Source organism: Cheilinus undulatus, linkage group 23 (assembly GCF_018320785.1).
Source record: "Cheilinus undulatus linkage group 23, ASM1832078v1, whole genome shotgun sequence".
NCBI classification, from domain to species: domain Eukaryota; kingdom Metazoa; phylum Chordata; class Actinopteri; order Labriformes; family Labridae; genus Cheilinus; species Cheilinus undulatus.
Genome location: NC_054887.1, coordinates 460722 through 532810, shown reverse-complemented (window position 1 = coordinate 532810; position 72089 = coordinate 460722). Strand labels below are relative to the sequence as shown.

The window sequence follows — 72089 nt, the reverse complement described above, 5'->3', positions numbered from 1 at the left end:
CAGACCGAAATAGCACCCCGGATGATGAGGCGGTGATGCATGGACACTGTGATCAGAGGAAAACTCAGGGTTAGACCATTTGGCTGCTGCGGTTTTGATGAGCGGCGTCTCAGGTAGCATCTGGACGTGTCGTTACGGAAGGTCGTTTTGGTGGTTAACTCTCTGAAAGGGCACTCAGCACCAGTGTCGGATAACAGCGCTGATATTTGCCCCTCCTCAGCTCCTCTCTCTGTCAGAGCTGAAATCAGGGCCTTCCTGCTGAGACTCCTATGGCAGCTGGACTAGACCAGAAAGATGTGTGAGGTGGTGAGAGTGACCAGGAGGCAGGTCTAACATCAGGAGTGATAACATAAGGAGTTGCTAATAAAAGCCAGAACAGCTGTTTGGTTTTCCTCCATGAGAGAGAAGAAGGGCTGGGCTAGCGTCTCTGTCTTATGTCTGATGTAGATGAATGCTTCAGGATAAACTCAGGATTACAGACAGGCTTCAGTGTTTTAGGGCTAATCTGGTGACTGACTGGTTCTCCACGGTCTGATCTGTCCACCATCAAGTCCAAGTCTAGGTTTGGACCATATGATGCTCAGGTAACTGTGGCAGGTAATACTGGGCTCACAAGACCTGAGGTCACAGTGACCTTGAACTCCAAAATGTGTTCATCCACCTGGCCTGACCTTTGACCTCCTGGATGGAGTTAGTATCTCTGAGCCAGAGTGGACGTTTGTGCGGTCAGCTTCCCCAGCAGCCCCTCATCTCTGCCCTTTATGCACCCATGTTTGTTAGATGACCAGCACGGCTGAGGGGAGGAGCCGTGATGGCACACGGACACTATGACAACAAACAGTTAAACACAGGATTTCTGTTTCCAGTCAGGTTTTTGTCCACACCTCAAAGCTTTTAGATCAATAATTAGCTTCACGCTTATTTTAGGAGAACTTTGAACCACTATGAGAAAGCAGTTTCTTCTTCGTTCTAACAGTAAGCGTTATGACGAGCACACAGATCCACAGAAGCCCAGCTAAGACCAAAGACTCCTGACAGTCGCTGGACACGCAGAAAATGGATGTCAAACTTTACTTTAGGAGGCTTTCTTCTTCAGTAATGTCCCTTTCTGTGCTCACATTCAGATCCACTCGTTTGGACATGCTGCCAGTAAATCCTACCGCTATAAACAGACTGTGTTTGTGTCAGTAAACCGGGCTGTCATTGGCTGCTGAGAGTTGAGGCACAAGGCGGGGGTTAGATGAAGCTGTGAGTGCTGACTGATTGACAGATCTGTGAGCCAATCATTGGTCTTACAGGATGGAGACAGTTCCCACCGGGCGGAGCTATAGATTTTCTCAGAGCATTAACCTGCTGCTGCTCTAGGGAAATGCCTGGTTCTCCTGGTTCTCCTGGTTCTCCTGGTTCTCCTGGTTCTCCTGGTGCAGACTGTGCATAGCCAAGAAACTATGACAGGCCCCTTGGACCGCAGGGTCCCCACACTGCGGAGGATGCAGGGGTTTACTTTATGGCCCAGTTCACTAGGAAGGAATGAACACAAGCCTATAAGGCTGCTCTCTGGTATCTACCGAGGTGACGTTTAATTTAGGGAAAGCCTTAAAAAAAATCCACCAACACCAATAAGAAGGTCCTGGACAGACTCTGGTCCACAGGTCTGTGTTGGTGGACTCATGGACCAGTCTGTCTCCAGTGCAGAGGCATTAAACTGGGGTGTTTTGAGTGTTTTTAAGAACCAGACCTCTCTAAAGTCTAGTAGAAATAAAATCCAAAGATGGTGTTTTCCTGTGAATGTTCCAGAAAGCTGTCAGCTCCTCTGTTTGGGATTACATCCTTGAATTGACATGAACATTCTCCTGAAATAATCAGATGTGAGTAGTAAACCAGGAGTGAGTGTGACAGCCTGAGGACTGAGCTGAGCCACTTACAGTCTTCTGACAGAGCTTGGATTGAGGATCACAGCAGAGTGTCTCCGTCCCGCTGTGGGCCGGTTCATCACGATTTGATTAGGGAGTTGTCGGGACATGGCGCTCCAGCAGAAGCTCCTTTCACAGTCCTGAGTTTATTCATCAACTCTAACACGGCCCTGACAGCTGTCTGCTGCTGTTTATAAAGTCAGCGGCGCTGGATTCGCTGGCATATGCTTCACAAGGCGTGTGACAAAGAGTGGGCAAACTCCCTTGTTTGGCGTGTCAGGGTTGAACGCTTCACTCCTCAGCTGTCAGACAGGAACATCTGTGTTTCGGCAAGTGAGCGATGTTTGTTCTGCGCTGGAGCAATCGCCTCTCAGCAGCCGTCTGAGGTGACAGACCGTCACAGTCCGAGTAAAGAGTTAGATAGAGATGGCGAGGAGGGTAATCTCTGTATCCAATCCAGCTGCAGAAACACAGCAAAGTCCATCTTTTTATGGTTCACTAATACTCCCGCAGCCCGCCCCCCATCTCTGGGATTCACTGGATTACACACTTGGCTCGTACATTTCAAGGATGCAGCTCCAGACCACCGAGGAAAAGAGAAAATTGAATCTTACACTTTTAAAACGATTAAAGTCAAACATATGACGGTTTACTACTAAAGCTGCTGCTGTAGAGGTTTGTGGAAAACACGCCTGTCTTATTAGAAATGGTCCAGACAAGCTAGAACGTCCCATTCCTCTTAAACATGAGTATATGAGTCCTACTCATGAGTTTCAGTGCTGCTGGAGATTCCAGGTCGCCCTTCAGGATAGTGGCTTTTTTTATCAGGCTGAAGGTGGAAAAAATGTCTGTTTCTACTGCTAAACAGACTTCTAGCTGCCCCAAATATAAACGTTCAAAAACAGAAAGGGTCAACATGAGAAGGGTGTTTGTGAGTATTTGGACTAACCAAGCCTGACTGAGGTCTGTAGGTGTCTGTAGGTGTCACTGGTATAATAATGAATGTTTGTAGTGAATCAGAGGTCTGTAGGTGTCTGTAGGTGTCTGTAGCTGTCACTGCTATAATAATGAATGTTTGTAGTGAATCAGAGGTCTGTAGGTGTCTGTAGCTGTCACTGGTATAATAATGAATGTTTGTAGTGAATCAGAGGTCTGTAGGTGTCTGTAGCTGTCACTGGTATAATAATGAATGTTTGTAGTGAATCAGAGGTCTGTAGGTGTCTGTAGGTGTCTGTAGCTGTCACTGCTATAATAATGAATGTTTGTAGTGAATCAGAGGTCTGTAGGTGTCTGTAGCTGTCACTGGTATAATAATGAATGTTTGTAGTGAATCAGAGGTCTGTAGGTGTCTGTAGCTGTCACTGGTATAATAATGAATGTTTGTAGTGAATCAGAGGTCTGTAGGTGTCTGTAGCTGTCACTGGTATAATAATGAATGTTTGTAGTGAATCAGAGGTCTGTAGGTGTCTGTAGCTGTCACTGGTATAATAATGAATGTTTGTAGTGAATCAGAGGTCTGTAGGTGTCTGTAGGTGTCTGTAGCTGTCACTGGTATAATAATGAATGTTTGTAGTGAATCAGAGGTCTGTAGGTGTCTGTAGCTGTCACTGGTATAATAATGAATGTTTGTAGTGAATCAGAGGTCTGTAGGTGTCTGTAGGTGTCTGTAGCTGTCACTGGTATAATAATGAATGTTTGTAGTGGATCAGAGGTCTGTAGGTGTCTGTAGCTGTCACTGGTATAATAATGAATGTTTGTAGTGAATCAGAGGTCTGTAGGTGTCTGTAGGTGTCTGTAGCTGTCACTGGTATAATAATGAATGTTTGTAGTGAATCAGAGGTCTGTAGGTGTCTGTAGCTGTCACTGGTATAATAATGAATGTTTGTAGTGAATCAGAGGTCTGTAGGTGTCTGTAGCTGTCTGTAGCTGTCACTGGTATAATAATGAATGTTTGTAGTGAATCAGAGGTCTGTAGGTGTCTGTAGCTGTCACTGGTATAATAATGAATGTTTGTAGTGGATCAGAGGTCTGTAGGTGTCTGTAGCTGTCACTGGTATAATAATGAATGTTTGTAGTGAATCAGAGGTCTGTAGGTGTCTGTAGCTGTCACTGGTATAATAATGAATGTTTGTAGAGAATCAGAGGTCTGTAGGTGTCTGTAGCTGTCACTGGTATAATAATGAATGTTTGTAGTGGATCAGAGGTCTGTAGGTGTCTGTAGCTGTCACTGGTATAATAATGAATGTTTGTAGTGGATCAGAGGTCTGTAGGTGTCTGTAGCTGTCACTGGTATAATAATGAATGTTTGTAGTGGATCAGAGGTCTGTAGGTGTCTGTAGCTGTCACTGGTATAATAATGAATGTTTGTAGTGAATCAGAGGTCTGTAGGTGTCTGTAGCTGTCACTGGTATAATAATGAATGTTTGTAGAGAATCAGAGGTCTGTAGGTGTCTGTAGCTGTCACTGGTATAATAATGAATGTTTGTAGTGGATCAGAGGTCTGTAGGTGTCTGTAGCTGTCACTGGTATAATAATGAATGTTTGTAGTGGATCAGAGGTCTGTAGGTGTCTGTAGCTGTCACTGGTATAATAATGAATGTTTGTAGTGGATCAGAGGTCTGTAGGTGTCTGTAGCTGTCACTGGTATAATAATGAATGTTTGTAGAGAATCAGAGGTCTGTAGGTGTCTGTAGGTGTCTGTAGCTGTCACTGGTATAATAATAAATGTTTGTAGTGAATCAGAGGTCTGTAGGTGTCTGTAGCTGTCACTGGTATAATAATGAATGTTTGTAGTGGATCAGAGGTCTGTAGGTGTCTGTAGCTGTCACTGGTATAATAATGAATGTTTGTAGAGAATCAGAGGTCTGTAGGTGTCTGTAGCTGTCACTGGTATAATAATGAATGTTTGTAGTGAATCAGAGGTCTGTAGATGTCTGTAGCTGTCACTGGTATAATAATGAATGTTTGTAGTGGATCAGAGGTCTGTAGGTGTCTGTAGCTGTCACTGGTATAATAATGAATGTTTGTAGTGAATCAGAGGTCTGTAGGTGTCTGTAGCTGTCACTGGTATAATAATGAATGTTTGTAGTGGATCAGAGGTCTGTAGGTGTCTGTAGCTGTCACTGGTATAATAATGAATGTTTGTAGAGAATCAGAGGTCTGTAGGTGTCTGTAGGTGTCTGTAGCTGTCACTGGTATAATAATGAATGTTTGTAGTGAATCAGAGGTCTGTAGGTGTCTGTAGGTGTCACTGGTATAATAATGAATGTTTGTAGTGAATCAGAGGTCTGTAGGTGTCTGTAGGTGTCTGTAGCTGTCACTGGTATAATAATGAATGTTTGTAGAGAATCAGAGGTCTGTAGGTGTCTGTAGGTGTCTGTAGCTGTCACTGGTATAATAATGAATGTTTGTAGTGAATCAGAGGTCTGTAGGTGTCTGTAGCTGTCACTGGTATAATAATGAATGTTTGTAGTGAATAAGAGGTCTGATCAGAGTGTCTGTAGGTGTCTGTAGCTGTCACTGGTATAATAATGAATGTTTGTAGTGAATCAGAGGTCTGTAGGTGTCTGTAGCTGTCACTGGTATAATAATGAATGTTTGTAGTGAATCAGAGGTCTGTAGGTGTCTGTAGCTGTCACTGGTATAATAATGAATGTTTGTAGTGAATCAGAGGTCTGTAGGTGTCTGTAGCTGTCACTGGTATAATAATGAATGTTTGTAGTGAATCAGAGGTCTGTAGGTGTCTGTAGCTGTCACTGGTATAATAATGAATGTTTGTAGTGAATCAGAGGTAGGTGTCTGTAGGTGTCTGTAGCTGTCACTGGTATAATAATGAATGTTTGTAGTGAATCAGAGGTCTGTAGGTGTCTGTAGCTGTCACTGGTATAATAATGAATGTTTGTAGTGAATCAGAGGTCTGTAGGTGTCTGTAGCTGTCACTGGTATAATAATGAATGTTTGTAGTGAATCAGAGGTCTGTAGGTGTCTGTAGCTGTCACTGGTATAATAATGAATGTTTGTAGTGAATCAGAGGTCTGTAGGTGTCTGTAGCTGTCACTGGTATAATAATGAATGTTTGTAGTGAATCAGAGGTCTGTAGGTGTCTGTAGCTGTCACTGGTATAATAATGAATGTTTGTAGTGAATCAGAGGTCTGTAGGTGTCTGTAGCTGTCACTGGTATAATAATGAATGTTTGTAGTGAATCAGAGGTCTGTAGGTGTCTGTAGCTGTCACTGGTATAATAATGAATGTTTGTAGTGAATCAGAGGTCTGTAGGTGTCTGTAGCTGTCACTGGTATAATAATGAATGTTTGTAGTGAATCAGAGGTCTGTAGGTGTCTGTAGCTGTCACTGGTATAATAATGAATGTTTGTAGTGAATCAGAGGTCTGTAGGTGTCTGTAGCTGTCACTGGTATAATAATGAATGTTTGTAGTGAATCAGAGGTCTGTAGGTGTCTGTAGCTGTCACTGGTATAATAATGAATGTTTGTAGTGAATCAGAGGTCTGTAGGTGTCTGTAGCTGTCACTGGTATAATAATGAATGTTTGTAGTGAATCAGAGGTCTGTAGGTGTCTGTAGCTGTCACTGGTATAATAATGAATGTTTGTAGTGAATCAGAGGTCTGTAGGTGTCTGTAGCTGTCACTGGTATAATAATGAATGTTTGTAGTGAATCAGAGGTCTGTAGGTGTCTGTAGCTGTCACTGGTATAATAATGAATGTTTGTAGTGAATCAGAGGTCTGTAGGTGTCTGTAGCTGTCACTGGTATAATAATGAATGTTTGTAGTGATCAGAGGTCTGTCAGGTGTCTGTAGGTGTCTGTAGCTGTCACTGGTATAATAATGAATGTTTGTAGTGAATCAGAGGTCTGTAGGTGTCTGTAGCTGTCACTGGTATAATAATGAATGTTTGTAGTGAATCAGAGGTCTGTAGGTGTCTGTAGCTGTCACTGGTATAATAATGAATGTTTGTAGTGAATCAGAGGTCTGTAGGTGTCTGTAGCTGTCACTGGTATAATAATGAATGTTTGTAGTGAATCAGAAGTCTGTAGGTGTCTGTAGGTGTCTGTAGCTGTCACTGGTATAATAATGAATGTTTGTAGTGAATCAGAGGTCTGTAGGTGTCTGTAGCTGTCACTGGTATAATAATGAATGTTTGTAGTGAATCAGAAGTCTGTAGGTGTCTGTAGGTGTCTGTAGCTGTCACTGGTATAATAATGAATGTTTGTAGTGGATCAGAGGTCTGTAGGTGTCTGTAGCTGTCACTGGTATAATAATGAATGTTTGTAGTGAATCAGAGGTCTGTAGGTGTCTGTAGCTGTCACTGGTATAATAATGAATGTTTGTAGTGAATCAGAGGTCTGTAGGTGTCTGTAGCTGTCACTGGTATAATAATGAATGTTTGTAGTGAATCAGAGGTCTGTAGGTGTCTGTAGCTGTCACTGGTATAATAATGAATGTTTGTAGTGAATCAGAGGTCTGTAGGTGTCTGTAGGTGTCTGTAGCTGTCACTGGTATAATAATGAATGTTTGTAGTGAATCAGAGGTCTGTAGGTGTCTGTAGCTGTCACTGGTATAATAATGAATGTTTGTAGTGAATCAGAGGTCTGTAGGTGTCTGTAGCTGTCACTGGTATAATAATGAATGTTTGTAGTGAATCAGAGGTCTGTAGGTGTCTGTAGGTGTCTGTAGCTGTCACTGGTATAATAATGAATGTTTGTAGTGAATCAGAGGTCTGTAGGTGTCTGTAGCTGTCACTGGTATAATAATGAATGTTTGTAGTGAATCAGAGGTCTGTAGGTGTCTGTAGCTGTCACTGGTATAATAATGAATGTTTGTAGTGGATCAGAGGTCTGTAGGTGTCTGTAGGTGTCTGTAGCTGTCACTGGTATAATAATGAATGTTTGTAGTGAATCAGAGGTCTGTAGGTGTCTGTAGCTGTCACTGGTATAATAATGAATGTTTGTAGTGAATCAGAGGTCTGTAGGTGTCTGTAGCTGTCACTGGTATAATAATGAATGTTTGTAGTGAATCAGAGGTCTGTAGGTGTCTGTAGCTGTCACTGGTATAATAATGAATGTTTGTAGTGGATCAGAGGTCTGTAGGTGTCTGTAGGTGTCTGTAGCTGTCACTGGTATAATAATGAATGTTTGTAGTGAATCAGAGGTCTGTAGGTGTCTGTAGCTGTCACTGGTATAATAATGAATGTTTGTAGTGAATCAGAGGTCTGTAGGTGTCTGTAGCTGTCACTGGTATAATAATGAATGTTTGTAGTGAATAAGAGGTCTGTAGGTGTCTGTAGCTGTCACTGGTATAATAATGAATGTTTGTAGTGAATCAGAGGTCTGTAGGTGTCTGTAGCTGTCACTGGTATAATAATGAATGTTTGTAGTGAATCAGAGGTCTGTAGGTGTCTGTAGCTGTCACTGGTATAATAATGAATGTTTGTAGTGAATCAGAGGTCTGTAGGTGTCTGTAGGTGTCTGTAGCTGTCACTGGTATAATAATGAATGTTTGTAGTGAATCAGAGGTCTGTAGGTGTCTGTAGGTGTCTGTAGCTGTCACTGGTATAATAATGAATGTTTGTAGTGAATCAGAGGTCTGTAGGTGTCTGTAGCTGTCACTGGTATAATAATGAATGTTTGTAGTGAATCAGAGGTCTGTAGGTGTCTGTAGCTGTCACTGGTATAATAATGAATGTTTGTAGTGGATCAGAGGTCTGTAGGTGTCTGTAGCTGTCACTGGTATAATAATGAATGTTTGTAGTGAATCAGAGGTCTGTAGGTGTCTGTAGGTGTCTGTAGCTGTCACTGGTATAATAATGAATGTTTGTAGTGATCCGGGGGCCTGTAGATGTCTGTAGCTGTCACTGGTATAATAATGAATGTTTGTAGTGAATCAGAGGTCTGTAGGTGTCTGTAGCTGTCACTGGTATAATAATGAATGTTTGTAGTGGATCAGAGGTCTGTAGGTGTCTGTAGCTGTCACTGGTATAATAATGAATGTTTGTAGTGAATCAGAGGTCTGTAGGTGTCTGTAGCTGTCACTGGTATAATAATGAATGTTTGTAGTGAATCAGAGGTCTGTAGGTGTCTGTAGCTGTCACTGGTATAATAATGAATGTTTGTAGTGAATCAGAGGTCTGTAGGTGTCTGTAGCTGTCACTGGTATAATAATGAATGTTTGTAGTGAATCAGAGGTCTGTAGATGTCTGTAGCTGTCACTGGCATAATAATGAATGTTTGTAGTGATCCGGGGGCCTGTAGATGTCTGTAGCTGTCACTGGTATAATAATGAATGTTTGTAGTGAATCAGAGGTCTGTAGGTGTCTGTAGCTGTCACTGGTATAATAATGAATGTTTGTAGTGAATCAGAGGTCTGTAGGTGTCTGTAGCTGTCACTGGTATAATAATGAATGTTTGTAGTGAATCAGAGGTCTGTAGGTGTCTGTAGGTGTCTGTAGCTGTCACTGGTATAATAATGAATGTTTGTAGTGAATCAGAGGTCTGTAGGTGTCTGTAGCTGTCACTGGTATAATAATGAATGTTTGTAGTGAATCAGAGGTCTGTAGGTGTCTGTAGCTGTCACTGGTATAATAATGAATGTTTGTAGTGAATCAGAGGTCTGTAGGTGTCTGTAGCTGTCACTGGTATAATAATGAATGTTTGTAGTGGATCAGAGGTCTGTAGGTGTCTGTAGCTGTCACTGGTATAATAATGAATGTTTGTAGTGAATCAGAGGTCTGTAGGTGTCTGTAGCTGTCACTGGTATAATAATGAATGTTTGTAGTGAATCAGAGGTCTGTAGATGTCTGTAGCTGTCACTGGCATAATAATGAATGTTTGTAGTGATCCAGGGGACTGTAGATGTCTGTAGCTGTCACTGGTATAATAATGAATGTTTGTAGTGAATCAGAGGTCTGTAGGTGTCTGTAGCTGTCACTGGTATAATAATGAATGTTTGTAGTGGATCAGAGGTCTGTAGGTGTCTGTAGGTGTCTGTAGCTGTCACTGGTATAATAATGAATGTTTGTAGTGAATCAGAGGTCTGTAGGTGTCTGTAGCTGTCACTGGTATAATAATGAATGTTTGTAGTGAATCAGAGGTCTGTAGGTGTCTGTAGGTGTCTGTAGCTGTCACTGGTATAATAATGAATGTTTGTAGTGAATCAGAGGTCTGTAGGTGTCTGTAGCTGTCACTGGTATAATAATGAATGTTTGTAGTGAATCAGAGGTCTGTAGGTGTCTGTAGCTGTCACTGGTATAATAATGAATGTTTGTAGTGAATCAGAGGTCTGTAGGTGTCTGTAGCTGTCACTGGTATAATAATGAATGTTTGTAGTGGATCAGAGGTCTGTAGGTGTCTGTAGGTGTCTGTAGCTGTCACTGGTATAATAATGAATGTTTGTAGTGAATCAGAGGTCTGTAGGTGTCTGTAGGTGTCTGTAGCTGTCACTGGTATAATAATGAATGTTTGTAGTGAATCAGAGGTCTGTAGGTGTCTGTAGGTGTCTGTAGCTGTCACTGGTATAATAATGAATGTTTGTAGTGAATCAGAGGTCTGTAGGTGTCTGTAGGTGTCTGTAGCTGTCACTGGTATAATAATGAATGTTTGTAGTGAATCAGAGGTCTGTAGGTGTCTGTAGCTGTCACTGGTATAATAATGAATGTTTGTAGTGAATCAGAGGTCTGTAGGTGTCTGTAGCTGTCACTGGTATAATAATGAATGTTTGTAGTGAATCAGAGGTCTGTAGGTGTCTGTAGCTGTCACTGGTATAATAATGAATGTTTGTAGTGAATCAGAGGTCTGTAGGTGTCTGTAGCTGTCACTGGTATAATAATGAATGTTTGTAGTGAATCAGAGGTCTGTAGGTGTCTGTAGCTGTCACTGGTATAATAATGAATGTTTGTAGTGAATCAGAGGTCTGTAGGTGTCTGTAGCTGTCACTGGTATAATAATGAATGTTTGTAGTGAATCAGAGGTCTGTAGGTGTCTGTAGCTGTCACTGGTATAATAATGAATGTTTGTAGTGAATCAGAGGTCTGTAGGTGTCTGTAGGTGTCTGTAGCTGTCACTGGTATAATAATGAATGTTTGTAGTGAATCAGAGGTCTGTAGGTGTCTGTAGCTGTCACTGGTATAATAATGAATGTTTGTAGTGAATCAGAGGTCTGTAGGTGTCTGTAGGTGTCTGTAGCTGTCACTGGTATAATAATGAATGTTTGTAGTGGATCAGAGGTCTGTAGGTGTCTGTAGGTGTCTGTAGCTGTCACTGGTATAATAATGAATGTTTGTAGTGAATCAGAGGTCTGTAGGTGTCTGTAGGTGTCTGTAGCTGTCACTGGTATAATAATGAATGTTTGTAGTGAATCAGAGGTCTGTAGGTGTCTGTAGGTGTCTGTAGCTGTCACTGGTATAATAATGAATGTTTGTAGTGAATCAGAGGTCTGTAGGTGTCTGTAGGTGTCTGTAGCTGTCGCTGGTATAATAATGAATGTTTGTAGTGAATCAGAGGTCTGTAGGTGTCTGTAGCTGTCACTGGTATAATAATGAATGTTTGTAGTGAATCTGAGGTCTGTAGGTGTCTGTAGCTGTCACTGGTATAATAATGAATGTTTGTAGTGAATCAGAGGTCTGTAGGTGTCTGTAGCTGTCACTGGTATAATAATGAATGTTTGTAGTGAATCAGAGGTCTGTAGGTGTCTGTAGCTGTCACTGGTATAATAATGAATGTTTGTAGTGAATCAGAGGTCTGTAGGTGTCTGTAGCTGTCACTGGTATAATAATGAATGTTTGTAGTGAATCAGAGGTCTGTAGGTGTCTGTAGCTGTCACTGGTATAATAATGAATGTTTGTAGTGAATCAGAGGTCTGTAGGTGTCTGTAGCTGTCACTGGTATAATAATGAATGTTTGTAGTGAATCAGAGGTCTGTAGGTGTCTGTAGCTGTCACTGGTATAATAATGAATGTTTGTAGTGAATCAGAGGTCTGTAGGTGTCTGTCACCCATCTCTGAGCAGAGGCTTCTTAGGTCAGATGGTATTGGATTGTGTCTGGTCGGGGATGTCCTCAGATTGAGGCTGTGAGAGGAACACAGACTCTTTACCTCAGGCTTTTTATGGACTAAAGCTTAGGTTCAGATACTCTTAGTGATTAAATAAAGCCTACATCAGGTTTCTATTGATGAGTAACGACACTATTAGCCAATCATAGTTTAGGTGTCTGTAGCTGTCACTGGTATAATAATGAATGTTTGTAGTGAATCAGAGGTCTGTAGGTGTCTGTAGCTGTCACTGGTATAATAATGAATGTTTGTAGTGAATCAGAGGTCTGTAGGTGTCTGTCACCCATCTCTGAGCAGAGGCTTTAATGAATGTATTGTAGTGAATCGGGTCCTCAGATTGAGGCTGTAGAGGAACACAGACTCTTACCTCAGGCTTTTGTGGACTAAAGCTGGGGTGTCTTAGTGAGGAAATAAAGCCTACATCAGGTTTGTAGTGAATCAGAGGTCATAGTAAAATGTTGGGGCTATGGAGCAGCAGGAAACCACTGGATCAGTCCTGGTCACATGTAAGACTAGATCAGCTGAAATCGTGTGGCCTGTCCACAGTGCAGGAGTAATGAAATATACCTGGAACAACGAGGAAGGAGTACTCAGAAAAGTGCATCATCAAAAGTGCATCATTGCTCCATAGTGTCCTGGATGATGACTGCTCACCGGTGAGGCTGATTCTGCTCATGATTTGTGCCTAAATGAGGAACTTTTCTATTCCACTGTTGCCTTCTTAATATGTTCTGGGTGTCTTTTACTAATACAGGAACTGGTCCAGTCTAGACCTGCTCCTTTTATAAATGGTTTTAAAATAATATGTCTTATGATTAAGCCTTGTTTAATGATATGGATAAGAATATGCACTGGAAGACTGGCATTGTAAATGGCTTTTTACACTCATATATACTGTATATCATTTGTGGTTTGCATAAGTTGCAGAAGGTATTTCCTGTTCATTTGCAATCCCCCATAAATACCAGTCAGACTCCTCAGCCTGCAGCGAGCAACTGAAGGATGAATTCCCTCGTTTTATTCTCCTCTGCTAACAACATTTACTATTTATAGGCCAAGGACCAAGGTGTCCTTTACTTGCTAATGAAAGTATTGCGGCTTCGTCTGAGCCCATCAAAGTTGGAAAATACACGACACAAATGGGACAACAATTAGGAAGGAGGTCAGAATCAGCCCTTGATTTCTCCTTTAGTGTTCTGTCAGGGAAGACATCAGCTGATCTGCATCCTCCAGGATTACTACAGAATTATTTTTCTGCTCAAATAAGCAATGACCATTGGGTCTATGGGTGAACGAGAAATAAGAAACAGCTGATCAAGTGTGACGTAGGTGAAGGTGGGGCTATGGAGCAGCAGGTGAGCTAGGTGAGGGGTGGGGCTATGGAGCAGCAGGTGAGCTAGGTGAGGGGTGGGGCTATGGAGCAGCAGGTGAGGTGGGTGAAGGTGGAGCTATGGAGCAGCAGGTGAGGTGGGTGAGGGTGGAGCTATGGAGCAGCAGGTGAGGGATGGGGCTATGGAGCAGCAGGTGAGGGGTGGGGCTATGGAGCAGCAGGTGAGCTAGGTGAGGGGTGGGGCTATGGAGCAGCAGGTGAGGTGGGTGAGGTGGGGCTATGGAGCAGCAGGTGAGGGGTGTGGCTATGGAGCAGCAGGTGAGCTAGGTGAGGGGTGGGGCTATGGAGCAGCAGGTGAGGTGGGGGAGGGTGGAGCTATGGAGCAGCAGGTGAGGGGTGGGGCTATGGAGCAGCAGGTGAGCTAGGTGAGGGGTGGGGCTATGGAGCAGCAGGTGAGGTGGGTGAGGGTGGGGCTATGGAGCAGCAGGTGAGGGGTGGGGCTATGGAGCAGCAGGTGAGCTAGGTGAGGGGTGGGGCTATGGAGCAGCAGGTGAGGTGGGGGAGGGTGGAGCTATGGAGCAGCAGGTGAGGGGTGGGGCTATGGAGCAGCAGGTGAGGGGTGTGGCTATGGAGCAGCAGGTGAGGGGTGGCTATGGAGCAGCAGGGGTGGGGTGGGGCTATGGAGCAGCAGGTTAGGGGTGTGGCTATGGAGCAACAGGTGAGGGGTGTGGCTATGGAGCAGCAGGTGAGCTAGGTGAGGGGTGGGCCTCTGGCGCAGCTGGTGAGGTGGGGGCGGTTGGAGCTATGGAGCAGCAGGTGAGGGCTGGGGCTATGGAGCAGCAGGTGAGGGGTGGGGCTATGGAGCAGCAGGTGAGCTAGGTGAGGGGTGGGGCTATGGAGCAGCAGGTGAGGTGGGTGAGGGTGGGGCTATGGAGCAGCAGGTGAGGGGTGGGGCTATGGAGCAGCAGGTGAGCTACGTGAGGGGTGGGGCTATGGAGCAGCAGGTGAGGTGGGGGAGGGTGGAGCTATGGAGCAGCAGGTGAGGGTGGGGCTATGGAGCAGCAGGTGAGGGTGGGGCTATGGAGCTGCTGGTGAGCTAGGTGTGGGGTGGGGCTATGGAGCAGCAGGTGAGGTGGGGGAGGGTGGAGCTATGGAGCAGCAGGTGAGGGTGGGGCTATGGAGCAGCAGGTGAGCTAGGTGAGGGTGGGGCTATGGAGCAGGTGAGGTGGGGGAGGGTGGAGCTATGGAGCAGCAGGTGAGGGGTGGGGCTATGGAGCAGCAGGTGAGGGGTGTGGCTATGGAGCAGCAGGTGAGGGGTGGGGCTATGGAGCAGCAGGTGAGGGGTGGGGCTATGGAGCAGCAGGTGAGGGGTGTGGCTATGGAGCAACAGGTGAGGGGTGGGGCTATGGAGCAGCAGGTGAGGTAGGTGATAGGGAAGGTGCTTAGAACAATTCTCACTAAGGAGGTTAGAGCAGCTCATACCTAGGATCATTAATCCTTGAATTAATGCTTTCCTCTATGATTAGACCCTTCCTATGTTTGTTCGCAGGTATGCTAATGAGCTTTGGAGAGTATCGGTCTCCAGCATGGCTGCTGCTCAGAGCAACAGTAAAACAAATGTTATTATTCTCCATCCCCAGCCATAAAGGGAGAGCAGACTCCTGGTTCTGCTGCATCTATTCCCTCAAGCTTTTCCATTAATTTTCTCTCCAGCTCTTTCAAACCGTCACTTAAAACTGGAGTGACTTAATAGCATGCCTTTATACTGCTGTGTAAATGAACATTAATTTACACTGTTCACTAATAGGAGACAGGAAAGAAAAAGAGTGCATTTGTATTGCTAATGGAAAATTAAAAGTATGAACGGGTGCTTTATTAATAATTTACATTCACTTATGAGGTAGTGTGCTGAGATGTGTGGTGTAAGGATTCATTTTAGGAGGATTAAGATGCTAGAATGATTGCAGGGTTTCAGTGCTACTCTTACTTTTTATTCAACAGAGTTAGGAGTTTCCTGGTGTTATAATGCAGGTCTTCATTTGTTCATGGACATGCCCTAAGCCTCCAGAAGGTCTTTATAATGGTACCATAGAATCGATGCACAGAAATGACTAGAAATATGACAATCTGTGTGCTCAAGCCAGGATCAAACCATGCTGTTCACAGCCACACTGAAAGGTTGGGTTTTCAAAGTCTCCAGTAACTGACGTCCTTAGTTCACTGATCGAATGCTTTTGCTTTATGGAAGTCTCGCCACTGAAAATGCATGAAACCACTGTTTACATGGCATCATTAGAAAAGCTGATAAAAAGCTTTCTGGTTAGCGCAGGGGATCCCAGGAAGGACTCTTTTAACAGTTTTTCTCTCTCCTGTCGTCGTTTGAGTGGTTTTTAACTGAGAGCTCTCAGCTGTTGGAATTCACACAGGCTGGAACTATTAATGCCTTCATGGCTGCAGATACATCTGTAAAAGTTAACATGATGCTGACGTGAGACATGGTAGAAGTGTGTGACAGAGGAAATGTAGAGGAGGAGATGTGACAGTCAACACTGAGACAAAAACAGCTGAATCTGACAAACCCTGACCAAAATGACATCTAAATGTTTTATTGTTGCTGTCAAGCTAGCTAGCTGAAAGATAAATCAGTGTTTAAACCTGTTATGGTAATACTGTATTAATTTGATTTTTCATCAAATATGTCTAATAAATATATTATGATGACAAAGCAAACAATGTGACATTCATGCTGGCCTCACACCTAGAAATGTTTCCAGGGATTTCAAACTTGTAGTAAAATCAGGAGATTCTTGTTAAAGTAGCAGCATCTCAGTCGAAGGTGTGAGGTGGTCATTAGACGGGATCTGAGCAGTTTTAAGGCACTCTTTCTTCAGTCTTGGTGTTACAATGATATCAAACCTGTTTGAGTCTTAGCCTGGTCTTATGCAAATTCTGTTTTCAATAACATGACCGTCATCTGCAACCAGTGAGAGCCAGTGTTGAGCGTTAGTACGTTAAAACAGTAGATCAGTCTGAAGCCGCTAAATATCTGCTCTGAACTCTAGAGATGGAGGAACATTTCTGCTCAGAGCTGCAGTCAGATCTCTGCATGTCTCAGTAAGGGTTAATGCAGTGATCAGGGATAAATGGACGACGCATGTCGGACAGTTGCCTCCGCAAAGTCCATTAATCCCTGATCACTGGACACCTCGTCGGGCATTAACCCACTAATACCGTAGTCACTTACCACCAAAAAAATAATAAAACTACTAATTTATAATTTCATATGTTTTGTGATAAAAATATAAAGTTTCATTCAAACAACAATTTCTGTCCCCCAGCAATGCCTGTGGGCCTGACTAATAACTGGAATAGTCATTCCAATCCCTTAACGTTCTTAGAGAATGTAAATGTTAATCAGTACCCCAGTAAATAGGACGAGTCATAGAAACCAAGTCACAACAAAAAAACTAGTCTGCCCACTTTCTGACTGATTTATCAATGAAATGACATGAAGACGAGTGAGACTGAGAACAGTCATGTTATCAGACTATAAACCTGTACGTTAACATGAACAGTCATGATCAGACTATAAACCTGTACGTTAACATGAACAGTCATGATCAGACTATAAACCTGTACGTTAACATGAACAGTCATGATCAGACTATAAACCTGTACGTTAACATGAACAGTCATGATCAGACTATAAACCTGTACGTTAACATGAACAGTCATGATCAGACTATAAACCTGTACGTTAACATGAACAGTCATGTGATCAGACTATAAACCTGTACGTTAACATGAACAGTCATGATCAGACTATAAACCTGTACGTTAACATGAACAGTCATGATCAGACTATAAACCTGTACGTTAACATGAACAGTCATGATCAGACTATAAACCTGTACGTTAACATGAACAGTCATGTGATCAGACTATAAACCTGTACGTTAACATGAACAGTCATGATCAGACTATAAACCTGTACGTTAACATGAACAGTCATGTGATCAGACTATAAACCTGTACATTAACATGAACAGTCATGATGAGACTATAAACCTGTACATTAACATGAACAGTCATGATGAGACTATAAACCTGTACATTAACATGAACAGTCATGATGAGACTATAAACCTGTACATTAACATGAACAGTCATGTGATCAGACTATAAACCTGTACGTTAACATGAACAGTCATGATCAGACTATAAACCTGTACATTAACATGAACAGTCATATGATCAGACTATATACCTGTACGTTAACATGAACAGTCATGTGATCAGACTATAAACCTGTACGTTAACATGAACAGTCATGATCAGACTATAAACCTGTACGTTAACATGAACAGTCATGATCAGACTATAAACCTGTACGTTAACATGAACAGTCATGTGATCAGACTATAAACCTGTACGTTAACATGAACAGTCATGTGATCAGACTATAAACCTGTACGTTAACATGAACAGTCATGATCAGACTATAAACCTGTACGTTAACATGAACAGTCATGTGATCAGACTATAAACCTGTACGTTAACATGAACAGTCATGATCAGACTATAAACCTGTACGTTAACATGAACAGTCATGATCAGACTATAAACCTGTACGTTAACATGAACAGTCATGATGAGACTATAAACCTGCACGTTAACATGAACAGTCATGTGATCAGACTATAAACCTGTACGTTAACATGAACAGTCATGATCAGACTATAAACCTGTACGTTAACATGAACAGTCATGTGATCAGACTATAAACCTGTACGTTAACATGAACAGTCATGTGATCAGACTATAAACCTGTACGTTAACATGGACAGTCATGATCAGACTATAAACCTGTACGTTAACATGAACAGTCATGTGATCAGACTATAAACCTGTACGTTAACATGAACAGTCATGTGATCAGACTATAAACCTGTACGTTAACATGAACAGTCATGATCAGACTATAAACCTGTACGTTAACATGAACAGTCATGTGATCAGACTATAAACCTGTACGTTACCATGATCAGTCATGATCAGACTATAAACCTGTACGTTAACATGAACAGTCATGATCAGACTATAAACCTGTACGTTAACATGAACAGTCATGTGATCAGACTATAAACCTGTACGTTAACATGAACAGTCATGATCAGACTATAAACCTGTACGTTAACATGAACAGTCATGATCAGACTATAAACCTGTACGTTAACATGAACAGTCATGTGATCAGACTATAAACCTGTACGTTAACATGAACAGTCATGATCAGACTATAAACCTGTACGTTAACATGAACAGTCATGTGATCAGACTATAAACCTGTACGTTAACATGAACAGTCATGTGATCAGACTATAAACCTGTACATTAACATGAACAGTCATGATCAGACTATAAACCTGTACGTTAACATGAACAGTCATGTGATCAGACTATAAACCTGTACGTTAACATGAACAGTCATGTGATCAGACTATAAACCTGTACGTTAACATGAACAGTCATGATCAGACTATAAACCTGTACGTTAACATGAACAGTCATGATCAGACTATAAACCTGTACGTTAACATGAACAGTCATGTGATCAGACTATAAACCTGTACGTTAACATGAACAGTCATGATCAGACTATAAACCTGTACGTTAACATGAACAGTCATGTGATCAGACTATAAACCTGTACGTTAACATGAACAGTCATGATCAGACTATAAACCTGTACGTTAACATGAACAGTCATGTGATCAGACTATAAACCTGTACGTTAACATGAACAGTCATGATCAGACTATAAACCTGTACGTTAACATGAACAGTCATGTGATCAGACTATAAACCTGTACGTTAACATGAACAGTCATGATCAGACTATAAACCTGTACGTTAACATGAACAGTCATGTGATCAGACTATAAACCTGTACGTTAACATGAACAGTCATGATCAGACTATAAACCTGTAAGTTAACATGAACAGTCATGATCAGACTATAAACCTTTACGTTAACATGAACAGTCATGTGATCAGACTATAAACCTGTAGGTTAACATGAACAGTCATGTGATCAGACTATAAACCTGTACGTTAACATGAACAGTCATGATCAGACTATAAACCTGTATGTTAACATGAACAGTCATGATCAGACTATAAACCTGTACATTAACATGAACAGTCATGTGATCAGACTATAAACCTGTACATTAACATGAACAGTCATGATCAGACTATAAACCTGTACGTTAACATGAACAGTCATGTGATCAGACTATAAACCTGTACATTAACATGAACAGTCATGTGATCAGACTATAAACCTGTATGTTAACATGAACAGTCATGATCAGACTATAAACCTGTACATTAACATGAACAGTCATGTGATCAGACTATAGACCTGTAAGTTAACATGAACAGTCATGATCAGACTATAAACCTTTACGTTAACATGAACAGTCATGTGATCAGACTATAAACCTGTACGTTAACATGAACAGTCATGATCAGACTATAAACCTGTACGTTAACATGAACAGTCATGTGATCAGACTATAAACCTGTACGTTAACATGAACAGTCATGTGATCAGACTATAAACCTGTACGTTAACATGAACAGTCATGATCAGACTATAAACCTGTACGTTAACATGAACAGTCATGTGATCAGACTATAAACCTGTACGTTAACATGAACAGTCATGATCAGACTATAAACCTGTACGTTAACATGAACAGTCATGTGATCAGACTATAAACCTGTACATTAACATGAACAGTCATGATCAGACTATAAACCTGTACGTTAACATGAACAGTCATGATCAGACTATAAACCTGTACGTTAACATGAACAGTCATGTGATCAGACTATAAACCTGTACGTTAACATGAACAGTCATGATCAGACTATAAACCTGTACGTTAACATGAACAGTCATGTGATCAGACTATAAACCTGTACGTTAACATGAACAGTCATGTGATCAGACTATAAACCTGTACGTTAACATGAACAGTCATGATCAGACTATAAACCTGTACGTTAACATGAACAGTCATGTGATCAGACTATAAACCTGTACGTTAACATGAACAGTCATGATCAGACTATAAACCTGTACGTTAACATGAACAGTCATGTGATCAGACTATAAACCTGTACGTTAACATGAACAGTCATGATCAGACTATAAACCTGTACGTTAACATGAACAGTCATGATCAGACTATAAACCTGTACGTTAACATGAACAGTCATGTGATCAGACTATAAACCTGTACGTTAACATGAACAGTCATGATCAGACTATAAACCTGTACGTTAACATGAACAGTCATGATCAGACTATAAACCTGTACGTTAACATGAACAGTCATGATCAGACTATAAACCTGTACGTTAACATGAACAGTCATGATCAGACTATAAACCTGTACGTTAACATGAACAGTCATGATCAGACTATAAACCTGTACGTTAACATGAACAGTCATGATCAGACTATAAACCTGTACGTTAACATGAACAGTGAAGTTCAGACTATAAACCTGTACGTTAACATGAACAGTCATGATCAGACTATAAACCTGTACGTTAACATGAACAGTCATGATCAGACTATAAACCTGTACGTTAACATGAACAGTCATGATCAGACTATAAACCTGTACGTTAACATGAACAGTCATGTGATCAGACTATAAACCTGTATGTTAACATGAACAGTCATGTGATCAGACTATAAACCTGTACGTTAACATGAACAGTCATGATCAGACTATAAACCTGTATGTTAACATGAACAGTCATGTGATCAGACTATAAACCTGTACGTTAACATGAACAGTCATGATCAGACTATAAACCTGAAGGTTAACATGAACAGTCATGTGATCAGACTATAAACCTGTACGTTAACATGAACAGTCATGATCAGACTATAAACCTGTACGTTAACATGAACAGTCATGATGAGACTATAAACCTGCACGTTAACATGAACAGTCATTATAAGACTATAAACCTGTCGTTAACATGAACAGTCATGTGATCAGACTATAAACCTGCGTTAACATGAACAGTCATGTGATCAGACTATAAACCTGTACGTTAACATGAACAGTCATGATCAGACTATAAACCTGCACGTTAACATGAACAGTCATGTGATCAGACTATAAACCTGTACGTTAACATGAACAGTCATGATCAGACTATAAACCTGTACGTTAACATGAACAGTCATGATCAGACTATAAACCTGTACGTTAACATGAACAGTCATGATCAGACTATAAACCTGTACGTTAACATGAACAGTCATGATCAGACTATAAACCTGTACGTTAACATGAACAGTCATGATCAGACTATAAACCTGTACGTTAACATGAACAGTCATGTGATCAGACTATAAACCTGTACGTTAACATGAACAGTCATGATCAGACTATAAACCTGTACGTTAACATGAACAGTCATGATCAGACTATAAACCTGTACGTTAACATGAACAGTCATGTGATCAGACTATAAACCTGTACGTTAACATGAACAGTCATGTGATCAGACTATAAACCTGTACGTTAACATGAACAGTCATGATCAGACTATAAACCTGTAGGTTAACATGAACAGTCATGTGATCAGACTATAAATCTGTTGGGTAACGTGAACAGTCATGATCAGACTATAAACCTATCGTTAACATAAACAGTCATGATCAGACTATAAACCTGTACGTTAACATGAACAGTCATGTGATCAGACTATAATCCTGTACATTAACATGAACAGTCATGATCAGACTATAAACCTGTACGTTAACATAAACAGTCATGATCAGACTATAAACCTGTACGTTAACATAAACAGTCATTATCAGACTATAAACCTGTACGTTAACATGAACAGTCATGATCAGACTATAAACCTGTACATTAACATGAACAGTCATGATCAGACTATAAACCTGTACGTTAACATGAACAGTCATGTGATCAGACTATAAACCTGTACATTAACATGAACAGTCATGATGAGACTATAAACCTGTACGTTAACATGAACAGTCATGTGATCAGACTATAAACCTGTACGTTAACATGAACAGTCATGTGATCAGACTATAAACCTGTACGTTAACATGAACAGTCATGATCAGACTATAAACCTGTACGTTAACATGAACAGTCATGATCAGACTATAAACCTGTACGTTAACATGAACAGTCATGATCAGACTATAAACCTGTACGTTAACATGAACAGTCATGTGATCAGACTATAAACCTGTACGTTAACATGAACAGTCATGATCAGACTATAAACCTGTAAGTTAACATGAACAGTCATGTGATCAGACTATAAACCTGTACATGAACAGTCATGATCAGACTATAAACCTCTAGGTTAACATGAACAGTCAAGTGATCACACTATAAACCTGAACGATAACAAGAACAGTCATGATCAGACTATAAACCTGTACGTTAACATGAACAGTCATGTGATCAGACTATAAACCTGTACGTTAACATGAACAGTCATGATCAGACTATAAACCTGTACGTTAACATGAACAGTCATGATCAGACTATAAACCTGTACGTTAACATGAACAGTCATGATCAGACTATAAACCTGTACGTTAACATGAACAGTCATGTGATCAGACTATAAACCTGTACGTTAACATGAACAGTCATGATCAGACTATAAACCTGTACGTTAACATGAACAGTCATGATCAGACTATAAACCTGTACGTTAACATGAACAGTCATGATCAGACTATAAACCTGTACATTAACATGAACAGTCATGATCAGACTATAAACCTGTACGTTAACATGAACAGTCATGTGATCAGACTATAAACCTGTACGTTAACATGAACAGTCATGTGATCAGACTATAAACCTGTACGTTAACATGAACAGTCATGATCAGACTATAAACCTGTACGTTAACATGAACAGTCATGTGATCAGACTATAAACCTGTACGTTAACATGAACAGTCATGATCAGACTATAAACCTGTACGTTAACATGAACAGTCATGTGATCAGACTATAAACCTGTACGTTAACATGAACAGTCATGATCAGACTATAAACCTGTACGTTAACATGAACAGTCATGTGATCAGACTATAAACCTGTACGTTAACATGAACAGTCATGTGATCAGACTATAAACCTGTACGTTAACATGAACAGTCATGATCAGACTATAAACCTGTACGTTAACATGAACAGTCATGTGATCAGACTATAAACCTGTACGTTAACATGAACAGTCATGATCAGACTATAAACCTGTACGTTAACATGAACAGTCATGTGATCAGACTATAAACCTGTACATTAACATGAACAGTCATGATCAGACTATAAACCTGTACGTTAACATGAACAGTCATGATCAGACTATAAACCTGTACGTTAACATGAACAGTCATGTGATCAGACTATAAACCTGTACGTTAACATGAACAGTCATGATCAGACTATAAACCTGTACGTTAACATGAACAGTCATGTGATCAGACTATAAACCTGTACGTTAACATGAACAGTCATGTGATCAGACTATAAACCTGTACGTTAACATGAACAGTCATGATCAGACTATAAACCTGTACGTTAACATGAACAGTCATGTGATCAGACTATAAACCTGTACGTTAACATGAACAGTCATGATCAGACTATAAACCTGTACGTTAACATGAACAGTCATGTGATCAGACTATAAACCTGTACGTTAACATGAACAGTCATGATCAGACTATAAACCTGTACGTTAACATGAACAGTCATGATCAGACTATAAACCTGTACGTTAACATGAACAGTCATGATCAGACTATAAACCTGTACGTTAACATGAACAGTCATGATCAGACTATAAACCTGTACGTTAACATGAACAGTCATGATCAGACTATAAACCTGTACGTTAACATGAACAGTCATGTGATCAGACTATAAACCTGTACGTTAACATGAACAGTCATGTGATCAGACTATAAACCTGTACGTTAACATGAACAGTCATGATCAGACTATAAACCTGTACGTTAACATGAACAGTCATGTGATCAGACTATAAACCTGTACGTTAACATGAACAGTCATGATCAGACTATAAACCTGTACGTTAACATGAACAGTCATGTGATCAGACTATAAACCTGTACGTTAACATGAACAGTCATGATCAGACTATAAACCTGTACGTTAACATGAACAGTCATGTGATCAGACTATAAACCTGTACGTTAACATGAACAGTCATGTGATCAGACTATAAACCTGTACGTTAACATGAACAGTCATGATGAGACTATAAACCTGCACGTTAACATGAACAGTCATGTGATCAGACTATAAACCTGTACGTTAACATGAACAGTCATGATCAGACTATAAACCTGTATGTTAACATGAACAGTCATGATCAGACTATAAACCTGTACGTTAACATGAACAGTCATGATCAGACTATAAACCTGTACGTTAACATGAACAGTCATGTGATCAGACTATAAACCTGTACGTTAACATGAACAGTCATGATCAGACTATAAACCTGTACGTTAACATGAACAGTCATGTGATCAGACTATAAACCTGTACGTTAACATGAACAGTCATGATCAGACTATAAACCTGTACGTTAACATGAACAGTCATGATCAGACTATAAACCTGTACGTTAACATGAACAGTCATGATCAGACTATAAACCTGTACGTTAACATGAACAGTCATGTGATCAGACTATAAACCTGTACGTTAACATGAACAGTCATGTGATCAGACTATAAACCTGTACGTTAACATGAACAGTCATGTGATCAGACTATAAACCTGTACGTTAACATGAACAGTCATGTGATCAGACTATAAACCTGTATGTTAACATGAACAGTCATGTGATCAGACTATAAACCTGTACGTTAACATGAACAGTCATGTGATCAGACTATAAACCTGTACGTTAACATGAACAGTCATGATCAGACTATAAACCTGTATGTTAACATGAACAGTCATGTGATCAGACTATAAACCTGTACGTTAACATGAACAGTCATGTGATCAGACTATAAACCTGTAGGTTAACATGAACAGTCATGTGATCAGACTATAGACCTGTAGGTTAACATGAACAGTCATGATCAGACTATAAACCTGTACGTTAACATGAACAGTCATGATCAGACTATAAACCTGTACGTTAACATGAACAGTCATGATCAGACTATAAACCTGTACGTTAACATGAACAGTCATGTGATCAGACTATAAACCTGTACATTAACATGAACAGTCATGATGAGACTATAAACCTGTACGTTAACATGAACAGTCATGTGATCAGACTATAAACCTGTACGTTAACATGAACAGTCATGTGATCAGACTATAAACCTGTACGTTAACATGAACAGTCATGTGATCAGACTATAAACCTGTACGTTAACATGAACAGTCATGATCAGACTATAAACCTGTACGTTAACATGAACAGTCATGTGATCAGACTATAAACCTGTACGTTAACATGAACAGTCATGATCAGACTATAAACCTGTACGTTAACATGAACAGTCATGATCAGACTATAAACCTGTACGTTAACATGAACAGTCATGTGATCAGACTATAAACCTGTACATTAACATGAACAGTCATGATCAGACTATAAACCTGTACGTTAACATGAACAGTCATGATCAGACTATAAACCTGTACGTTAACATGAACAGTCATGTGATCAGACTATAAACCTGTACGTTAACATGAACAGTCATGATCAGACTATAAACCTGTAGGTTAACATGAACAGTCATGTGATCAGACTATAAACCTGTACGTTAACATGAACAGTCATGATCAGACTATAAACCTGTACGTTAACATGAACAGTCATGATCAGACTATAAACCTGTACGTTAACATGAACAGTCATGATCAGACTATAAACCTGTACGTTAACATGAACAGTCATGATCAGACTATAAACCTGTACGTTAACATGAACAGTCATGTGATCAGACTATAAACCTGTACGTTAACATGAACAGTCATGATCAGACTATAAACCTGTACGTTAACATGAACAGTCATGTGATCAGACTATAAACCTGTACGTTAACATGAACAGTCATGTGATCAGACTATAAACCTGTACGTTAACATGAACAGTCATGATCAGACTATAAACCTGTACGTTAACATGAACAGTCATGATCAGACTATAAACCTGTACGTTAACATGAACAGTCATGATCAGACTATAAATCTGTATGTTAACATGAACAGTCATGATCAGACTATAAACCTGTACGTTAACATGAACAGTCATGTGATCAGACTATAAACCTGTACGTTAACATGAACAGTCATGTGATCAGACTATAAACCTGTACGTTAACATGAACAGTCATGATCAGACTATAAACCTGTACGTTAACATGAACAGTCATGATCAGACTATAAACCTGTACGTTAACATGAACAGTCATGATCAGACTATAAACCTGTATGTTAACATGAACAGTCATGATCAGACTATAAACCTGTACGTTAACATGAACAGTCATGTGATCAGACTATAAACCTGTACGTTAACATGAACAGTCATGTGATCAGACTATAAACCTGTACGTTAACATGAACAGTCATGATCAGACTATAAACCTGTACGTTAACATGAACAGTCATGATCAGACTATAAACCTGTACGTTAACATGAACAGTCATGATCAGACTATAAACCTGTACGTTAACATGAACAGTCATGATGAGACTATAAACCTGTACGTTAACATGAACAGTCATGTGATCAGACTATAAACATGTACGTTAACATGAACAGTCATGTGATCAGACTATAAACCTGTACATTAACATGAACAGTCATGTGATCAGACTATAAACCTGTACGTTAACATGAACAGTCATGATGAGACTATAAACCTGTACGTTAACATGAACAGTCATGTGATCAGACTATAAACCTGTACGTTAACATGAACAGTCATGATCAGACTATAAACCTGTATGTTAACATGAACAGTCATGATCAGACTATAAACCTGTACGTTAACATGAACAGTCATGATCAGACTATAAACCTGTACGTTAACATGAACAGTCATGTGATCAGACTATAAACCTGTACGTTAACATGAACAGTCATGATCAGACTATAAACCTGTACGTTAACATGAACAGTCATGTGATCAGACTATAAACCTGTACGTTAACATGAACAGTCATGATCAGACTATAAACCTGTACGTTAACATGAACAGTCATGATCAGACTATAAACCTGTACGTTAACATGAACAGTCATGATCAGACTATAAACCTGTACGTTAACATGAACAGTCATGTGATCAGACTATAAACCTGTACGTTAACATGAACAGTCATGTGATCAGACTATAAACCTGTACGTTAACATGAACAGTCATGTGATCAGACTATAAACCTGTACGTTAACATGAACAGTCATGTGATCAGACTATAAACCTGTATGTTAACATGAACAGTCATGTGATCAGACTATAAACCTGTACGTTAACATGAACAGTCATGATCAGACTATAAACCTGTACGTTAACATGAACAGTCATGATCAGACTATAAACCTGTATGTTAACATGAACAGTCATGTGATCAGACTATAAACCTGTACGTTAACATGAACAGTCATGTGATCAGACTATAAACCTGTACGTTAACATGAACAGTCATGTGATCAGACTATAAACCTGTATGTTAACATGAACAGTCATGTGATCAGACTATAAACCTGTACGTTAACATGAACAGTCATGATCAGACTATAAACCTGTACGTTAACATGAACAGTCATGATCAGACTATAAACCTGTACGTTAACATGAACAGTCATGATCAGACTATAAACCTGTACGTTAACATGAACAGTCATGTGATCAGACTATAAACCTGTACATTAACATGAACAGTCATGATCAGACTATAAACCTGTACGTTAACATGAACAGTCATGTGATCAGACTATAAACCTGTACGTTAACATGAACAGTCATGTGATCAGACTATAAACCTGTACGTTAACATGAACAGTCATGTGATCAGACTATAAACCTGTACGTTAACATGAACAGTCATGATCAGACTATAAACCTGTACGTTAACATGAACAGTCATGTGATCAGACTATAAACCTGTACGTTAACATGAACAGTCATGTGATCAGACTATAAACCTGTACGTTAACATGAACAGTCATGTGATCAGACTATAAAACCTGCGTTAACATGAACAGTCATGATCAGACTATAAACCTGTACGTTAACATGAACAGTCATGTGATCAGACTATAAACCTGTACATTAACATGAACAGTCATGATCAGACTATAAACCTGTACGTTAACATGAACAGTCATGATCAGACTATAAACCTGTACGTTAACATGAACAGTCATGTGATCAGACTATAAACCTGTACGTTAACATGAACAGTCATGATCAGACTATAAACCTGTACGTTAACATGAACAGTCATGTGATCAGACTATAAACCTGTACGTTAACATGAACAGTCATGATCAGACTATAAACCTGTACGTTAACATGAACAGTCATGTGATCAGACTATAAACCTGTACGTTAACATGAACAGTCATGATCAGACTATAAACCTGTACGTTAACATGAACAGTCATGATCAGACTATAAACCTGTACGTTAACATGAACAGTCATGATCAGACTATAAACCTGTACGTTAACATGAACAGTCATGATCAGACTATAAACCTGTACGTTAACATGAACAGTCATGTGATCAGACTATAAACCTGTACGTTAACATGAACAGTCATGTGATCAGACTATAAACCTGTAATGCGTTAACATGAACGGTCATGTGATCAGACTATAAACCTGTACGTTAACATGAACAGTCACGATCAGACTATAAACCTGTACGTTAACATGAACAGTCATGATCAGACTATAAACCTGTACGTTAACATGAACAGTCATGATCAGACTATAAACCTGTACGTTAACATGAACAGTCATGATCAGACTATAAACCTGTACGTTAACATGAACAGTCATGATCAGACTATAAACCTGTACGTTAACATGAACAGTCATGTGATCAGACTATAAACCTGTACGTTAACATGAACAGTCATGTGATCAGACTATAAACCTGTACGTTAACATGAACAGTCATGATCAGACTATAAACCTGTACGTTAACATGAACAGTCATGATCAGACTATAAACCTGTACGTTAACATGAACAGTCATGATCAGACTATAAACCTGTACGTTAACATGAACAGTCATGTGATCAGACTATAAACCTGTACGTTAACATGAACAGTCATGTGATCAGACTATAAACCTGTACGTTAACATGAACAGTCATGATCAGACTATAAACCTGTACGTTAACATGAACAGTCATGATCAGACTATAAATCTGTATGTTAACATGAACAGTCATGATCAGACTATAAACCTGTACGTTAACATGAACAGTCATGATCAGACTATAAATCTGTATGTTAACATGAACAGTCATGATCAGACTATAAACCTGTTATTTTACTTGAACAGTCATGTGATGAGACTATAGAGCTGTATGTTAACATGAAGAGTCATGATCAGACTATAAACCTGTACGCGTTAACATGAACAGTCATGTGATCAGACTATAAACCTGTCGTTAACATGAACAGTCATGATCAGACTATAAACCTGCACGTTAACATGAACAGTCATGTGATCAGACTATAAACCTGTATGTTAACATGAACAGTCATGATCAGACTATAAACCTGTACGTTAACATGAACAGTCATGATCAGACTATAAACCTGTACGTTAACATGAACAGTCATGATCAGACTATAAACCTGTACGTTAACATGAACAGTCATGATCAGACTATAAACCTGTACGTTAACATGAACAGTCATGTGATCAGACTATAAACCTGTACGTTAACATGAACAGTCATGTGATCAGACTATAAACCTGTACGTTAACATGAACAGTCATGATCAGACTATAAACCTGTACGTTAACATGAACAGTCATGATCAGACTATAAACCTGTACGTTAACATGAACAGTCATGTGATCAGACTATAAACCTGTACGTTAACATGAACAGTCATGTGATCAGACTATAAACCTGTACGTTAACATGAACAGTCATGTGATCAGACTATAAACCTGTACGTTAACATGAACAGTCACGATCAGACTATAAACCTGTACGTTAACATGAACAGTCATGTGATCAGACTATAAACCTGTACGTTAACATGAACAGTCACGATCAGACTATAAACCTGTACGTTAACATGAACAGTCATGTGATCAGACTATAAACCTGTACGTTAACATGAACAGTCACGATCAGACTATAAACCTGTACGTTAACATGAACAGTCATGATCAGACTATAAACCTGTACGTTAACATGAACAGTCATGATCAGACTATAAACCTGTACGTTAACATGAACAGTCATGATCAGACTATAAACCTGTACGTTAACATGAACAGTCATGATCAGACTATAAACCTGTACGTTAACATGAACAGTCATGATCAGACTATAAACCTGTATGAACAGTCATGATCAGACTATAAACCTGTACGTTAACATGAACAGTCATGTGATCAGACTATAAACCTGTACGTTAACATGAACAGTCATGATCAGACTATAAACCTGCAATGCTAACATGAACAGTCATGATCAGACTATAAACCTGTACGTTAACATGAACAGTCATGATCAGACTATAAACCTGTACGTTAACATGAACAGTCATGTGATCAGACTATAAACCTGTACGTTAACATGAACAGTCATGATCAGACTATAAACCTGTACGTTAACATGAACAGTCATGATCAGACTATAAATCTGTATGTTAACATGAACAGTCATGATCAGACTATAAACCTGTACGTTAACATGAACAGTCATGTGATCAGACTATAAACCTGTACGTTAACATGAACAGTCATGATCAGACTATAAACCTGTACGTTAACATGAACAGTCATGATCAGACTATAAACCTGTACGTTAACATGAACAGTCATGATCAGACTATAAATCTGTATGTTAACATGAACAGTCATGATCAGACTATAAACCTGTACGTTAACATGAACAGTCATGATCAGACTATAAATCTGTACGTTAACATGAACAGTCATGATCAGACTATAAACCTGTACGTTAACATGAACAGTCATGATCAGACTATAAACCTGTACGTTAACATGAACAGTCTCTAATAGAAAGCCTATTTCTATCAGACCAGCTGTTTGAATTAACAGAATAATCCCTCCTTCTGCAGTACGAGGTCACAGAGGTGACACAGAGCTGTCCACGCCCTGCAGGTGCTGATTCTCTGTTAGAGACACATTGACATTTATCAGATATTATCATGCCTGTTTATCAGAAGCGTTTCCTTTGGCTCTACAAAGACATAATGGCTTCTTTTATGTTGTTGTGTTATCTAAATCTTCTGACAGTAGTTTAGAGCAGTTAGAACAGGAGGGAAGTGAGGTATTTTGTGACACTCACCACTCAGAGTTAAAGGTCACATATTGTGCAAAAATCACTCTATAGGCTTTCTAACAAGAATGTGTGCCCCTGGCCTGTCCCCAGCACCAAGTACCAGAAAAATCCACCCCCCTCTCTTTCTCCACCTTCCAGAAAATGTGTGCTGAAACACAGCGTTCCCAGATTTTCCCGTCATGATGTCATGTGGGGAGTTAGCACCGCACCTAGGTTCGGTTGGCCTTCCCAGCTTGAAAGAAAGTTCTGCCCTCTTTTAACATTGCGTCTGTAACAATGTAACATCAGGAGTGCCACATCCATTTCCTGAGAGGGGTGTGGTCAGGGGCGGAGTCAGACAGCTCATTAACATTTAAAGCCACATACACAGAAACAGCTGGATCTGAGCAGGGCTGAAACAGAGGAGTTTTAGACATGCAGAAACCAATACTGGAGTGTTTTTTCTTCCCAGGCATGTTTTGTGGACCTCTGAGACTGATACAAACTTGTCTTTGAAGGGTAGGATATGTGCCCTTTAAGGTGAGCCTGGGAGCAAGTTGTACATTGAAAATAGGAGATACGGCCGTGTTGTGTTACAGGTCTTAAACCTGGACTCTGTCATTTTTATTTATGTCAGTTAAGTGATGGTTGATGCCGGTCCACAGGCTTCACGGCTAACGGCTGCTGCGCATTAATTTGGCACAGTGTAAACATGTTTTGACCGGATCTACTTGAGAAGTTTGATAGGTGTCCATATATCAGAAGTTAATACACACCAGTGGAATTTCCAGAGCCAATCAGAATTGAGTATGCACCAGGACCATGGTCTAATGTGTGTTAATTCATTCCAGGCTGACATGAAAGCCACGGTAAACTGCCACTGTGTTTATCAAAGTAAAGCCCAGTGGCAGTTTGTTTTCGTACGGTACTCCGGGATAGTTCCTCGGTTGTTGCAGTAACATGCACAGTTGCTTCTGTGTTGAACTTTCCTTTCGTTTCTACTCGATGTAAAAGATTTAAAAAGATCAGATTATTAATCCACAAATCTATTCCAAGACAAATAAGCAAAATCATAGAAGACTCCAATGGCAGATTTTTAATAGTTCAAGGTTACCTGTTTAACACACAGCTCAATTTAATAAACATATGGACCTAACAATGATAATGATAAGTTTTACAACAATTTATTTTTAAGAATTTCCACAATGCCAGGTAAACACATCATTGCAGGAGATTTTAATTGCGATTTGGACCCAAAAAAAGATAGATCTAGTGGTATTGATATTACTCATACAAAATCTAGGAAAACTTTACATTATTTCATTAAAGAATTAAATCTTATTGATGTATGGAGACATCTAAATCCTTTAAAGAAGGAATATTCCTGTTATTCCGGCACCCACAGGAGTTACTCTAGGATAGATTTCTTTATGGTGTCAGCAGAACTTCTTTCTACTATCAAAGGCTGCCACTATAACAGCATAGTTATTTCAGGTCATGCTGCGGTTTCTATGAGCTTCGTGGACCCAAAGTTGATTCGTAAATCCACAAAATGGAGATTTCACATAAAATGGATGAAGGACATCAATTTTTTAAAGTTCTTAGGCGAGCAAATTGATACCTATTTTGAGATTAATTCATCTCAAACTTCTGCCACAATTAGATGGGAAGCCTTTAAGGCATTTCTTAGAGGGCAGATTATTAGTTATACTAGCAGAAGAACCAAAGAATCACACAAAGAACTTAAAAGCTTAGAAATGGAAATTAGAACGCTTGAGAACAAAACTTTTCAGCAAGGACAGAATACTCAAGAAGAATCAAGACAACTACTAATAATGAGAACTAAATACAATAACTTGACATCTGAAAAAGCAGCTGCAAATCTAATTAGGCTCAAACAGAATTATTATGATCAGGGTGAAAAACCAGGAAGGCTACTTGCGTGGCGCATAAAACAACAACAATCAGAGAGAGCAATAAATACTTTAGAGGGTAACAATGGTAAAAATATCACTGATCCTTTGGAAATTAATAACAAGTTCAGAGACTTTTATGCAAAATTGTACACGTCTGAATATAACAATAGGAATAATCTCCAGGACAACTTTTTAGATGAACTTAACATTCCAAAAATTTCAGAGGAAAATAAAAGAAATTTAGACAAACAGCTAAGCATTGTTGAGGTATCAGAGGCAATAGCTGCATTGAAGGCTGGAAAAACAGCAGGTCCGGATGGCATTCCCATTGATTTATATAAACATTTTAAGGATAAACTGATAATGCCTCTTTACCAGATGTACTTAGAATCTTTTGTTAATGGCTGTCTCCCAGAAACACTGAGAGTGTCTTTAATTATATTGCTTCCAAAACCCGGCAAAATTAATAATGAATGTGAAAACATGCGTCCAATAAGCTTAATAAACACAGATACAAAAATTCTCAGTAAAATTCTGGCAAGGAGGTTGGAAGGTGTGCTACCAAGTATTGTGTTGGACGATCAAAATGGGTTCATAGAAGGAAGACAAGGGTTTCATAACGTGAGGCGTGTTCTTAATATCATTTATAATCGAAAAGGGGAAAAAGACACAGGACTCTTAACACTGGACGCAGAAAAAGCCTTTGATAGGGTCGAATGGCCCTATCTTTTTGAGGTTATAAACCGTTTTGGATTTGGGAATACTTTCTGTAATTGGGTCAGATTATTACATTTAACCCTATGGCTGAGGTGTTAACAAACGAAGTTGTACCAGAGCCTTTTAATATTACACGAGGTTGTCCTCAAGGATCACCTTTGTCACCTCTTCTATTTATTTTAGCTATAGAACCACTAGCACTGGCAGTGAGAGGCAGCAAGCAAATTAATGGAATAAAAATTGGTAACAGAGATCACAGGATAGCTCTATTTGCGGATGACGTAATCTTGTTTTTAAAACATTTAAGCATCTCTATTCCGGCACTTCTAGAGTTAATAGGAAAATTTGGTAAAATTTCTGGTTATAAAGTAAATACAACTAAATCCTTACTTATGTTGCTTAATGAAGATGAGAGACAAGGTCCTGGACATTACATGTTTACTTTTAAAATGTCAAACAGCTTTACTTATTTGGGAATTAAAATATCCCCTCAGATGGAAAAAATAGTATCAACAAATTATGAAGATCTAATGGACTCTACAATTAAATCTATAGACAGGTGGATGCCTCTGCCAATATCCCTTATTGGGCGAATTAATGTATTGAAAATGAATATATTACCTAAATTTTTATATCTATTCCAAAATATCCCTCTGGCGCCACCTGAAGGAATATTTGAAAAATTTACAACACTCGTCACAAAGTTTATATGGAATAAGAAATGTCCTAGGATTCGTCTGTCCTTGTTATATCTCCCATTTGATGCTGGAGGGTTGAAGTGTCCAAACCTTTACATCTACTATCAGGCAGAACAGCTGAGAACGATAATGTTTTATTTTTGTAAAGAAACATTCTGGCTTGGATGGATATAGAAGCATGTTCCACTCAGATACATTACACTTGTAGGCAAGATGGTGGATTCCAAACATGGGCAAGAAAAGGACTGAGTAAAGTGTCTGACCTTTTTAAAGAAAATGTTTTAATGACATTTGAGGATATATCTGTAACATATGATATCCCAAGGAAACATTTCTTTAAATACTTACAATTGAGAAGTTTCATATATTCTATGCAAAATCAATCATTAGCAATTCCAGCTCTTTCTGCCCCAGAAGAATTTATGATCAAGGACTGCAAAACCAAGGGTTTGATCTCATTAATATACAGCTGGCTTATGTCTGGTTCGAATGAATCCTCAGTACCCAAACTTGAGACATGGAAGTCAAACCTGAATGTGAACATTACAAATACTGAATGGAACAAGATATGTGAAAAAGCTCAAACAAAAACTGCCAATACCAGTTTAAAAATTCTTCAATACAATTGGCTAATGCAGACTTATATAACTCCTGTTAAGTTTCATAAATATAATAATAATATACCTGATAACTGTTTCAAATGCAGAGATTTTCAAGGAACATTTATACATTGCATTTGGGATTGTGTGGAAATCCAAACATTTTGGAGGGAAGTCATAGATAAAATAAAGATCATTTTATCTGTAAATATTCCATTAGAACCTAAAATGATGCTGTTTCATCTATATCCATCAAATCTCAAGTTAAAGGGAAAAGAATGTAGGTTTGTAGACTTTTCTATACTTCAGGCAAAACGAATGATTGCTATCAATTGGAAGAAAACCGCTGCACCAACTTTAGGTGCTTGGATTAAAAGTATGGTAAATTGTATGTCAATGGAGAGAATAACATATATCCTGAAAAATAAGGTAGAGATTTATAATGAAATATGGAAACCATTTGAGAAATTTATGAAAAATGGGGACATAGGAGAGTTTCTGCAGGAAGGAGACTGAGAGTAGGATAGCTGGAGAATCAAGGTGAAATTTCCCGGAGAGACTGGAGCAGGATTTAAGTTATGGTTTATACAAGGCAAATATGCATGTGTGTATGCATGTACAGATATTTTTATTTCTTTAATTGCAAATTGGTGTTTGAAAGAGAGTATCTAATGTGATGTTGAAAGAGGGTGGGTGTTGAATGTTTTCTTTTGTTAGAATGTTTGTTAAAGTAAAAAGGAAAACAATTTACAATATAATGTTTGTACATTTATTGTGGATTATGCCACAAAACTTAATAAAAACATTTTTCAAAAAAAAAAAGTTCAGATTATAAGAGATATTAACTCACATGGTCTCTATCTCCTCCTACATCTTATTCTCTGCCCAAAAGGTTTTGTTGTGAATTTCCACCAGATGCATGATGGGAAATAATCTCAAAAGAACTGTATTCTAGTCTTGCAGTTAGTGTCCCACAGTCCTAGCAAAATCTCAGTCTGAGACTGCGACCTGCTGACCAGGACTTCTGCGTCCATGCATGGAGGAAAACGTAAGACACTACACGCAGGCATCCATGAAACTATTGATTATTGGTGTCACTAAAGTGATCAGTGATAATTAGCATCAGGTTTTTAAGAACCTCTTCATGTTTGCAGAGACCAAACGTTAACATGAACAGTCATCTGATCAGACTGAGTCTAGCGAGTTCCTCCGTTAACATGTCAGGTTGACATTCAGTCTGATCTCACTTTGCTCCTGTGAAAGGAAGGGCCTGATGTACACTGCAGGCTCATATAGCACACAGCAGAGCTGACTCATAAAGTGATCCAGGTCAGAGGTGTCACCAGTCAAAAGTAATGTGCATTCTTCCTAAATAAAGGTGTTCATTTGCATTTGAAGGTGTCTTCAAGTGCAGCGAACAATATTGTGTAGAAAGGAAAGCCTTGTGTCTCCTCTGGCAAGAGAAGAAGTGAGGCTGTGCAGACAAAGAGATCATTTAACGCTTCAGCTTCTCTTAGTTTTCTCTCTGCTATCCTTCACACTCTGCTGTTATAACACTGGTGCTTGTGGTTGTCATCCGTGTACATTCTGTCTTTAACCCAGAGGGATGTTCTGTGACAGCAGGTTTCCATGCTACATGAAGCCTTAGCAGACTCTAAACCCTAGGAAAAACCTCCTGACCCTGACCCACGTCTGCACTCCTGAGAGTGGATGAAACTCATGTCACTGTCTATTTTAAAGGAAGGTCACATGAATGGTCAGAGAAGTCCAGAAACATGGGACTGTGTAGAAGTCATAAGATAACATAGTCACCTATTAAACCATTACACCTGCTGTTCAGAGCAACATCTGGTGATGGTTTTATTCCTTTTTATATGATCTGTTTATTACTCTGCAGTTAGAGGTGCCAATCAGGCACACTTGTTTTGGACCAACCCACATCCTCAGCTCTGCTGCTCATCCCACACATGCATGCTCCTCAAAGATGAGGCTCCATTTAGAAGAGAATAAACACTTTACTACGGGATCAGATTTACTGGAGCTGCTTTCCTGCTAATCTTCTATCCTGTCATGGATATGTGGAACAGTCTGTCAGGACTGTCAGGTTCAGAGTTCTGGTTCTGGTTCTGGTTCAGAGCCCCATCGTCGCCACTTGTTGATTCGTATAAATGTGTAAAGGAGCCCCTCTGTGTATGGAGCTGTCCCGTTGTGTTCATCCTTGTCCTTCCTATCCTGATGACAGACATCTTCTATAGTTTCAGAGGAGCAGCTCTTGTTGGTGATATTCCTCACGTCTAATTAAAGCAGTCAGAGGTAGGTTATACAAATATTACAGAAATAATCTGAGGAGTGAGGCTGAGCTAATCTATACATCAATGAAGCGGGCAGATCAGAGGCGGTAAATGAGGCGTAAACTCAGCTTGTAACAGTGTACGCTAACGCCATACGACACCGGGCCTCTTCCAGTAATTACCGCTCTGCTCCTGCGTGCCTGTTTGAAATCTGATCATTGCCAGTCAATGAGAACTCTGCAGATGGTTTAGGCAGCTTCACACTCTTGATTAGGGTGAGGGAGTACAGAGGAGGGATGCTCGCTCTCCTCTGAGGAGCACAGAGAGGCTTACAGAGACCTGGGGGGGCAGCAGGGGACTTCACCTTCTGTTGGAGCCTTCTGCTGGGGGGTACGGGGGGCTACAGCGATCTGGTACACATTCACAGCTGTAGTTTGTTTTCAGGGATAAGAGCCTCTCTCTCGCTGTTCGATAAGAACAAATATGCATCAGACAAGCTGAGCTATTGTGAAGAGAGGGAATGATCCAGAGGAGCAGCAGCCTTATCTCTGCTCCTGTCATTCTCTACATTCAGCCAGCAGCCATTTCCTCTGATGGCACAGGCAGGGAGGGAACCTCAAACACACCTATCAAAGGGATGAGAGTTTCTTAAACTGTGGTTCAGGCTGGAGCTGGTAGAGACTAAGGGATCTGACAGATCCTTCTTTTAACACTCCTCACTGAAAATCACTTTGGAAGATCTTAATACTAATCTGGACTGGTTCTTTACAGCTCTGTAGTTCACCTCAGAAAGTTCCCATCATGTTTCTTTTAGCATATTTACCTTCTTTACTCTCTATCCCACTTTTAGCTAAACCGTCCCAAATCTAACATCAACTGTTTAACTGTTTTACATGTTTTATTCACAATAAAGCATAAACACACATATCAGATGTTGAAACTGAGACTTTTTAGCATTTCAGGAAAATGGATTCTCAGTGAGCAAGGGACAAGGAGTTAGCCTCTGACCACAGAACAGTTCTCCTCTGACCACAGAACAGTTCTCCTCTGACCACAGAACAGTTCTCCTCTGACCACAGAACAGTTCTCCTCTGACCACAGAACAGTTCTCCTCTGACCACAGAACAGTTCTCCTCTGACCACAGAACAGTTCTCCTTTGACCACAGAACAGTTCTCCTCTGACCACAGAACAGTTCTCCTTTGACCACAGAACAGTTCTCCTCTGACCACAGAACAGTTTTCCTTTGACCACAGAACAGTTCTCCTCTGACCACAGAACAGTTCTCCTTTGACCACAGAACAGTTCTCCTCTGACCACAGAACAGTTTTCCTCTGACCACAGAACAGTTCTCCTCTGACCACAGAACAGTTTTCCATGCTTCTTCAGTCCATGTTAAATGAGCTTTGGATAATGACGACAGTGGTTTTTCTGGATCCTGTTCACATATGACTACTTCTCTCCATGATCCAGCTTTGTGAATGACAGACACTGATTTCTGCATTCCTCCTGAGCCCATTCAGTGATTTTAGCACAGAACCATATCTGTTTTTAATGCAGTGGCCCCTGAGGGCCCCTTCAGCCTTGTCCCTTGCTCACAGAGATTTCTCCAGATTCTCTGAATCTGTTGGTGATATTATGGACTGTAGATGGTTGACATTCAAAGTCTTCACGATTTAATTTTGAGGAACATTTTTCTGAAATTGTTCCTTGATTTTTAGACTGTATTTTATAGATTGGTGAACCTCTGCCCATCTTTACATCTGAGAGACTCTGCCTCTCTAAAATGCTCCTTTTATACCCAGTCATGTTACTGACTTGTTGACCGTTAACCTAGTGATGTCAAAACTCCTCCAGCTGTTTTCCATCAGTACCACTTACTTTTCCAGCCTGCTGTTTCCCTGTCCCTACCTTTTTGTGTGTGTTTCTGCCATCAGATTCTAGATGAGCTGATATTTTTCATTCTGTTCTAATGAGGACTTGTTTTGTCTCTTTTCAGGATGAGCGAGCGATACACAGAGGTCAGACGTAAAGGGCTTCTACTTGTAATGGTGCTTCTAATTAGTGTCTGGGAAATGACGGTACCAGCAGAGGGCGCTACAGGTGAGTCCTTTATCTAGGTCAGTCACTCTGGGTTCTATGTCCACTGCTTTCACCCTTGTACGGTGTCAGGTCTGTAGGACAGAAAAATGATATGATACATAACTTCTCTGACCCTGACTCATCAGCCTTGGCTCAGTTTCTGTGCAGAACTTAGAATCTTAATTTCAGTGGTTGTTCACTGGACAACCTCCACACATTTATATTACATACCAGGTGTTCAATCTGCTGACCTGAGGGGTTAAATGTGATGACACTGCGGGTCCTTCAGTCTGTCCTCATATCTGGGCCTAGTGTTAAAGGGATATTTCAGGATTTTTGAAGCTGAAATATTATTATTATTATTATTAATATAAGGTCGTGAGAGGTGCTTGGCTATAGTAGTGGCATTAGCCTCCAGTGATTTCCATGTAATTTTATGAATAAATGGGCCAAGAAAATATGTTGACTCACCTGTGCGCTGTGTTGAAACTTACACAGCACTTCAAAAACAGACCCCAACTTGAAGGGCCGAATGGAAACTTGTCATCCAGGTTGGCTTCTGACTGTGGCCTTTTCCTCTCATGGCTGATATGTACGGTGTCCAGGAGGTGTGCTTGTTCAAACAGCCTGGATAAATGCAAGTACGCGGCATCTCCTGAATCTAAAGAAAACAGATTAAAAACTCAAAAATGCGTTGTAGTAACCGATGCTTAACCCCGCTACACTGCCTCCCACACAGTTGACCGGCGGATGTGTGAACCGTAAACAGTGTGTGGAGGCGGAAGGATACAAAATGGCGAAAGCTGCATCGTAAATTAGTGCCTGACTCAGAGGGATTTTCTGGGGAGAAATGAAGTGCTGTGTATGTTTTCAACAGAGTGCACAGGCGATTCAACGTATTTTCTTGGCCCATTTATTCTTAAAACTCATTAATTTACACGGACAAAACATTCCCATCTACAGCCACCATGCAGCAGCTCTCTCTGAGCCCGTAATAACAACAGGCTCAAATTACACAGAAATCACTGGAGGCTAATGCCACTGCTATAGCCAAGCACCTCACATGACCCAACCTCAAAAATCCTGAAATATCCCTTTAACGTTTCTTCTTGTGTGTGCAGACATCGCTGTACCTGTGGGTCAGTTTGTCTTTTACACCTCGGTCTCCCACACGTTTCAGCCTTCTTCATTTCAGGCACTCACATACACCTCAATGCTCCTGAATTCCCACACAGCCTGCCCCTGACTTACTGGAGCCATCCTATGTTTTCTTAATCAATAAAGATGGAGGAAAGACCCTCCTCTCAGAGAGCCTTGGATGATGAAGATGAAGACTTTAGAATATCTATCATTTATCTACACCGCCATCACATGGTGAGAGGTGGGTGGGCATTAGACTGGTAACTGGACTGACGTAGAGACAAACAACCAGGAACACGCTCATTCACTCCTACTAGTGACGACTGACACATGCACGGGGAGAACATGAAAAATACTGACCAATGATTCTCTGTCACCTTTGGTTTTTTCACCATCTTGATTGTAATTGATTTTCATTATTATTTTATTGTCTCCAAGTGAAAACAAATGAGTCTTTTATTTATGAATTAAGTTTTAAACTCATTAGAGACATATAATAGCCATATAATAATAATGTTAATAATAATGATAATAATAATGATAACAACAACAATAATAATAATAATAATAATAATAATAATAATAATTATAATAATAGCCATAAATACTGTTGCTTTTAACTGGGTTGATGTAAATCTCTGTGAAGAACTGTCATCTGAATTGTTTTGGCTGTATTGATTTAAATATCTAATAATGGATCCTCCAGACTCATGGACATTTGCTGTGTAACACCAAACAGGGGTTAACTAAACCAAAACACCTTGTTAGGAAATGTTGGCTCTGAATTTGCTCCTGATTTACCGTTTAAGTCATTTTGGGGTTTAATGACCTTTACATTAGGGAAACTAAGGAAAGGTCAAACCTGTCTACTCTGCTCTGTGTATTTAGGAAAAGACCAGCGGTGGACAAAGTATTCAACTCCAGTACTTTAGTCAAAGTATTGATACTCGTGATCAAATCTTACTTAAGTACAAGTAAAAGTTGCTTGGTGAAATTTTACTCAAGTTAAAGTAGTAAGGTACTTACTTTTAAAAATACTTAAGTATTCAAAAGTACAAAGTACATTTTCTAACATCAGTAATTGCTGTATTGTTTTCTCAGTGCTTTTACAGAACCTTGTAACTCTCTGAAACACCCAATGAGGTACTGACTTACATGTAGAACCACTCTGCTACAAAATGTCTGTAAAAACACCTGTAAAAACTTCACCATAAAAATGCAATCAAAAACAATAAGGACAACTATTGTCATTAAATTGTGGATGATATGAATCATTCCTCATTTCTGAAATCTCAGACACTGAGCTGAGATATGGCCATGGGCAACATTCCCTCAAATTTTCAAAACTCCTGAGCAGACATTGGACTCCCCTGAGCGCCTACTTCATCAACTGTGGGAGACATCTGACGCATACGCTACATCCACATGGCATCACCTCTCCAGCTCCAGATATCATGTGAAATCAAGTGAATATAACTATAATGATTCATTATTACTGTTCAAGTCATGACTTTCACCTTTCATTCATTGATTCAATTCACAAGCCACTCTCAGCTTTAGCTAGCGGAAATTATGATGTCTGGAAATCCTGGTTAATATAATCAAGGTTTGTATGCGCCTTGATCAGAGAGGAATAAAGAAGGAGAAAAGTTCATTTCTGTGTTGAATCCTTTTCTCTTCTGCAGATAGAAGCCTCAGGTCTACACCACCAACCCGTTAGCTTGTGTTTGTTTGTCTGTGTATGGCGTTAGTGTTGTGTGAACGACATGAAGCCAAAAGTGTCTGCGCAAAAACGCAAGATGGATGCATCAATAGACTCGGCCACATGGCTGTTATTTCAGGAAAAAAATAGTCTTTTATGTATAAATCAGTCATTGAAACAAGCACCCAATTCACACACTGGCACTAAGAGCTGAGCACAGTTAGAGGGAGGTGGAGTTTGAGACGCTGTTAAATTCAACTCACCAAAGTACCTCACTGAGGAACCACCTGCAGCTGAAATCCACCTGTATTCAGCGGCTGACAGTATCAGGCCTTGCCATTGCTATGTCGGCTGTTGCATAATGTGATAGCCACACTTTACATCTCTCATGTATGAGGCAACCATGCAGGTAGAAACCCTAGGCTACAGCAGCAGCTTGCCAGCACATTAATGCGCCTTTGATCACAGCGCACATTAGAAAAAAGACAGTGAAAACTCGTCGGGGATTTTTGAGAGCACAATTTTTTTCTTCTGCGCAGAGGTGGAGAGCAATTATGCAGTAAAAACCCTCAGAGGGAACAGTGGCCATGGGTGCGCTGGTTTTTCAGCTCGAGTTTCTCCACCTCCATTGCTGAGTTCTGTTTGAATGAAGGCGGGAGCGCTTGCTACACAGAGCGAGGATGACGTAGCCTGTTCGCAAATCCATCCCTGGCGTGAGCGGTGACTGTGATTGGTTCCCTTCTGTGAGGAGCACAGCGTCTGGCCAACTACATTTTAGAAAAGAAAAACACCAACATGTGACTACAAAGCTACGCTGAACCAAAAAGGAAGAGTACTTCCTAGAAATGTAGTGGAGTCAAAAGTACAATATTTGTCTTTGAAATGTAGTGGAGTGAAAGTCATAAGTTTCCAAAAAAAAAACAAACAAATACTCAAGTAAAGTACAAATACTGAAAAAATGTACTTAAGTACAGTACTGAAGCAAATGTACTCCATTACTGTCCACCACTGGAAAAGGCTGACTAAATATCAGAAAGTTCAAAGAGCTGTTGAGGTGGAGCACAGGAAAAACCAGGAGTCTAAATGGTCACTATAATGTTCTGCCTTTCTGGTGTTTTACCTGGTTGATATTCTGCCTTTCTGATGGTTTACCTGGTTAATGTTCTGCCTTTCTGGTGTTTTACCTGGTTAAAGTTCTGGCTTTCTGATGTTTTACCTGGTTGATATTCTGCCTTTCTGGTGTTTTACCTGGATAATGTTAAATGTGTCTGATTATCTCCCTGGTTGGTGTATTACCTGGTTAATGTTCTACGTGGTTGATGTTCTACCTGGTTGATGTTTTACCTGGTCTGATATTCTACCTGGTTGATGCTCTACGTGGTTGATGTTCTAACTGGTTGATGTTCTACCTGTTTGATGTTCTACCTGGTTGATGCTCTACCTTTTTTATGTTCTACCTGGTTGATGCTCTACGTGGTTGATGTTCTACCTAGTTGATGTTCTATCTGGTTGATGCTCTACCCGGTTGATGTTCTACCTGGTTGATGTTCTACCTGGTTGATGCTCTACGTGGTTGATGTTCTACCTGGTTGATGTTCTACCTGGTTGATGCTCTACCTAGCTGATGTTCTACCTGGTTGATGCTCTATGTGGTTGATGTTCTACCTGGTTGATGTTTTACCTGGTTGATGCTCTACCTGGTTGATGTTTTACCTGGTTGATGCTCTACCTGGTTGATGTTCTACCTGGTTGATGTTCTACCTGGTTGATGTTCTACCTGGTTGATGTTTTTCCTGGTTGATGTTCTGCCTGGTTGATGTTCTACCTGGTTGATGCTCTACCTGGTTGATGTTCTACCTGGTTGATGCTCTACCTGGTTGATGTTCTGCCTGGTTGATGTTCTACCTGGTTGATGTTTTACCTGGTTGATGCTCTACCTGGTTGATGCTCTACCTGGTTGATGCTCTACCTGGTTGATATTCTACCTGGTTGATGTTCTATCTGGTTGATGCTCTATGTGGTTGATGTTATACCTGGTTGATGCTTTACCTGTTTGATGTTCTACCTGGTTGATGCTCTACCTGGTTGATGTTCTACCTGGTTGATGCTCTACGTGGTTGATGTTCTACCTGGTTGATGTTCTATCTGGTTGATGTTATACCTGGTTAATGTTATACCTGGTTGATGTTTTACCTGGTCTGATATTCTACCTGGTTGATGTTCTATCTGGTTGATGTTATACCTGGATGATGTTTTACCTGGTTGATGTTCTATCTGGTTGATGCTCTACGTGGTTGATGTTCTATCTGGTTGATGCTCTACGTGGCTGATGTTCTATCTGGTTGATGCTCTACGTGGTTGATGTTCTAACTGGTTGATGTTCTATCTCGTTGATGCTCTACCTGGTTGATGTTCTAACTGGTTGATGTTCTATCTGGTTGATGCTCTATGTGGTTGATGCTCTACCTGGTTGATACTCTATGTGGTTGATGTTCTAACTGGTTGATGCTCTATGTGGTTGATGTTTTACCTGGTTGATACTCTATGTGGTTGATGCTCTACCTGGTTGATACTCTATGTGGTTGATGCTCTACCTGGTTGATACTCTATGTGGTTGATGCTCTACCTGGTTGATGCTCTATGTGGTTGATGTTTTACCTGGTTGATGTTTTACCTGTTTGATGTTCTACCTGGTTGATGTTCTACCTGGTTGATGCTCTATGTGGTTGATGTTTTACCTGGTTGATGTTTTACCTGTTTGATGTTCTACCTGGTTGATGTTCTACCTGGTTGATGCTCTACCTGGTTGATACTCTATGTGGTTGATGCTCTACCTGGTTGATGCTCTATGTGGTTGATGTTTTACCTGGTTGATGTTTTACCTGTTTGATGTTCTACCTGGTTGATGCTCTACCTGGTTGATACTCTATGTGGTTGATGCTCTACCTGGTTGATGCTCTATGTGGTTGATGTTTTACCTGGTTGATGTTTTACCTGTTTGATGTTCTACCTGGTTGATGTTCTACCTGGTTGATGCTCTACGTGGTTGATGTTCTAACTGGTTGATGTTCTATCTGGTTGATGCTCTACCTGGTTGATGCTCTACGTAGTTGATGTTCTACCTGGTTGATGTTCTATCTCGTTGATGCTCTACCTGGTTGATGCTCTACGTGGTTGATGTTCTACCTGGTTGATGTTCTATCTGGTTGATGCTCTATGTGCTTGATGTTCTAACTAGTTGATGCTCTACCTGGTTGATGCTCTATGTGGTTGATGTTCTAACTGGTTGATGCTCTACCTGGTTGATGCTCTACGTGGTTGATGTTCTAACTGGTTGACGCTCTACCTGGTTGATGCTCTATGTGGTTGATGTTCTAACTGGTTGATGCTCTACCTGGTTGACGCTCTATGTGCTTGATGTTCTAACTAGTTGATGCTCTACCTGGTTGATGCTCTATGTGGTTGATGTTCTAACTAGTTGATGCTCTACCTGGTTGATGCTCTATGTGGTTGATGTTCTAACTGGTTGATGCTCTACCTGGTTGATGCTCTATGTGCTTGATGTTCTAACTAGTTGATGCTCTACCTGGTTGATGTTCTGCCTGGTTGATGTTCTACCTGGTTGATGTTTTACCTGGTTGATGCTCTACCTGGTTGATGTTCTAACTGGTTGATGTTCTATCTGGTTGATGCTCTATCTGGTTGATGCTCTACATGGTTGATGTTCTAACTTGTTGATGTTCTATCTTGTTGATGTTCTACCTGGTTGATGTTCTACCTGGTTGATGCTCTACCTTGTTGATGCTCTACATGGTTGATGTTCTATCTGGTTGATGCTCTACCTGGTTGATGCTCTATGTGGTTGATGTTCTAACTGGTTGATGCTCTATGTGGTTGATGTTCTACCTGGTCGATGTTCTACCTGGTTGATGCTCTACCTGGTTGATGTTCTACCTGGTTGATGTTCTAACTGGTTGATGTTCTATGTCGTTGATGCTCTATGTGGTTGATACTCTATGTGGTTGATGTTCTAACTGGTTGATGCTCTATGTGGTTGATGTTTTACCTGGTTGATGTTTTACCTGTTTGATGTTTTACCTGGTTGATGTTCTACCTGGTTGATGCTCTACGTGGTTGATGTTCTAACTGGTTGATGTTCTATCTGGTTGATGCTCTACCTGGTTGATGCTCTACGTAGTTGATGCTCTACCTGGTTGATGTTCTATCTCGTTGATGCTCTACCTGGTTGATGCTCTATGTGGTTAATGTTCTACCTGGTTGATGTTCTATCTGGTTGATGCTCTATGTGCTTGATGTTCTAACTAGTTGATGCTCTACCTGGTTGATGCTCTATGTGGTTGATGTTCTAACTGGTTGATGCTCTACCTTGTTGATGCTCTACATGGTTGATGTTCTATCTGGTTGATGCTCTACCTGGTTGATGCTCTACGTAGTTGATGTCCTACCTGGTTGATGTTCTATCTCGTTGATGCTCTACCTGGTTGATGCTCTACGTGGTTGATGTTCTACCTGGTTGATGTTCTATCTGGTTGATGCTCTATGTGCTTGATGTTCTAACTAGTTGATGCTCTACCTGGTTGATGCTCTATGTGGTTGATGTTCTAACTGGTTGATGCTCTACCTTGTTGATGCTCTACCTGGTTGATGCTCTACATGGTTGATGTTCTATCTGGTTGATGCTCTACCTGGTTGATGCTCTACATGGTTGATGTTCTATCTGGTTGATGCTCTACCTGGTTGATGCTCTATGTGGTTGATGTTCTAACTGGTTGATGCTCTATGTGGTTGATGTTCTACCTGGTTGATGTTCTACCTGGTTGATGCTCTACCTGGTTGATTTTCTAACTGGTTGATGTTCTATGTGGTTGATGCTCTATGTGGTTGATGCTCTACCTGGTTGATGTTCTACCTGGTTGATGTTCTACCTGTTTGATGGTTGAGACTCCAGATCTTAGAATTATCTCCAGACTAAGATTAGCGTGAAATTAAGGCACGTCAGAATATTTTTTGTCTGTTGTGTTTTGTTTTTGTTTGTGTCATTCTCCTCTTTGCTATACTCAACACAACAAACATCTCCAAAGAGTGTTCCTAGTGGTTCCAGGACAGCATACAGCTCTTAGTCCTAATCATTGCATCCGTCATGCATGATGAAAACCACCATCACATGTTTGGTCTCTGTGCAGGGTCATTTGCTATTGTCCTGGTCACACAGCTCTCTGTAAAGCTCCAGGCTCAGAGATTAATGTGGGTTTACTCCTTTTTTAAAATGAAAGGCTGTCTTCAGATATGACCTCAGAGAATGTTCTTTTCTTAGACTTTTCAAAGCTCCGCTGGATCCTGGGAAGACCCTAAGAAGTGTTTTTCACAGGCTGAGTCAGTCTTTACAATGAGAACACTGACGCTGATGTGTAAATTTGGAGTTCCCTTCAAGGCCGTCAGTGGAAGTAGATGTGTGGGAATGAAAGCTTTGAACAGCAGGAATCCCTCGTATATTTCTAATAAAGCCATTCTGCAGTGTCACCAGCGTGAGCTCAGTGTGACAGATCCTGGCGGTCACAGCGTCACTCCAGGTTGACAAACATCACTCAGCCTTTGAGCTTTATTCTTCATCGAAATGTTCCATCAGGGCTGAAACAGCTTTATCTCCATCTAGAGTCATTATAAGTGTCAGCAGTGTCAGGAGTAAAGTGGATTAAGAGCTTCTTACTGGGAGAAGCTATTGTGTAGTTTACTGAATAATAATAATAATAATAAAAGTAATAATAATAATAATAATAATAATAATAATAATACTAAATATATGTAACAATAATAATAATAATAATAATAATAAACGTAATAATAATAATAATAATAATAATACTAAATATATGTAATAATAATAATAATAATAATAATAATAGTTGAACCCAGGTCATTTTAACCTGATGTCTTAGAGCAGGACAGACTCTGCTGCCTCATACGTTCAGAACTAGAGTGTTTGGGACCAATATAACTGGGTGTATTCAGTCAGACTGTTAAGCCTCAGCTCTGCACCCAAACACAGTGACCTTCTACAAAGAAACAGGACAAGCACACGGAGGATAACTGTCACAGTGGCTGCCACTTCTAAAACGAGGTTTTTGGAAAGGCTTTCTTCACTCTGGAGCCTCACAAATAAAAATGTCAGCGTAGTGAATGGGGGTGTAATTGGATTGAAACAGCTATTTTGGAGGTATGACTCAAACTCATCTCCCCCTGCCTCATTAAAAGTGCTGTGGAGTCGTCACTAGTAAACCCAGGGAGAACAATTATGGCGACTCAGCAGCATCACAAGGAGAGGCCAACCCACATGTTTGATCTGCAGGGTCCCTCTGACAATACACGGCTGCAGGTAATTGGTAGTGCAAAGGCAGAGCAGCTGCATGATAGGATGTCTATCTACAAGGGACTCTGCATGCCTCTCTCTTTGTCAGCCAATTAGATTGAAACGCTGCACTTTGATGCAAGTGGCTTTGACTGGCAGCAATCCTCACTCAAGGCCCTGATCATTCAGCAGGAAGTGGATCAGAATAATCTCAGCTCCTCTCTGATAGCCACAGCGGCCTCCCTAATTTCCCTATGGTGTTATCTCTCTATCTGTAAACCTGTTATCATTCAGAGGGTGAAATCAACCCAGAATATGTCCACAGAGTCAACACGACATATTTCACAAGGAGGAGAGCTGAGCTTACTCCCTGACAGGACAAATCTACTTCATTTAATCTGGCACACAAGTTATGAGCTTCAACAGTCAACACATGAAGATTAACACCACAGAATCTGTGTCTGAGTTTGCTCTTTGTTCTCTCTGCCAAAGTTCTGGGGACTTATTTCAACCTCTACACCTCAGTAGCTACACAGATTTAGGGGAAAGTCAGGCCTCCTCCAGTAGCAGTGGGATGGAGCGTCAGACAGTGAAAAACTATTTGCCCCCTTTCTGATTTCTGAGTTTTTTGTAAATATTTATCACACTTAGATGTTTCAGATCATCAATCCAATTTTAATATCTCACAAAGACAACCCAAGTAAATAGAAAATGCAGTGTCTGAAAAATTATTTTATTTTTTTTTAAGGGGGAAAAAATCCAAACCTATCTGTCCCTGTGTGAAAAAGTAATTGCCCCCTTGTTAAATCATGAGTTAACTGTGATTAACTACAGTTCTTGTAAAGCTGAGTTCAGTTTCTCTGGCCACACCCAGGCCTGATTACCTCCAGATTACCTGAATGTAGAAATCCCTTAAATAGAAGCTGTCAGACAAAGTGAAGTAGGCTACAAGATCTCAGAAAGAAACGCATCATACCACCATCCAAAGAAACTCAAGAACACATGAGAAACAAAGAGACTGAAATCTATCAGTCTGGAAAAGGTTACAAAGACATTTCCAAGGCTTTGGGACTCCAGAGAACCACGGTCAGAGCCATTATCCACAAATGGAGAAAACTGGGAACAGTGGTGAACCTTCCCAGGAGTGGTCGGCCAACTAAAATGACTCCAAGAGTGCAACCATGACTCATCCAGGAGGTCACAGAAGAACCCAGAACCACATCCAAAGACCTGCAGGCCTCACTGGCCTCAGTTAAGGTCAGAGGTCATGACTCAACCATCAGAAAGACTCTGGGCAACAATGGCATCATGGGAGAGTTCCAAGACCAAAACCACTGCTGACAATAAAGAACACAAAGGCTCGTCTCACATTTGACTAAAAACATCCTGATGATCCCCAAGACTTCTGGGAAATATTCTGTGGACTGACCAGACAGAAGTAGAACTTTCTGGAAGGTGTGTGTCCCGTTACATCTGGAGTAAAAATAACAGCATTTGATAAAAGAACATCATGCCAACAGTCAGACATGGTGGTGGTAGTGTGATGGTCTGGGACTGCTTTGCTGCTTCAGGACCTGGACCACTTGCTGTGATTGATGGAACCATGAATTCTGCTGTCTACCAGAAAATCCTGAAGGCCAACGTCCGGACATCAGTTCATGACCTCAAAGTCAAGAGCTCTTGGGTTACGCAGCAGGACAACGACCTGAAACACACCAGCAAGTCCACCTCTGACTGGATCAGAATAAACTAAATGAAGGTTCTGGAGTGGCCAAGTCAAAGTCTGGACTTAAATCCAACTGAGACGCTGTGGTGTGACCTTAAACGGCCCTAAAAACCCTCCAATATGGCTGAGTTAAAACAATTCTGTGAAGAAGAGTGGGACAACATTCCTCCACAGAGATGAGAAAGACTCATCAGCAGTTATCACAAACGCTTGATTTCAGTTATTGCTGCCAAGGATGGAACAACCAGTTATTAGGATCAGGGGGTGATTACTGTTTCACACAGGGATAAGTTTGGATTTTTATTCCTTTAATAAATAAAATCATCATTTAGAAACTGTGTTTTCTGTTTACTTGGGTTGTCTTTGTGAGATATTAAAATTGGTTTGAACATCCGAAACATTTAAACGAGATAAATATGAAAAAACATCAGGAATCAGAGAGGGGCAAATACTTTTTCACAGCACTGTAGTAGGATCAGCACTTTGATTCCTGAAGATGTTTTCATATCAGGCACCATGGTTCTTTCTAGTGGACGGTTTTTACATCGCTAACATGGCTGCAGGCTGCCTTACATCTGTGTTTCATCTGATATAGGATGTGAGCTTGTAGTTGGTTTGCCCTGCCTGAGGACTCATGAATCCATCCCCAGACCACCTCAGGTTGTGTTATTTGGGTGAATCTCTGCATGTAAAGCTAAACAATAGTGATGCACCAACGCAACACCGGAATCGGCCGACGGCGGCCTCTCATCAGCAAAACAGCTGACATGTGTCAATGACTTCTTTATCTGTGACTGAAAGGTTTAAAGGTCAGCCCTGATGCTTTGATAGTCCTGTTGGTTGTCACTCTAGCGTGTCAGTTTGTAGGAGCCTAGTTGAAGTACAGACTGTACTTCCTGTTTTCTCCATGGGTTAGAGACGCAGTGAAAGGCCCTGTAGCTCCACACATGGGTCAGTGAGATGGAAGGGTACCCCTGTCCCAGTCTGGATGATTCTGTCAGCTTGTGATTGTAGTCCCTGCTGGTCGATCTGTTGCTGTGGCAGTATTAGCTGTGTTTGGATCAGACAGTCGTTAAAAGAAATGCCTTTAAAGGAAGCACAGAGGTCAAAGGGCATGTTGTCCGATCATCATATTTCAGTTCTGCCTGTTCATGTTAGAATGTGATGTAAATCATCTCAATGATTGCAGGAAATGCCGGATTATTCCTGACTGAGTCTCCGCTCGTTGACTGGCACCCTCAGACTTGTTTTTCTTTGACTCTGTTTTTCATACTGACTGAATGAGTGGTTGCTAACCAGACCTTAGTGGTCCTATTAGGGGGATTCTTTCTGTGCCTCTGAGCTGTCTATAAATCCACCAGGGGTCTCCAGCCTTCATTCAGGACCAGTTCTCACCGGTGCCTCTGCTAAAGCTAAGCTAGCGCGATGATAAACAGGCTATTTTCTGACTGTTTCTCCACGGCTAAAGTCCAGAGTGGATTTTAGCTTCTCTCTCCATTTTTCTGCAGTGTCAGCTGATATTAACGTGTGCTGCAGCACCTTGTCCCGTCCACTGGTAGCGGTCTCTGTTCTGAGCCCTGCAGGCCTCTGGGGGTCATGTGACTGAGAGTGTTGGACAATCTAAACTATTAGTAGTCCATACGCTTTACTGTTAGCCAAAGAGGGGTTCTGCCAACTGTTGAAGAAACCAAAGAGTTAAAAATAGCACGTCACTCTTTAACTATCAGACAAATGCTGGGCCCATGAGACGGTCCACTTGAGCCCCAGTCTAGAAAAATAACCAAACTGAAATTTGATGTTGGACTCACCGGCAGCAGCGGGGCAGGGATTTGGAAAAGCTAATGTCCGTTTAAAAATGAGCGTTCATCAGGTCTTATCATGGCGCTCACATAAACGTTCACTGAGAGGGGAGAGCGGCCGACTAATCTGACTGTCATTGCAGTATAAAATCATGCGTTCTTTAGTGTCAGCATTTCAATGTGAGGCAGTCTAGTGAAATTTGACATTTTTACTGTTCAACCATTTACTCGTTGTAGGACCATGCACCAAATTCTTGTGTTTTTGCCTGTTATTTTATGGAGAGTCTTTACGTGTGTGAGTATGGGTGTGTGTGCGTGAGTTGGGGTGTGTGTGGGTGTGTGCATGCCGGGGTGTGTGTGTGTTGTTTCGGGGAAACCTTCATGAACCTCCTGATTAGACACACATAAAGGGTTTCAGTGTGGTCTGCACTGGTTTATTGGGCTGCTGTTCTGTTATTGTGCTTGTCTTAGAGAACTCTGAGAAAATGACGGTACCAACCCCAGCAGCAGCAGCTCTGCTCCTTTCTGAGGGGATCCTCCCTGTCACAGCAGCACATTCAAAGCTGGACCAGCAGATTCCCATGTGGATGTAAATGCTTTTTCTCTCTCAGCGCTGGCAAGAGAAGCAGAGCAGGCTTCCAAGTACAACTCTAAATCCTGTCAGAGGAACCACAGCCTCTCAGTGTGAAGCGTGTCCTTCAGAGAGAGGCTGGCAGCTCGTCTGGAACATCTGAGGCAGCTTTGTTTGTCTCTTACATCTGTGAGCATCACTCCCGTTTAAAGCATCCACCTTCATAATAACTGATGAACAAAGAAGAGTGTGTGTGTGTGTGTGTGTGTGGGGGGGGGGGGGGGGGGCATGCTGTCAGGAATGTCGTACATAGTCATAAACATTATCCTGTTTTTAATCCTCCTCCTTTATTTCTGACATCACATTTCTACCTGCTGGAATATTCCTTCAGGAGAAAAAGGGTTTCTATCAGATGGTGAAAATCTACTTTAGCAGCAGAGGAATGTGTGTTAGCTGTGTCTGCTGAGCTCAGAGTCTCTACAGACACCAATGACCAGAATGAGTGTTAGCTGTGTCTGCTGAGCTCAGAGTCTCTACAGACACCAATGACCAGAATGAGTGTTAGCTGTGTCTGCTGAGCTCAGAGTCTCTACAGACACCAATGACCAGAATGAGTGTTAGCTGTGTCTGCTGAGCTCAGAGTCTCTACAGACACCAATGACCAGAATGAGTGTTAGCTGTGTCTGCTGAGCTCAGAGTCTCTACAGACACCAATGACCAGAATGAGTGTTAGCTGTGTCTGCTGAGCTCAGAGTCTCTACAATCAGACATCGATGATCAGAGACCGCTTCAAGAGTCAGACGTCTCAGTTACAGTCCTCTCTGTCCACAGATCCAAACTTAGAGCTTCTGAATTTTATTAGAGTCTCTAATAAAGAATGGTGAACCACTTTTTCACAGCTTTTCTCCCTCATGATGTGATGAAGTCACTCCTACAGTGAGCTGTTTAGTAAAAAGGCATGAGTCCAGTCTAAATAAGCAATATGGAGGGCTGCTGACACTCTGAGCTCACATGTCTATGAAAGGAGACCTGAGACAGCAGACTGCTCCTTCTGTGTTCATCTCTAGAGCCCAGGGGTGTGGCTCTAGAGATGAACCAGATCAGAGCGTCACCACATTTCTGGTCCAGGTGAAAACCATCTGGCGAGAGCAAACAACAGGAGCAGCAGCTCTGATGACCTGGACTCTTTGAAACTGTTACAGATAATAAAGAGAAGGAGCTGATCAGGACCCATCCAGATCACCCTCTAAACCCCACCCCCTCCTGTGCTACCTGGCGCTGTGCATGATCTGCTAATGCAGTGATACTCAACGTGTAGCTCAAGAGCCACATGTGGCTCTTTTGTGATGATTTGTGGCTCTTTATGCCCTTTATGAATGAATTTTCATTCATTCAAGTCAAGTTTTCTCTCAGTAGGTGAGGGTTGTAGCTCTATGAGCAGTACAGGAGCGCAGCAGTCCAGGCCAAATCTCTGCAGGATCCTCCTCTCTGGACTCTGTGCACTGATCCCAGGTCGGTGTCAGATCAGATATTGTGGACAACAGGTTGCTGTTTTAAAGCCATTGACAGTCATGCTGAATGTATATTTACGATGGATATTCCAGTCCTGTAAATTCAACGTCAAATCCAATGTTTGCCCCTCGGCTCTCTGACCTCGAAATATTATGGGATAAAAGTGGGAGACCCTGCTTTACACCATCAGATTGCTCACTTGTTTTTTCAACTGATCCCCACGTGAAAATATTGGTTTGTTCTACTCACTTGTGTCCGTACTTTATCTTTAGACCTCTAGACCTTTATCATGTGCTGCAGACAGTTCTGATGTTTCTGGTGCTTTCCTGCCCGTCTCTGTCAGTCCTGATGTCTCCTGGGTTAGGGTTAGCCTCTGTGATCCGGTCCCTGCCCGTCTCTGTGAGTCCTGATGTCTCCTGGGTTAGGGTTAGCCTCTGTGATCCGGTCCCTGCCTGTCTCTGTGAGTCCTGATGTCTCCTGGGTTAGGGTTAGCCTCTGTGATCCGGTCCCTGCCCGTCTCTGTGAGTCCTGATGTCTCCTGGGTCATGGTTAGCCTCTCTTGTCTCTAGTTCCAGCTGTTCTTCTGTGCTTCTGTCCACCACTGAAACATGAAGCGTAGTTAAATGAAGTTAAAGCATAATTTTCTGGCTTTGGTTGAGCTGCCTCTGCACAGACTAAGAGTCTGGATTTCATGCAGTCATTTTAGATTTACTGTTTACCACAGCAGCTCTGGGAGAGACAGTCTCACAAGGACACCTCAGGAAAATGTCACATGCAATTAAAAGAGAAAGGAACAGACTCTGAATAATTCAGACAATGGAGCATGATCTGGAAACTGGCACCAAATACTGCAGTGCTCTGCTTTTCCTGTCACAGATCTGATTTTTTTAAAGGGCTGCTGATGTCGTGGGAAATCTGGATTGGGATCAGTTCCAATCATTGCAGTTCCTACCTGGGGTTTAATTTATTTAAAAGAAGCTATTATTCTACCAAAAAGATGCAACTGGAAAAATACAGCTCAATCTAAATGTTTATCCGAGGATAACTGCAGCTGTGAATGATCTTACAGGGACAATTCTGGCTTATTTCTGCACATGTAGATGAAAAAAAATGATTGAAAACAGCAATGTGTGCCATGTATGCAGAAAGATCTCTAAAGTTATTGTTAAACCTTATGTCTGGTAAAAAAAAAAATATATATATGGTGATGTAGGGTTGGTTTGGTGGTTTAGAGTGAGTTTGGTTATGTAGAGGTAGTTTGGGGATGTAGAGCTAGTTTGATGATGTAGAGTGAGTTTGGTGATGAAGAGTCAGCTTGGTGATTTAGAATTAGTCTGGTGATGTAGAGTTCGATTTGTGATGTAGAGCTAGTTTGATGATGTACAGTTAGTTTTAGATGTAGACTTCGTTTTTTTGATATATGGTTCTTTTGGCTTTTTATTAAGTTTTTTTAACTGTCCACCTCTGACCTGATCCCTCTCTCCTGTTTCTCTGCAGCAGTGGTTTAGTTATTGCTTGGTTTAACTATGGTTCCACCTCTGACCTGATCCCTCTCTCCTGTTTCTCTCTGCAGCAGTACACCATGTCAGGACAGGGACTTGTGAGGTTGTTGCTCTGCACCGCTGCTGCAACAAGAACAAAATCGAGGAGAGGTCACAAACAGTGAAGTGTTCCTGCTTTCCTGGACAAGTGGCCGGCACCACCAGAGCAGCCCCATCCTGTGTAGACGGTACAATCTGATTAATTCATGGTTCATCTTCTTTCTGTTTTCACAGATCTGCTGAATTTGGTTTAATGAGATCAATAAGAAGCGTTTCAGACAGAAAAATAAAATACTTTCAATGGTTTTCTTCAAACTTTGCAAACTTCCTGATGGAAGGAAAAAACAATTACACTTTGGAGGTCATAGATCAAAGGTCACAGTCACTGGGCCTCATGTTCATCTCTCACTTGTAAAAGCAAAAGCCCCCGAAAATTGTCCTAACTGACTTCATCTTGTCCTATCAAAAAAATTTATTGTGACGTTATCTTGTCCTACGTGACATTATTTAATGACATTATCCTGTCCTATCTGACTCTATTAGCTGATGTTATCCTGTCCTATCTGACTCTATTAGCTGATGTTATCCTGTCCTATCTGACTCTAGCTGATGTTATCCTGTCCTATCTGACTCTAGTTGATGTTATCCTGTCCTATCTGACTCTATTAGCTGATGTTATCCTGTCCTATCTGACTCTATTAGCTGATGTTATCCTGTCCTATCTGACTCTAGCTGATGTTATCCTGTCCTATCTGACTCTATTAGCTGATGTTATCCTGTCCTATCTGACTCTATTAGCTGATGTTATCCTGTCCTATCTGACTCTAGCTGATGTTATCCTGTCCTATCTGACTCTAGCTGATGTTATCCTGTCCTATCTGACTCTATTAGCTGATGTTATCCTGTCCTATCTGACTCTATTAGCTGATGTTATCCTGTCCTATCTGACTCTAGCTGATGTTATCCTGTCCTATCTGACTCTAGCTGATGTTATCCTGTCCTATCTGACTCTAGCTGATGTTATCCTGTCCTATCTGACTCTATTAGCTGATGTTATCCTGTCCTATCTGACTCTAGCTGATGTTATCCTGTCCTATCTGACTCTAGCTGATGTTATCCTGTCCTATCTGACTCTAGCTGATGTTATCCTGTCCTATCTGACTCTATTAGCTGATGTTATCCTGTCCTATCTGACTCTATTAGCTGATGTTATCCTGTCCTATCTGACTCTAGCTGATGTTATCCTGTCCTATCTGACTCTAGCTGATGTTATCCTGTCCTATCTGACTCTATTAGCTGATGTTATCCTGTCCTATCTGACTCTATTAGCTGATGTTATCCTGTCCTATCTGACTCTATTAGCTGATGTTATCCTGTCCTATCTGACTCTAGCTGATGTTATCCTGTCCTATCTGACTCTAGCTGATGTTATCCTGTCCTATCTGACTCTATTAGCTGATGTTATCCTGTCCTATCTGACTCTATTAGCTGATGTTATCCTGTCCTATCTGACTCTAGCTGATGTTATCCTGTCCTATCTGACTCTATTAGCTGATGTTATCCTGTCCTATCTGACTCTAGCTGATGTTATCCTGTCCTATCTGACTCTATTAGCTGATGTTATCCTGTCCTATCTGACTCTAGCTGATGTTATCCTGTCCTATCTGACTCTATTAGCTGATGTTATCCTGTCCTATCTGACTCTAGCTGATGTTATCCTGTCCTATCTGACTCTAGCTGATGTTATCCTGTCCTATCTGACTCTATTAGCTGATGTTATCCTGTCCTATCTGACTCTATTAGCTGATGTTATCCTGTCCTATCTGACTCTATTAGCTGATGTTATCCTGTCCTATCTGACTCTATTAGCTGATGTTATCCTGTCCTATCTGACTCTATTAGCTGATGTTATCCTGTCCTATCTGACTCTAGCTGATGTTATCCTGTCCTATCTGACTCCAGCTGATGTTATCCTGTCCTATCTGACTCTAGCTGATGTTATCCTGTCCTATCTGACTCTAGCTGATGTTATCCTGTCCTATCTGACTCTATTAGCTGATGTTATCCTGTCCTATCTGACTCTAGCTGATGTTATCCTGTCCTATCTGACTCTAGCTGATGTTATCCTGTCCTATCTGACTCTATTAGCTGATGTTATCCTGTCCTATCTGACTCTATTAGCTGATGTTATCCTGTCCTATCTGACTCTAGCTGATGTTATCCTGTCCTATCTGACTCTAGCTGATGTTATCCTGTCCTATCTGACTCTAGCTGATGTTATCCTGTCCTATCTGACTCTAGCTGATGTTATCCTGTCCTATCTGACTCTAGCTGATGTTATCCTGTCCTATCTGACTCTATTAGCTGATGTTATCCTGTCCTATCTGACTCTATTAGCTGATGTTATCCTGTCCTATCTGACTCTATTAGCTGATGTTATCCTGTCCTATCTGACTCTATTAGCTGATGTTATCCTGTCCTATCTGACTCTAGCTGATGTTATCCTGTCCTATCTGACTCTAGCTGATGTTATCCTGTCCTATCTGACTCTATTAGCTGATGTTATCCTGTCCTATCTGACTCTATTAGCTGATGTTATCCTGTCCTATCTGACTCTAGCTGATGTTATCCTGTCCTATCTGACTCTATTAGCTGATGTTATCCTGTCCTATCTGACTCTAGATGATGTTATCCTGTCCTATCTGACTCTATTAGCTGATGTTATCCTGTCCTATCTGACTCTATTAGCTGATGTTATCCTGTCCTATCTGACTCTAGCTGATGTTATCCTGTCCTATCTGACTCTATTAGCTGATGTTATCCTGTCCTATCTGACTCTATTAGCTGATGTTATCCTGTCCTATCTGACTCTATTAGCTGATGTTATCCTGTCCTATCTGACTCTAGCTGATGTTATCCTGTCCTATCTGACTCTATTAGCTGATGTTATCCTGTCCTATCTGACTCTAGCTGATGTTATCCTGTCCTATCTGACTCTAGCTGATGTTATCCTGTCCTATCTGACTCTATTAGCTGATGTTATCCTGTCCTATCTGACTCTATTAGCTGATGTTATCCTGTCCTATCTGACTCTAGCTGATGTTATCCTGTCCTATCTGACTCTAGCTGATGTTATCCTGTCCTATCTGACTCTATTAGCTGATGTTATCCTGTCCTATCTGACTCTATTAGCTGATGTTATCCTGTCCTATCTGACTCTAGCTGATGTTATCCTGTCCTATCTGACTCTATTAGCTGATGTTATCCTGTCCTATCTGACTCTAGCTGATGTTATCCTGTCCTATCTGACTCTATTAGCTGATGTTATCCTGTCCTATCTGACTCTATTAGCTGATGTTATCCTGTCCTATCTGACTCTATTAGCTGATGTTATCCTGTCCTATCTGACTCTAGCTGATGTTATCCTGTCCTATCTAACTCTAGCTGATGTTATCCTGTCCTATCTGACTCTAGCTGATGTTATCCTGTCCTATCTGACTCTAGCTGATGTTATCCTGTCCTATCTGACTCTATTAGCTGATGTTATCCTGTCCTATCTGACTCTATTAGCTGATGTTATCCTGTCCTATCTGACTCTAGCTGATGTTATCCTGTCCTATCTGACTCTATTAGCTGATGTTATCCTGTCCTATCTGACTCTATTAGCTGATGTTATCCTGTCCTATCTGACTCTAGCTGATGTTATCCTGTCCTATCTGACTCTATTAGCTGATGTTATCCTGTCCTATCTGACTCTAGCTGATGTTATCCTGTCCTATCTGACTCTATTAGCTGATGTTATCCTGTCCTATCTGACTCTATTAGCTGATGTTATCCTGTCCTATCTGACTCTATTAGCTGATGTTATCCTGTCCTATCTGACTCTAGCTGATGTTATCCTGTCCTATCTGACTCTATTAGCTGATGTTATCCTGTCCTATCTGACTCTATTAGCTGATGTTATCCTGTCCTATCTGACTCTAGCTGATGTTATCCTGTCCTATCTGACTCTATTAGCTGATGTTATCCTGTCCTATCTGACTCTAGCTGTTGTTATCCTGTCCTATCTGACTCTAGCTGATGTTATCCTGTCCTATCTGACTCTAGCTGATGTTATCCTGTCCTATCTAACTCTAGCTGATGTTATCCTGTCCTATCTGACTCTAGCTGATGTTATCCTGTCCTATCTGACTCTAGCTGATGTTATCCTGTCCTATCTGACTCTATTAGCTGATGTTATCCTGTCCTATCTGACTCTATTAGCTGATGTTATCCTGTCCTATCTGACTCTATTAGCTGATGTTATCCTGTCCTATCTGACTCTATTAGCTGATGTTATCCTGTCCTATCTGACTCTAGCTGATGTTATCCTGTCCTATCTGACTCTAGCTGATGTTATCCTGTCCTATCTAACTCTAGCTGATGTTATCCTGTCCTATCTGACTCTAGCTGATGTTATCCTGTCCTATCTGACTCTATTAGCTGATGTTATCCTGTCCTATCTGACTCTATTAGCTGATGTTATCCTGTCCTATCTGACTCTAGCTGATGTTATCCTGTCCTATCTGACTCTAGCTGATGTTATCCTGTCCTATCTGACTCTAGCTGATGTTATCCTGTCCTATCTGACTCTAGCTGATGTTATCCTGTCCTATCTGACTCTATTAGCTGATGTTATCCTGTCCTATCTGACTCTAGCTGATGTTATCCTGTCCTATCTGACTCTAGCTGATGTTATCCTGTCCTATCTGACTCTATTAGCTGATGTTATCCTGTCCTATCTGACTCTATTAGCTGATGTTATCCTGTCCTATCTGACTCTAGCTGATGTTATCCTGTCCTATCTGACTCTATTAGCTGATGTTATCCTGTCCTATCTGACTCTATTAGCTGATGTTATCCTGTCCTATCTGACTCTAGCTGTTGTTATCCTGTCCTATCTGACTCTAGCTGATGTTATCCTGTCCTATCTGACTCTAGCTGATGTTATCCTGTCCTATCTGACTCTAGCTGATGTTATCCTGTCCTATCTGACTCTAGCTGATGTTATCCTGTCCTATCTGACTCTAGCTGATGTTATCCTGTCCTATCTGACTCTAGCTGATGTTATCCTGTCCTATCTGACTCTATTAGCTGATGTTATCCTGTCCTATCTGACTCTAGCTGATGTTATCCTGTCCTATCTGACTCTAGCTGATGTTATCCTGTCCTATCTGACTCTATTAGCTGATGTTATCCTGTCCTATCTGACTCTAGCTGATGTTATCCTGTCCTATCTGACTCTAGCTGATGTTATCCTGTCCTATCTGACTCTAGCTGATGTTATCCTGTCCTATCTGACTCTAGCTGATGTTATCCTGTCCTATCTGACTCTATTAGCTGATGTTATCCTGTCCTATCTGACTCTATTAGCTGATGTTATCCTGTCCTATCTGACTCTATTAGCTGATGTTATCCTGTCCTATCTGACTCTATTAGCTGATGTTATCCTGTCCTATCTGACTCTAGCTGATGTTATCCTGTCCTATCTGACTCTAGCTGATGTTATCCTGTCCTATCTGACTCTATTAGCTGATGTTATCCTGTCCTATCTGACTCTATTAGCTGATGTTATCCTGTCCTATCTGACTCTAGCTGATGTTATCCTGTCCTATCTGACTCTATTAGCTGATGTTATCCTGTCCTATCTGACTCTAGCTGATGTTATCCTGTCCTATCTGACTCTATTAGCTGATGTTATCCTGTCCTATCTGACTCTATTAGCTGATGTTATCCTGTCCTATCTGACTCTAGCTGATGTTATCCTGTCCTATCTGACTCTATTAGCTGATGTTATCCTGTCCTATCTGACTCTATTAGCTGATGTTATCCTGTCCTATCTGACTCTATTAGCTGATGTTATCCTGTCCTATCTGACTCTAGCTGATGTTATCCTGTCCTATCTGACTCTAGCTGATGTTATCCTGTCCTATCTGACTCTAGCTGATGTTATCCTGTCCTATCTGACTCTAGCTGATGTTATCCTGTCCTATCTGACTCTAGCTGATGTTATCCTGTCCTATCTGACTCTAGCTGATGTTATCCTGTCCTATCTGACTCTATTAGCTGATGTTATCCTGTCCTATCTGACTCTATTAGCTGATGTTATCCTGTCCTATCTGACTCTATTAGCTGATGTTATCCTGTCCTATCTGACTCTATTAGCTGATGTTATCCTGTCCTATCTGACTCTAGCTGATGTTATCCTGTCCTATCTAACTCTAGCTGATGTTATCCTGTCCTATCTGACTCTAGCTGATGTTATCCTGTCCTATCTGACTCTAGCTGATGTTATCCTGTCCTATCTGACTCTATTAGCTGATGTTATCCTGTCCTATCTGACTCTAGCTGATGTTATCCTGTCCTATCTGACTCTATTAGCTGATGTTATCCTGTCCTATCTGACTCTAGCTGATGTTATCCTGTCCTATCTGACTCTATTAGCTGATGTTATCCTGTCCTATCTGACTCTATTAGCTGATGTTATCCTGTCCTATCTGACTCTAACTGATGTTATCCTGTCCTATCTGACTCTATTAGCTGATGTTATCCTGTCCTATCTGACTCTATTAGCTGATGTTATCCTGTCCTATCTGACTCTAGCTGATGTTATCCTGTCCTATCTGACTCTATTAGCTGATGTTATCCTGTCCTATCTGACTCTATTAGCTGATGTTATCCTGTCCTATCTGACTCTAGCTGATGTTATCCTGTCCTATCTGACTCTAGCTGATGTTATCCTGTCCTATCTAACTCTAGCTGATGTTATCCTGTCCTATCTGACTCTAGCTGATGTTATCCTGTCCTATCTGACTCTATTAGCTGATGTTATCCTGTCCTATCTGACTCTATTAGCTGATGTTATCCTGTCCTATCTGACTCTATTAGCTGATGTTATCCTGTCCTATCTGACTCTAGCTGATGTTATCCTGTCCTATCTGACTCTAGCTGATGTTATCCTGTCCTATCTGACTCTAGCTGATGTTATCCTGTCCTATCTGACTCTATTAGCTGATGTTATCCTGTCCTATCTGACTCTATTAGCTGATGTTATCCTGTCCTATCTGACTCTAGCTGATGTTATCCTGTCCTATCTGACTCTAGCTGATGTTATCCTGTCCTATCTGACTCTAGCTGATGTTATCCTGTCCTATCTGACTCTAGCTGATGTTATCCTGTCCTATCTGACTCTAGCTGATGTTATCCTGTCCTATCTGACTCTATTAGCTGATGTTATCCTGTCCTATCTGACTCTAGCTGATGTTATCCTGTCCTATCTGACTCTATTAGCTGATGTTATCCTGTCCTATCTGACTCTATTAGCTGATGTTATCCTGTCCTATCTGACTCTATTAGCTGATGTTATCCTGTCCTATCTGACTCTATTAGCTGATGTTATCCTGTCCTATCTGACTCTAGCTGATGTTATCCTGTCCTATCTGACTCTATTAGCTGATGTTATCCTGTCCTATCTGACTCTATTAGCTGATGTTATCCTGTCCTATCTGACTCTAGCTGTTGTTATCCTGTCCTATCTGACTCTAGCTGATGTTATCCTGTCCTATCTGACTCTAGCTGATGTTATCCTGTCCTATCTAACTCTAGCTGATGTTATCCTGTCCTATCTGACTCTAGCTGATGTTATCCTGTCCTATCTGACTCTAGCTGATGTTATCCTGTCCTATCTGACTCTATTAGCTGATGTTATCCTGTCCTATCTGACTCTATTAGCTGATGTTATCCTGTCCTATCTGACTCTATTAGCTGATGTTATCCTGTCCTATCTGACTCTATTAGCTGATGTTATCCTGTCCTATCTGACTCTAGCTGATGTTATCCTGTCCTATCTGACTCTAGCTGATGTTATCCTGTCCTATCTAACTCTAGCTGATGTTATCCTGTCCTATCTGACTCTAGCTGATGTTATCCTGTCCTATCTGACTCTATTAGCTGATGTTATCCTGTCCTATCTGACTCTATTAGCTGATGTTATCCTGTCCTATCTGACTCTAGCTGATGTTATCCTGTCCTATCTGACTCTAGCTGATGTTATCCTGTCCTATCTGACTCTAACTGATGTTATCCTGTCCTATCTGACTCTATTAGCTGATGTTATCCTGTCCTATCTGACTCTATTAGCTGATGTTATCCTGTCCTATCTGACTCTATTAGCTGATGTTATCCTGTCCTATCTGACTCTATTAGCTGATGTTATCCTGTCCTATCTGACTCTATTAGCTGATGTTATCCTGTCCTATCTGACTCTAGCTGATGTTATCCTGTCCTATCTGACTCTATTAGCTGATGTTATCCTGTCCTATCTGACTCTATTAGCTGATGTTATCCTGTCCTATCTGACTCTAGCTGTTGTTATCCTGTCCTATCTGACTCTAGCTGATGTTATCCTGTCCTATCTGACTCTAGCTGATGTTATCCTGTCCTATCTGACTCTATTAGCTGATGTTATCCTGTCCTATCTGACTCTAGCTGATGTTATCCTGTCCTATCTGACTCTAGCTGATGTTATCCTGTCCTATCTGACCAATCTGTCCCTCCGAATTAGAGCCTGTTGATCCAGTGGCTGCATGCATATTCTGTAGGTTTTTTTTTTTAACCACCTGGATAAAGGTGCTACGTTTACCCCTTGGTCTGTCAAGTCAGTGACCTAAGGGGTCTTTAATGTGTTAATGGTTCTCATCCTCTGAAGTGTCTGCTACTCTTTGGTCAGAATTCTTCATGATGACCTTTTTTCCTGACCTTTTCCTTTTGACATTTTCTGCAAATTAAAGCCGTGAGCCAGCGGCTTCAGTTTAACGCTCCTTGGGTGATCATAGTAAAATGATCAGCACTTCACCTTTTAATTATTCTTTGTGCTGAGACAGAGGGATTACCTTTAGCTCCCCTCAGTAGGAGACATCCTCCTGTTTAGATGAAGATAAATGAACCTGAAGACGTGCAGAAGCTCAGATGGTCCTGAATGTGAAATATAGAGAGAGCTATTCACAGATTAATCTGGAGAAGTTTGTGATTCTGTCATCTTTCTGATTCCCTGCAGTACTCGTGTGGTGATTGGCTGAATCAAGGGATGAGGGTTCATCCCTTCCTGAGCCAGGCTGGGTGGAATCTTTTTGTGTACTAACTCTGATCTCTTCAGTGGTGGGTCTGCTTTTGAAGACCACCTCTGTCCAGTCTGAGCTCTCAGATGTCAAACACTGATATCCACTGAAATATAACTCTGATATATTGATAGAACATGTCTAAATTCATGAAGGTGTATCCACACACACCATCAAATGTTACAGCTTGGTATGAAAATGTCCTAAGAGACATAAATCTCTATAAATAATAAAGGAGTGTTTGTTTTGTAAAGCCTCATTAACTAGTGTGTTGTCTTATCAGTATTCTAGTTTGACTTCAGAAACCTTAGTGTGTCTTTAATCGCTGCTGTTACATCCACCATCTGCTGCCTGTTTAACACCAGACTGAGGCTCTAACCTGGCTGTGGTAGAAATGAGGTCCCTGTAGTCATAAAGGTCCTCTCTGTCATTTAGCCTGGTGATGCTGTGGTGTTGTGTGTGGATTATAATAACCATCCTCTTCATTAGGAGGAGAGATAATGCTGGAGGAATGTAGATAATGCCCTGGCTTAGTCTGAATAATGCCTCATAGAGTAGAAGAACTGAAGCTTAGAGCTGTTTGATTGGGGCAGTAGAGGAAGAGTTCACACTGAAGATGAGCCCTTAAATACACTATATTGCCAAAAGTATTGGCCCACCTGCCTTGACTGTCATATGAACCTAAGTGACATCCCATTCTTAATCCATATAACAGCTTCAACTCTTCTAGGAAGGCTTTCCACAAGGTTTAGGAGTGTGCTTATGTGAATTTTTGACCATTCTTCCAGAAGCACATTTGTGAGGTCACACACTGATGTTGGACCAGAAGGCCTGGCTCTCAGTCTCCGCTCTAATTCATCCCAAAGGTGTTCTGTCAGGTTGAGGTCAGGCCTCTGAGCAGGCCAGTCAAGTTTGTCCACACCAAACTCTCTCATCCATTTCTTTATGGACAGACAAGTACCGTTCTCCTGGCAACCGCCAAACCCAGGCTCCTCCATCAGATTACCAGAAGGAGAAGCGTGATTGGTCACTCCAGAGAAGGTGTCTCCACTGCTCTAGAGTCCAGTGATGGTGTGCTTTACACCATTGCATCCGACACTTTGCATAACACTTGGTGATGTATGGCTTGGATGCAGCTGTTACCATGGAAACCAATTCCATGAAGCTTGTTGCTCAGTCTGGAGGTCTGATGGACATGAATGGCATCCCTTTCCCTCTCTCTGCTGAGTTTGGAGGTCTGATGTACACAAAAGGCATCCTGTTCCCTCTCTCTGCTCAGTCTGGAGGTCTGATATACATGAATGGCATCCCTTTCCCTCTCTCTGCTCAGTCCGGAGGTCTGATGGACATGAATGGCATCCCTTTCCCTCTCTCTGCACAGTCTAGATGTCTGTTGTACATGAATGGCATCCCTTTCCCTCTCTCTTCTCAGTCTGGAGGTCTGATGGTCATGAATGGCATCCCTTTCCCTCTCTCTGCCCAGTCTGGAGGTCTGATGGTCATGAATGGCATCCTTTTCCCTCTCTCTGCCCAGTCTGGAGGTCTGATGTACATGAATGGCATCGTGTTCCCTCTCTCTGCCCAGTCTGGAGGTCTGATGTACATGAATGGCATCGTGTTCCCTCTCTCTGCTCAGTCTTGACGTCTGATGGACATGAATGACATCCTTTTTGCCCCTCTCTGCACAGTCTAGATGTCTGTTGTACATGAATGGCATCCCTTTCCCTCTCTCTTCTCAGTTTGGAGGTCTGGCGGGCATGAGTGGCATCCTTTTCCCTCTTTTTCTTGAAGTTTGATGTACAAAGCTAAAGGTGTAAACGTCTATAAGCAGCAGCACTCCTGTGAAGTTTGGAGGCCGTCTGCAGTGTTCTGTAGTTTTGTGTTCTGAGTTGGGACATGTGCCTCATCCTGCCCCAGACTGTCTCCATTGGTAACTGGACCGTCCTGAGATCTGATTCACCAGCCCAGGATCCTGAACAGCGATTGGCTGTTGGTCTTTTTGACCGAGGAATTTAAGCATAATCAGTCAGTAAGCCTGTGGTAACCTATAATTGGTTGGTTTCACTAACTTTAACACAGTAAAGGTCAGGTCTGACTTAGTGGCCCTGCCAACCTTCTGTTTTTCTGTTTGTGAATGAAGTTTGACACTCCAGGTCTAGAGCTGGTTTTATTTGCTTCTCTCCATGAAGAGGGTGTAGCTCTGAGAGGCAGCAACAGCATATGAGGTCCCTGCAAGTTCACCATAGCTACAGCGACCTTTGACCTCCATAATCTCATCAGTTTGACCTCTAGTCTGGTTTAGGTTTCTTCCATATTAGAGTAAACTTCTTCCAGTCCTGGAGGTCCCTGATTGTGTGCCCCCAAAACTCCCAGCCCTTCATCCTTGAGTCGACATCTGTGAAAATTCTATAAAAAATTAAACCCCCATGAGATCTGGTGTTCACAAGCAAAGGTTAAAGTCACAACCTTTAACCTTTGGCCTCCAGAAGCTGACCACTTCATGCCAGAGTAAGAGTGGAAGAAAATTCCTCCAAGCAGCCTGGAGGTATGATGTTCACAAGCTCAGAGAAAGACAGTTTAATGACCTTTAACCTTTCACCTCTGTAATCAGTGCATCTTTGAGTCAGATGGAGATTTTTGTAAAGTCTGAAGCTCATCTCCAGAATCTTTCTTTAGATAATCACATGACTGGCCAGGGCAGACAGACAGTCTGAAAACATGATCCTGTTGACACGTCGGTCCATGCAGAGGCATAGACACGTCTGCAGACTGGGTCTTACACCAGATTTGTCCCTGATTGTCACCGTTTGCCCTCTCTCCATTCTGTCAGCCTCAATAGTGGAGCAGAAGTGGTGGTGTCAGATGCATCCGTGCCTTGATGGAGAGGAATGCAAAGTTCTTCCTGATCTGAAGGGCTGGAGCTGTGCTACAGGGAACAAGATCAAGACTACAAAGGTAAGACACAACAAGGCTTCCTGTTCAGGAATCCACAGTCAGTTCAGTTGAAGCAGCTTTACTGGCATGGAAGACAGCATCAGTTTGTGTGGCCAAAGCGCTGTATGCATTTATAACAGGACAGTGGTGTTATGATGGGTATGAAAACTGTGTTTAACTGTAAAATGATGCTTCAGTCGTACTCTGACTTGTTGAATCTGATCTTCAGCTCTCAAGGTCAGCTGACTCTAGCTTCTCTGTCAGTCCTGTCTGGTACCTATACACAGCTAATGTCTGCAGGCGGTGTCTGGACCCCTGGGGCTGGTAATCAATGAGCTGCCATGTCTCCTTAGCACTTTAAAGCTGCTCTGAGGACCCAAACTGGCCAATTACTCACTCCAATTACCTGCTTTTAACTTTGGAACATGATGCCTGTATCCTTCACTGTGATATGACGACCTGCACGCTCCGGTGCTGTCTCTCTCCATGTACTTAATTATTTAAACTGCCCACAACACCTGCCTGGAGCCTGGAGCCTGGAGCCTGGAGCCTGGAGCCTGGAGCCTGGAGCCTGGAGCCTGGAGCCTGGAGACTGGAGCCTGGAGCCTGGAGCCTGGAGCCTGGAGACTGGAGCCTGGAGCCTGGAGCCTGGAGCCTGGAGACTGGAGCCTGGAGCCTGGAGCCTGGAGCCTGGAGCCTGGAGCCTGGAGCCTGGAGACTGGAGCCTGGAGCCTGGAGCCTGGAGCCTGGAGCCTGGAGACTGGAGCCTGGAGCCTGGAGCCTGGAGCCTGGAGCCTGGAGCCTGGAGCCTGGAGCCTGGAGCCTGGAGCCTGGAGCCTGGAGCCTGGAGCCTGGAGCCTGGAGCCTGGAGCCTGGAGCCTGGAGCCTGGGGTCCAGACAGATGTCTTTAAATAATTAGCGTTGGATAGTTCACACACATTTTGAATGTAATGCCTGCAACATGCTTTAATAGAGTTAGGACAGGGCCAAGAAAAGTCTGGGAAAGTTGTTAAAAAAACACCTGGAACATTTGACAGGTAAGTAGGCTACAAGGTAATATAGGTGAGAGTACATATGGAGCACTCCTGAATGGTTCAAATGTTCACAATGGAAAATAGTTCAAAGTTCTCCATTATTGTGCTTTCTTAGAACCCATGTAGCAGCCCATAATAGTAAGTAAATGTGAAGGATGTGGGGAAATCCCTGCACAGAGGGGCGAGGCCCCAAACTTCCTCTGGAGGATTGGGATGGTCGATCCCTGGGGTGGTGCATTAGAAACACCAATGTAAGTTAACCCAGCACAACTCTGCAAATATGAGATTCTACCACGCAAATACAGGCGCAGTCAACATGACTCCTCCTTCATTGGTGTATTGTGAACATTTACAGACTTTCTGCTGTTTGCCATGAACAAATCAAACTAAAGGAACTGAAATAGCTCAACACAACAAAAGCTTCAAGTGGTTTCTTCAAATCTGACTGAAAATGTAACTAATAATGACTTCTTCAGCCTCAGAATGATTCAACCCCTCCACAGCAGCAGCTTTAGTCCTTATGGAGCATCTTTATGTAGCCCAGATGGAAAAAACTCACAACTGGATGAGATTAATGAAAAGGAAAGAGAATACTTATTTTCTTTAAACTGTATTTGTTAGAACAGCAAAGTTTTAAATGTCCTACTGCACTTGAAAGCATCGCTTTGTTTTCGTGACCCCATATAAAGAGGGTGCCTAAGCTCAACAGCCAATCAGGAGCCACGCAGGCCCCGTTCAGCCTGTCCGCCCAGAGGTGAGCGCATGCGTGTTTTCCTTCCGCTCTGTCTGACTGCAGCCGCCAGTGTGAGAGCAGCTACCTGCTAAGAGGACGAGGAAAAGAGGAGAAAATCTGGTTAAAAGAGGAAAATAAAGCCAGCTAACTTACCTGCTGTGAGTCTGGAGACGAACAACTCAGTGATAGGAAACGAGTTACGTTGGTAAGATGAGTCGGATACCTATTAAAAGAAAAGCTTATTGATACTTACCATCATTGTCTATGCTAATATTAGCTGGGTGTTTCACAGGCTAGCTCCTTACCTTCCATGTGGTGAGACGTTATAAGCCCCGAAGTTGATGTGCTCAGCTTTGAACACACAGAACAACGGTCAGGTTTTTTGAGTGGACAAGAATCCAAGGACCGGGACAGAATCCCGATCGTGTCACATGGCGAGCTAAAGAACCCTGGAGAAGAACCACCGAAGGAGATACACACGTACTTTCTCACACATACATTCGCATTACATGAACTTTTGAAACACAGGTGCACCTACAAAGACTTTCTTAGTTTATACGGGCCCCAACGGACAAGCTTAGGTAATTTTATATATATGTGCGCACTTTTCTTTTGTTTGAGGTAATTTTAAGTTGTATAATTATATGTTCTTGTACAAATTGGCTATTGTTCTAAATCTTTGTAACAATACAGGAGTTGCTACTCGAACCTTATTTCTGTGTCGACTCATTGTTGCTCAACTACTTGGCTCTAATCGAATCTGGATTCTTCTGGTACTAGCCCTTTGCCTTATTATTAGCCTACACTGTTATTACACTGTAATCCATTCTCATATCACTAAATTGGTTACATTTAGCTTCTATGACCTGCTGCATAGAGCTGCATATCCAGACTCCAGCTTCTGCAGAATTCCTGATGGATCATAGCCCTTCCTCGTGTGCAAACCTCCAGTTCAGTCGTATTCTTGGGTCTGCATGCTGCAACCACCTTCTTTAAAACCCACCAGAGATTTTCTATGGGGTTCCAGTCAGGCAGCTGGACCATTGTAGAATCTTCCAGGACTTCTTCTGCAGCCAAGTCTTGGTGGGACGTGAGGTCTGCTTGGGATCATGATCCTGTTGTAAGGTCCAGTGACGCCCAAGCTTCAGTTTCCTCACAGAGAGCATGACGTTTCCTCCATGAATCCATCTGTCCGTCCACACGCTGCAGTTTCCAGAGGATGCAAAGCAGCCCCAGAGCATCACCGAGCCACCGCCATGCTGAACTGTGGGCACAGTGTTCTTTTCAATGTAAAAAGTGACTGTGGTCTTCAGCAGTCACTCATGGTTTTTCACAACCTGCCTTCTCAGATATCTGCTAGCAGCCATTGCTAGCTTCCTTTTTCTGCCACATCCAGGTAGTGGACCCACTGTTCCTGGAACTGTGAACCTGAGAACTCTGCTTCCTGCGGTGTCTCTAGAACATTCAGGGCCTTTGCTATCTTTCTGTATCAGGTTCCTTCTTTGTGAAGGCCAATGGTATCTTCTCTGAAGTTAGTTATCAAAGCAATGTTTAAAAGCCAGCATCTGTGATGGTGTGTGGGTGTGTCAGTGCCAACAGACATATATATATATATAT

General features: G+C 41.2%; 1 protein-coding gene across 1 annotated transcript; it reads left to right on the top strand.

Moving 5' to 3' along the window:
* Positions 1–12587: 12587 nt before the first annotated feature.
* Positions 12588–69616, top strand: LOC121505753. Its single transcript, XM_041781306.1, has 5 exons — positions 12588–12631; positions 40176–40279; positions 56649–56804; positions 68602–68763; positions 69234–69616. Exons 1-5 carry the CDS (start codon positions 12615–12617, stop codon positions 69614–69616), a joined length of 822 nt encoding a protein of 273 aa, XP_041637240.1. The 5' UTR covers positions 12588–12614.
* The last annotated feature ends 2473 nt before the right edge of the window (positions 69617–72089 follow it).

Excerpts from the sequence above, each read along its gene's own strand:
- LOC121505753 (XM_041781306.1), top strand. Across the intron at positions 56,805-68,601 it reads AGCCCCATCCTGTGTAGACG|CCTCAATAGTGGAGCAGAAG; the intron begins GTACAATCTGAT and ends CCATTCTGTCAG. Across the intron at positions 68,764-69,233 it reads TTCCTGTTCAGGAATCCACA|CCTGGAGCCTGGAGCCTGGA; the intron begins GTCAGTTCAGTT and ends ACCTGCCTGGAG.